The sequence below is a fragment of the Calidris pugnax genome, unplaced genomic scaffold, assembly GCF_001431845.1.
Source record: "Calidris pugnax isolate Ruff unplaced genomic scaffold, ASM143184v1 scaffold18, whole genome shotgun sequence".
Classification (NCBI taxonomy): Eukaryota; Metazoa; Chordata; class Aves; order Charadriiformes; family Scolopacidae; genus Calidris; species Calidris pugnax.
Genome location: NW_015090812.1, coordinates 6,854,123 through 6,925,697, shown reverse-complemented (window position 1 = coordinate 6,925,697; position 71,575 = coordinate 6,854,123). Strand labels below are relative to the sequence as shown.

General features: G+C 43.6%; 2 protein-coding genes across 2 annotated transcripts in view; one reads left to right on the top strand and one right to left on the bottom strand.

Moving 5' to 3' along the window:
- Window positions 1-14,295: 14,295 nt before the first annotated feature.
- SLC5A9 (solute carrier family 5 (sodium/sugar cotransporter), member 9) lies at window positions 14,296-39,340 on the top strand. The gene is made up of 15 exons (XM_014938938.1): window positions 14,296-14,376; window positions 15,782-15,979; window positions 17,381-17,452; window positions 19,983-20,087; window positions 21,933-22,097; window positions 24,631-24,736; window positions 25,313-25,393; window positions 26,140-26,345; window positions 27,170-27,305; window positions 28,208-28,321; window positions 28,504-28,654; window positions 29,839-30,007; window positions 30,569-30,784; window positions 36,827-36,974; window positions 38,897-39,340. Exons 2-15 carry the CDS (start codon window positions 15,851-15,853, stop codon window positions 39,103-39,105), a joined length of 2,007 nt encoding a protein of 668 aa, XP_014794424.1. The 5' UTR covers window positions 14,296-14,376; window positions 15,782-15,850; the 3' UTR covers window positions 39,106-39,340.
- An 8,826-nt stretch (window positions 39,341-48,166) lies between these two features.
- The window catches only part of SPATA6 (spermatogenesis associated 6), a 45,241-nt gene continuing 21,832 nt past the window's right edge, over window positions 48,167-71,575 (bottom strand). Inside the window, exons 10-13 of the mRNA XM_014939475.1 lie at window positions 70,918-71,078; window positions 61,699-61,798; window positions 58,052-58,140; window positions 48,167-54,292 (exon numbers count right to left, since the gene is read on the bottom strand). Of these exons, the coding sequence (XP_014794961.1) occupies window positions 54,112-54,292; window positions 58,052-58,140; window positions 61,699-61,798; window positions 70,918-71,078 (531 nt within the window). The 3' untranslated portion in view covers window positions 48,167-54,111. The remainder of the gene's footprint in view (window positions 54,293-58,051; window positions 58,141-61,698; window positions 61,799-70,917; window positions 71,079-71,575) is intronic.

Here is a 71,575-nt window from a genome sequence, read left to right as displayed (position 1 = left end):
TTTTATATAAATTGCATAAAATATTGCATTTTGCAATTTCACTTAGTAAAACAGTCTTTTGCATATATTTTTTTTTAGGGAAAACCCCCTTCCTCCACAATATTCAGGACAATTTGTGAAACTTTCAAAATGTTGTTGTTTGTACAAACCGAGAGTTTATTTCAGGCTTTTCTAAAGCATTGGGCTGGTTTGGGAAGTGAAAGGGAAAGGTTTAGTCATATTCCTTAGTGAAACTGTGTTTTAATTTAAAGATGTCACGAATTTTATGGCAGTCTTTATTTACTTTCACCTAGCCCTCAAAAACAAGTATGACTTCCAGATTTGCTACAAAGCAAGTTAAAAAGCAGGAAATGTAAACCAAACTTTGATTAAGAGCCTGATTCTGCTGATTAAAATCAGTGGCCAAACACTCTCTGACTCCAGAGATCTGATTTGAACCTTTATTGCGCTGGACCTGCTCCAAAACCGACTAAAGTCAATAGGAGTTTTCTTTTGAGCCCAGTCACTGGGTGTCTGTCTGCCTTTTTCTCTCTTAAATTATAAATCACCAGGAGGAGTTTAATCTTGCAGTTTTCAGTGCCAGTGTGACATTTATTTTAACTTTGGCTGTTGACAAAGCACCCCGCATCCTGCATTTCCCTGCTGGCAATCACATGTCTCTTCTAACTCACATGTAACTTTCTGTCAGAGATTTTATTTTATTTGTTCTCTGCTTATTGCCATCCACTTCTCCAGCCCTCCCTTTTCATCTGTCCATCACATTTGGCAGCAAGAAAAATGGATCTATTTTGCAATACCAATTTCAGTGCCACTTGCCAGTCCAAATAAGAGTTGTGTATCTAACACACCATACAGGGTCTCAGTTTCTGGATTTTGTCACAAGAGCTGTATTTTCTCAGCAGCTTATTAACAGCGTGTGTTTGGGGTGAAAATTAAGCAAATGGAAAAAGGATGTCACAGCAAGGAGCTGTGTTGCAACACTTAGGTTATTATATTGCATTAAGTTAAACAAAGACTGTTTGGCCGTGTTATGACTATGATTCTCATTCATTCCAGTCCCTTAAGAAAATGTATTTGAAAAGAGGCAACTTTGCTCAGTCAATTTCCCTTTGGTCAAAATGCTCCCAGGTGCCACTCTTGTGAATTTGACAGGAAAAAAAAGAAATGTTGAGGGGGAGTAGAGTTTGGGGAGGGGAACAGGGGGAAGATTGCCATAACTCTGCTGGTGCCAAGAATAAGAAGAATAATGGGAACCGCTACAGATCGGAAACTTTCTTTTGGTCATTTATCAAGCCCATATTATTTTCTCATCTTTCACTGTCTTTGGAGCGTGTGTGTCAGGTGAACAAAAAAAAAAAGTTACAAGAAATCTTGAATTGCACTCTACTTCCCCAGAAAAATGTGCTGACCATCTATCGTGTGCCTGAGGTCAACCATGCAGCTTTTAAACTGGCTCTGGATCCATAAACAGCCCTTGGACAAGGCTGCCAGACAGCTGAGAAGGCTTTGAATTCTCATTCAAAAAGGGGTGACACACAATTGCTCAGCACCAACCCTTCGACTGGCTCTTTCCCACATCTGGCCAATGACTTTGTTGCCTAAATGGGAACTGAGCAATTCTGGAAATTGGACTCTAAGTAGAAACCGTTCCCACTTCTGCTCCGCCAGTTGTGTTGGTGGGAAATAAAGCACTGTGACACTTTTACCATATGTGGATTTCAGAATAATTTCTAAATCCCCCATGCCCGAGCCATAGGTTGCTGAACAATTCCCATCAACTACTGTTCCCGATTAGGGTAGAAACGATGCAGGTGACTTTGATAAGATGAACTTCTTGGGTGACCTAATTTCAGCACAGCTATTCTACCTTGAAAATGCCCAGCCACTTGGTGGCTGCAGCAGGAAAGCTGTCCATTCTCAAATGAAAGGGACAACCACTCACTCACCTCCACAGAGAAATCAGCTCTGTCAGATGCTGCAACAGTGGCTTCCATATCCTTTCTTCCTGTAGAATTTCCCATTTTAAGGTCCTCCTTTCAAGTCTTCTCTCACAAACCCCTGCCTACAACTCTCTTTTACTTACCTGAACTGGTCATAAGGTTGTTCAAACACGATTTCCACTTTTCTGATGAGGGATGCTGCCTTCAGTCATACTGTTCTCTGCTGATCTGACAGAACATTTTCTCCCTTTCTGTCCTTCATTCACTACCCAGACTGTGCCCATTTTCTCCTGCTCCTGTTCACTCTCAAAAACTCACTTTTTCCATGACACAGATAGCAACAGATGACCTGTTTACAACCAGGCAGGTGAGGAGCTGCGTCTCAGCTCCTAAAACACACCCTGCTTGTGGTCTACTGATGATTGCACATCGATCATAACAGCCACATTATTTCAGAATATATCCATCCATCCATCCATCCATCCATCCATCCATCCATCCATCCATCCATCCATCCATCCATCCATCCATCCATCCATCCATCCATCCATCCATCCATCCATCCATCCATCCATCCATCCATCCATCCATCCATCCATCCATTCATTCATCCATCCATTTCTCCTGTGTGAGCTGGATCCAGAGCTACTCTTGAGTGGCATCCAACACAGGAAACTCACCCAGCCTGGGGGTATGAAAAAAGGGGCAACACTAAACAATACTTGTTGTTAAGCTGTGAAACTGCTTGCCACAGGAAACCGTGGATACAAAGAGATTTAGAAGTAGCTGGATAAATTCCTGGAAGCAAAATTCACCAGGGGCTATTAAATACAAAGACACTATGTCTGGCTCCGGAAATCCCAGCACCACAAATCACTGGCCCCGAGCCACGATCTGCGTGCCCTGTTCTGATATCCTTCCTTAAGTACCTACCACTGCTGGCTGCCATAGACAGGGTATTGGGCTGGATGGACTTTTGGTCCTAACCAGTTTGGCCGTTCCTGTGTTTCTGTATTAATAGATGATCTGGGACTGAATATCACATTCGGCACTAATGTCTCTGCATTCACCCAGCAGCATTTCTATCACCAGCACTCTCCAGGCTGCTTCTGTCACGACATCTGGACATCACGTAGCACCTGAAGCACGTTAAGCTTTTTCAGCAGGTAATAAACCCCTGGATAGTGTACGGCAGGCGAGCCCCAGTCTCTAAATACCCACCACGGACATTGCTTTCTCCAGCAATTGCCGAAGCCTGGTTTAGATTAAACTACTCCAGACCAGCCACTGCAGAAGGGCAAGGCTGGAAACGGAAGTCTCTCTTGTTTTGTTTGGGCTCTTTTTTTCCTGCTGATTGGTTGTTTTGGGCTTGTTTGTTTTTTGGCAAGTTATTTAAAGGACAAATATAAGGCTAGACAGCTGAATGTGTCAAGAAGGTCAGCCAATTCCTCAGACTACTGTCTTTTTCCAGCTGTTCCAGATGAGAAAAAGGATCAGGCGGGGCTGTATCTCCTTGGTGGCTTTCCACAGTGTAAGGTAGACTTCTTTGATATAAAGCAAAGGGCTAGAGAGGTGAGAGGATGCTGGGGTGGCATTGCTATACAGGACACCAGCAAGACCCCTCTCCCTATTGGGCAACTCCTCTTTTCAGAGCCAGTCCCGGTGTCACATATTCAGGAGCCACTGTGCCTCAGAGCCCTGAAACAGAGCTGTGCTGTTCAGCCCTGGGTCGGGGAATGATACGGATCTTCCTTCAGCATCTGGCTTCCCAAACTCTATGTACTACAGGGAAGTCTGGGCCACAGCAGTGGAAAACTTCACACATCAGATATGGAGGACAGGGTTGTCCTCAAAAGAAGGCAACACCGCCACTTCAGCTGAGTCCCCTGGGGCTCCCCTGGGAATTAATCCCCTTTTGTCCCGTTTCTTGTCTGCAGGTGGGGTGTCTTAGCCTAGAAGGTGTTGCATCAATCAAGTTGACAGATGAAGGAAAGAAGGGAGGAAGGCATGGGAGACAGGAAGGAAGGAAGGAAGACAGAAAGAGGAAGGAAGGAGAAAGAAAAGGAAGAAGAAAAATAAAAATATTTTTAAAAACTGCGAAATGAAAGAAAAGGAAAAGGAAAAGGAAACCAGAAGAGAAAACCAGAAAAACAAACAAACAAACAAACAGAAAGAGAAAGAAAGAGAAAGAAGATAAAGAGAAAAAGAAGAAAAAAAAAAAAGGAGAAGAAAAAGAAAAGGAGAAAGAAAGGAGAAGAAGAAGAAAAGGAGAAGAAAAACAAAAAGAAAGAGAAAAAGAAAAAAGCAAGTATGCATTTCTGATGACAGCTGCACAAACGTGCCTTATTCTGGCAGATCTCTCAATTAAAATCAAGCCACCCTAATTTAAGGGGAAAATAAACACAGGTCTGATGTTATGTGCTTTGCTTTCAAAAGGAATCAGCCTGAGGAGAGGCAGCAGGGCCCTTAGCTCGGGAGGAATGGTTGTAAGGGAGGAGCATATCTTGCTTCATCAGCTGCTGTCCCCCAATGCCAAGACGAACCTGGGGAGTTTGCAGTTTGCACCCCAAACCAGGGGCCTGGGCAGAAGAGCCCCCACCCTGCAGGGATGAGGGGGAGAGGCTTGGACAAGGGAGAGCTTGGACAGTTTCTGCCCTGACACTGTCCGTTGTGGTGTAGACTGAGGAAGTTTTAGGCACAATTATGTTTTCTCATATTTTCCTTATCCCACGTTTTTAATTAAAAATGAGGGCACTTTCTTTGCACGCAGCTATTTTAAAACTACTGATGAACAACATGAGGGGCTGCTTTTTAACCAAGCAAGCTAAGAGTGCCGTTCACATGGAATCCTCATCTTTACTGCAGTGCTCCTGCACTCTCCAGGATGGGACAGATGAGCGCTCCTGTAACTGCTCAATGTCTACATTCCTACCTGGGAACAGCAAAATGCTTTAAAACCCCCTGTTAATCCTTCTGCTGTTGTCTTTTTTCCTCTTCTCACTGTACTCATGGTGAAATAAAGAATCACCATCTACATTTGGATAAGAAAATAGCTGAAATCACATGAGTTAGCTCACAGACTGAATTCCCACTGTGTCTCCCACTCTTGTTCAATGAAACTATTAATGGAACAGTAGACACTCTCTGTGGCACTTGGGGACCAGATAACATGTCACAGGCAAACGTCATGGGGCTCTTGCAGACCACCACAAGTTGGTACAGCCCTTACCCTGCACACTGGGAACAGCTACTATGTTGTGATGGAAAAAAACATAATCCAGCAGCACAGGCTTGCAAAGGTCCAAGGGTCTGGGGATACCATAAAAGGTCACTTGCCCAGGCTGGAAGATCTAAAATGCCTATTTGCTGTACAGAAGGATTCTGTCTGTAGTTTCAGGGAAGAAAGAAAGAAAGAATTTAAAGAGTTTAACAACAGGAAAAACATGCAAACTCTTCAGCATAAGCTATCATGGATTCAGCTCTGGATTACAGAGGTTCAAGAGATCAAAGCAGCAGCAACCAGAAGGAGCAAACCAAAGACAACACACAGATAAAAGAAGAGATGAAAGCCAAAGAAAGCTTGGACAGGAGGCTGATGTTCGCAAATGAGGAACTAGGGTCGGATTAAACTGGTAGTGCTTGATGTGTTCTCTATTCCCTTTTTTGGCTCCATTGCTTTCTGCAGAACTGAAGCTTTGGGGGTTAGGGGGACAAGAAATGGTATTTCCATTTTTTGTCCTTGCCAAGGAAAGCTTCTCTGTGTGAGTCACCTCTGTGCTGGCTGCAAGGAGCCAGGACAGAAAGTATCTTCCTGGGAGTAAAACACTGCTCAGGGGGCGGTGGACCCAGGTATCAGCTGTGCTGCAGGCTCCCCAGAAGTCACCCTGGTGGGACACACCAACTACTCTTTGTCTTACGTATTTGTGCAGGGGTCCAGCTGATGCACACTCATTCCTTACTCCCTGGGATCAGGTGTGGATCTGGCCCTTGGGCAACAGGGGACTTCTTTAGGCTGATGGGGTGTCTCTGGGAATTTTATGTATTTTAATATAAAGCATTCCTATCACTTGGCCTGAGAAGGTAGCCCAAGCAGTAGCATTAGCAGACCTCATCATGGCCTCGACAGAGGATCAATTATTCAGTCAATGCATCAGGGAATGGGTGGATCCTCTCACTTCTGCAGCTCCTCAAAGAAAGGTCCTCTGGGTGAGCAGGTGGGGGTGATCACTTCTCACAGCTGTGCTGTGTGAGCTGGGAGTTGCTTCTCCCTACTCCGTGAAGCAGCCCACCTGGGCCATCAGCTGGGAGGAGAAGGAGAAAGAGGAAGATGAAGGAAGAACAAGAAAGAAGGAGAAGGAGAATAACAAGAAGGACAATAACAAGGACATCTCAGAAGAGGATGTGGAGCTGCAGCAGGAGTTGTGGCATAGTGCAGTGAGATGCTCCTGTTGTGGGACTAACTGGGATGGAGGGAGGGACCGTTCTGAGCAGTGGGGCCTGAAAATGAAAGGAACAAGTGATAATAACAGGCTGATGCTCTCTTCTGTGGGGAACCATTGCAGCCCAGTAGTGCGATGTGCTGTGGGTGAGGCTTTGGGGGGAGAGGGAGCAGGAATTGCTCCTGTACTTTGAGTTATGCTGCCCAAAAGGCATTTGGGGACTGACTGGGACCTGCATGTGTAAGTCTGGGGTGGGATCAGGTTAGAAAATGAGATCTAAATGACTCTGTGGTTTGAGAGGTTGAGCTTGGGGTGGAGGGAAGAGAGATGTGGCCTCTGAATTGGTTGATTTCTTTTTTTTCTTTTTTCCTTCTTTTTCCTTCTTTTTCCTATATACAGAAGGAAAAGCACCGTGTCCTTCCCAGACTCTTCCCTCTGTCCTTGCTGGGGCTCCTATTGCACCCACCCCCTACTCTGACTGAAAAGCGGGAAGGTCACCTTCCTTCTTGGTGGTGAGGCCATGCCTGTGCCAAGGTCACCCAGTATTTGCAAGCTGCACTTGTAAAGCCAGAGAAACCCCAAATTTCCCTCTGTGCCGCTGTGTGGAGCAGCACCTCAGCGATCTCCAGCTGCCATCTGCTGGTAACTGTGCCGGAGCCAGACACACAACACTTGGCTGCTGGACCCTTCCCTGGCTGGTGCCAAGGCTGGGCATCCCTGGGGGACCAGGGACCTGCAGCAGGAGCCACCAGCTTCCCATGTTGCTCGGAGCAAAGCAGTGCAGGAGAGATGGCAAAGAGCTACCTGAACCAAAGGGACCTTGTTTCAAGGTGTGTGTGGGTGAATCAATCTCATTATAGCGGAGAACTGAAGGACAAGCAGGATTTAAGTGCTGCAGTAAACTTGATGATTTATTAGAGACTAACTCTTTTCTGGAGAGATGTAAAACCTGCCTTGGGGAGACAGGGAAGAGGTGGGAAACGATCTGTTAAAATATGTTTCTGTTGTTTTCTGGTCACTTAGGCGGAGAAAAGCAAGTTAGCAAATAAGTGGAGTGGTTATTGAGAGCTTGGGTTTTTGCATAGTGAGGGTTTGTTTGGGGATTTTTAATTTGTTGGTGGTTTTTGGTTTGTTTTTTGGTTTGTTTTTTCTTTTTCTCTTAATAATTGAATTCTACAACTTTGGAGCTGTTCTGCTGCATATTTGCCAAAAAGGATACGAGTCAGATGGGTCCCAGGGCTGTTAGGTGAATGCTAACTGTCCCTGCCCGCTGCCCCTCTTATCTCGGACCTTGTCAGGTGCGTCACGTAACGCGGTGGCCAGGCATGGCCTGGTGCATGACCTGCCAGCAGGCATCCATCCCCTCTGCAGACAGCCCAACACATCACCCCTTCTGCTTTGGGTTATGGTATATAGCTAATAAGTGTGAAAATGTCTCAGACAGCGCCAGGCCCTTTGACGCCATTCCTGCCTTCCCTGCATGCAGGACTCTTTTAGGTGGGAGGAGAGAAGCCACAGATACTGCCAGAAGTCATCTGAGGAATTTATTTCCCTGGATTCGGAAGGGGGATTTCCTGGGGTGACCCCGAGGAGGAGGTGGCAAGGGTGCATTGGTCCTTGTGAGTAGCAGCCCTGGCCTCAGTCACTAGTGGGTGTATTGGTTAACACCAACTAAATGTGATAGTTAATAGTTTTGAATACATGAGGTCCTTTCAAACTTCATGAAATAAATGATGAAGCAGAGGAGAAAGACCCTATCAGTCCCACCAAAGGAAAAATTCAAGTGTGAGATTTAACCCTTGTTAGCCTGGAGAGATTCCACAGCAGAAGTGTAGTCTGACCACCAGAATGGATGTGTGAGACCTCACACCTTCCTCCAACACCAGAGCCTCCTATCTTAGGATGTACATCCAAAGGAAAGCAGGTTTCATCAGCTTATTTTCTCACAGAAGAGCTTGTTTCTTGGTTTCTTCTGTCCTCTTGGAGACCTGCCATTGGAGCTGCACCTTGGAAGGCTGCATGTCAAAGAGCAGAGACTGTGCTAGGAGAGTGGGAAAGTGTAAGAGCGGGGCCTCAGCTGAGCACCATCATTGGCAATTCTGTGGGACTGGTGAGGTTTATTGCTTTCCCTAAAGTCCCAGTTTCCGGAGCCATGCGATTGCAGTAAGCATTCCAAATTTCATGCAAATGTGAGACTCTCTTGTGGTGGAGAAAAGTATAAAGATGGACCCTCCAGGAACAGAAACCAGAAGGAACAAAAAAACTTCATCGCTAAAAAAGGAAAAAAAATCCTCATGGTATCTAAGCCAATATCATTCAATTTTGGCCCCCAACTCAAGAATTTTTAAGGCTTGGATTTGGCAGTAACAAAACTCCACTGATGCTTTGGCCAAGAGTAAGGGCATTATTTCTTGCGTCCTGGCCGGTGTCCCAAACTGGATGATTCCCTTTCCATATACTCAAAACCCTCCCGCAAAAATCCAGCTCCGCGTGGGGCTCTTTATCACTTTTTGTCCTCAGCTTCTCCAGGGCATCACGAAACAGCATCCTCCTCCCACGCTAAGTCTCATCACACTGTGCAAGTTGATGGCAGCAGTTTATCAAGTCTGATGTATTCCTCAAGATACAAGCTGCTCGACTAAGTTATAGGAGTAATATAAGTTATTATTATTATTGTCACGAGGAAGATTAGCATGGGAGATGTTGCTGGAGAATGTCACAGTCTTTCTGTCTCATTCTAATTTTTTTTTTTTCTGTAGTGCAGCTAGTTTTGAAACTGGACTGGGGAGACTTTTTATTTTTATTTTAGTTTTGTTTTAAGAAATCTCAGCCCTGGAGGGAGCTGTCATTTTGGGATGCTGATTAGCTTTTGCAAGTTGACAGGGAGCAAGGCAGATTTCTCTGTAGCAATCCCAAGTTCTTTCGCCTAATCAAGCCAACACTGTAGGCTCTGTGTGGAGGAAGTGTAACCCTATCTCACTGCCTGACAACTCCTTCAGTTCAAGACTTTGTTTCCTCAGTCTTCACAAACTGTAACAAACCATTAAGTGTGATTTTATTTTTTTCTCCCTTTTTTCTCCCCCTTCGTTCTTTCAGCAACCATTTTGACTCAGCCTTCCTTTCTGGTTCTTTTCCTTATGAATAATAACTCTGAAGACTGTACTGACTTCATACATACCCATCATCCTTAGAGCTTTTCAACATCTATTTTATTGACTAGTCAAAGGAAACGCAGCATCCTTCAAAAATTCTCCTTTCTACAAAAAAACCCAACCAAGTTCTATCTTATCTGTCTAGTTTGTTTTGAAGTGTTCCAACTAGAAATGGATGGACAGGCTTCTTGATGAAGCTAAAAAGAGGGTCTTGCAGCTGTAGAGTTTGACCCAGAAGACGTGGGTTTCACTTCCAGTTCCCTGAGAGTGTGAGTAACACAGTGACTTCATGGAAGTGACACCAAAATATAATTGTATTTTGTTGAGCCTGGATGTGAAAAGAAATTAGGTGTGTTCATAAACCTCATTGGAACAAGAGGAGCTGCTGCCCCAGACTCTCAAGACTGCCTTCAAGGGAGGGTCAGCAGCCAAATTGTGCTGCCAAAGATATTCTCCCTGGGGCCCTGATGCTGACATGAGGGACACTGAGTGAGGGAGCTGTGTAGGAGTGAGGGAAAGAACACAGACAATCATGGAGAAGGCCTTGTAACTTTAATTAAAGCCCTGCAGAGCTCTCAGACGAAGTGCCAGCTGGGAAGAAACCTTTCCTTGATTTTTTCTGTTGGACTTCAATATTTCTAAACAAGCAGGTTCGTACCAGACTTCACCTCCTGGTGAGAACAAGTACAAAACCCCCAGACATTGACTAATCTGTCAAAAGGGAAAATGTCCTTATCCAGCCTCCTAACTCTAAAATGAAGGTTCTAATTCTTCCTTGCCATTTTTGCACTGTCGTGAAGAAGAAAGATTTTCTAAATAGTCACCAAGTGGAGATGGATCGAAGCTGCCGATACCTGTCTGAATCCCAGTTCCAAAACACTCAGACTGTTGACATCTGTGGTTTTGTCATGGGACATTTTCTCTTGAAACGGGCCACACAGTGAAAATTTAAATGCATCGGGTCACTTTTTAGTTGTGTGTAGGGGTGCTTTTTTGTTGTTTTTTTTTTTCCAGAGCACATATCAAAATCAATGAGCAAAGACTGTTTTCTTCCCCACTGTGTCATCTGTAAAAAGGTTGTGCTGGGAAACAGAGATAGTGGTCCTGTGGAAAATCCCACAGGAGCTTTCCAGGTGATCCTCCACCACCTCCAGTTCTATCAGTCTTGGTCTAAGTTCCTTGTGATTCTTGAACAATGGATTGCCTGAGAACACCAAAGGAAACTGGTTGTTCCTGAACCTACCAAACACGCCCTTTGCAGGGGCTGTGAAGCATTACCTTCCTGCTTTGCTGTGGAGCATTACTGTCCCAGGCAGCATGACTCGCCTCCTCCTGCTCTCCCCCTCGGCTGGCTGTCATCTTCAGAAGGAGCCAGAGAGGATGAAACAAGGTGGGCATGTTTTCACTGCAATCCCTCCGTCCCTTTTCCTTGTTGGTTCATTACTGAGTCTTCATCTTGCTGGTGGTCGCTAATGGTTGGCGCTCAGGACAACCTCGCAGAGCATCACAAATTCACAGCTCAGATCATAGGGCTTAGGTGGTTTTCACTTCCTTGGTGTTTGTCAGACCATCATTTCATCATACTCCAAACCTGAACCATCTTTCCAGAAAAGCAATACCCAGAGTCCTAATACAAACTACAAGTAGATCTCTTCATGTCTTAAAGTCATTAAAAATGCTCTTATAAAAAAGATTTATTCTCAGGGCTTTTACCCAGACTTCTGCATGGAGTTGGCAAAGACATTATGTAATAGCTAAATCTTCATTAGTTATATCTGTTTGCTTTGTGCCTTCATGACAATGATGAAAGCTGTAAATAAGTATATTGTCCCATCTTAACAAGGATAGCGTATCCATCAATAAGGACACTTGCTCTGCTGAGATCTTTGCAAGGCTGTACCAGGGAGTAAATTAAAGGGAGAACAACATCCTTCATTTAAAGTGTCCTTGTTCTGTCACTTAATGTTTTACCCTTGCTAATATCTTTCAAAGTCTGGCTGTTAGTCAGAAGAGTCACTCAGTAAATGTGACATATTTTATCCAGCCTAAGTCTACTCGGTCCTAGAATGATTTTTCTAGGCAGCCGTGGCTGGAAGTGTGACTTGAAACTCCTCCTATGGTTTCTCACTTCAGTTTCCCAGCAGGCACCAAAGTTCCCCAGTGGGGAGCGTGAGGATGGAAGGGGCGATCAGCAGCTGAACTGAACAGGGAGGTGCAAACCCTTCGGTTTGGAGTGGCAGATGAGTCGTCTGGATAAAAGCAGATGGGATGAGACTCCACTCTTGGTAATGTTCACTTCAGCCTGGACTGACTGGCTGGTAACACCATGCTTAGCCGAGGCGTCCCCTCTCAGCAACGGCCCCAACTAAGTGCATGCTAACTTGAAACTGCCCTGTATGTCGAGGCTATCCTTAATCTACACGCAGATGACAGAGTCATCGGTCCACAGCATTTAGGCAGGAGCTACAGGTGATCTCTGGCATAGATTGAGGAGGGGGTAAGTAGTGGTCAGTGCCACTTGCTGGGAGAGGTCCATGCTTGCAGCTCCCTGCCAAGGGGAAAGCCCAAACAAAGCACATCCCATGTGAGCCCACCTGCCTCTGCACCAGCACTGCCTGGCTGAGGCTGAGCAAATGCATCCTCTGCAGGGCTCTCCCCTGCCCCAGGAGGGGCAGGAATAGCTTCCAGGGCGCAGAGCTGTGAGCTTTCCCCCTGGTGTGGTGGGCACAGAAAGGAGCCTGCCAAGGTCCTGAGGTTCCCACCGAAACTAGCCCCTTCCCTGGCTTCTCCGCATGGTGTTTATACCACTGCCTTCAGCACAGGTATCCCTGGCTCACCCTAGGGTTAAAAAAAAAAAAAAATGTGCAAAAAGAAATGCAAGGAGACTTGAGGCGCTGGACTTGCTCCAGGTTTATGGGACAGTCCAGGAGTGAAAATCAGAGTGTGGCCTGCAGAGGGAAGAAAAGAGCTGTGGTAGCACCACTGCAGCTTCCCGGGGGTCTGCTCCTCTTCCCGCTGCCCATGCCTGCTCCCCACCGTGCTGCTCCTCCGGAGCAGGCTCCGAACTGAATAGCCTGCCTTTAACCATTAAATGCGTTTACCGCCCATTTATATCAAACCAAAATTAAACTGCTGGATTTTATTCAAGAGTCATTCCCCCTGAGAAAGGGCTGAGAAGAAAATAATGGTTAGCTCAATGCCTCGCCCATCCAGCACGGAGAAAAATATCCCCCCAGGAGGTAAGGTGAGAAGTGAGGCTTGGCTAGCGCCTTGCCTCATTGCATTGTTATCCGTATATAAGCCAATTTCTCAATCCATTTAGAAATTCACTAATTGTCATTGGAGCTATTTGCTGACGACTGTGAAGTAGCTTTGTAATGAAGAGGAAGTCCATTTATTCGTTAACATTTGCGAAAATAATTGCCTGTCACTTAACCGAGCATCCTTTGCCCCAGAAACACTTGCTCTTCAGCATTTTTTTTTTCCCTTTGAGCTGCACACTTTGAAACACCACTTATAATTTCCAGTCCCCGAAGGACTCATTCTCGTCTGCTGTGACATGAGCACACTCCACAAGAGGACACTAAATGTCCTGTCACTTTTGCTGTGAGGAGAAGAGAGTATATTAATGGTGCTGCAGGAGGCCTCCGGCAGGCAGAAACTGTGTGGTTTTATGGGGTGGTGGCTCCTCTGCAGCCTGCTCTGTGCCTCTGCTGGGCATCCCCATGGTGCTGGGAGAGGCTGTGGCTGCAGGGCTTAGTGCCCATCGGCCCATCTCTGGCCCAGGAGATGAGGCAAATGAGATAGCCCCAGCCTCACCAACTGAGCTCCAGAGGCCCTCTTCTGCCCCCCGCTTGCTAGTTCTGCTCTCAGCCCTCAGGAAGGCAAAAGGCGTGCATGAAGCCGGGCAGGCACCAGGGAGTGAGTCCTGGCGGGAGGAGAAAAGTTTTTTTGTGGAGGTAAAGGAACAATGTCTCAGGAAGGGAATGGGGAGAGGATGGAGATCTCTATTCCTCAGCTCAGCCCCCATGAGTATGGCCAAGACCTCCACCAGTGCCTTTCATGCCACGGGTGACACCCCACAACAACTTTGTCCCCCATGCTCGCCCCTCCCCACCGTGCCCAGCCCTTCCTCTGTGACCACCACTGCTCCCACCAACACAGATAACAGAAGCCCTTAGCTTTGAGGAAGCAAAATTCAACTTTTCCTACGTAACAGAAAGGCTTCGAGGTGCTCTGCTTGCTGGGGAAGATGGGCTTGCCGTAGCGGTTAACCAGAGCACCTGAGGTGCCTTGGCAGGTCCTCTGGAGATAAGCGGGAGCAAAGGAGGTTCCCCGGAATCAATAGAGATCCGCCCTCTTGCACCTGCAGGGCTTAAGCTGCTGTAATAACTTTCACGCCAATGGCTGCTGGTTTGTTTGACAGCTGTGTTGAATTTTTATTGTTTCCCAGGCACGTGAATTTTCCCCATCCATTCCCAGGGCAAGGAGCGCCACATCTCCGGGGGGTGGACGGCTGCCAATGTTGACTGAAGAGTGCATGGAGCAGGAGATAAACGCTGCCCTGCTGCTGGGGCTCGGCGGAGACCTGCACCTCGCACCCTGCACTGGGCTTCTCCCCTGGGGCTCCTGGGAGCCAGGGCCAGCCTCACGCAACACCAGCATGCGTCATCTCCTCGGCGGGGACAGCAGACACCTCCCAGGGGGACCACAGGAGGATCACACCTCCCCAGCCAGCCCTGAGGAGTGGTGAGCAGAGCAACTCCTGGCGCAGTGAGACTGAAGAGAGGAGGGCCATGAGATCCTTGAGCAGCAAATAAGGACACCGTCGCAGATGTACTCGAGGTAACGTCCACGTTCAAGGTGCAGCCACTGCAACCTTACCCAACTGCACCAGCCGTGGGATTGGCCACTACCGTTTGGGATGACCCAGTCAGTTGGTGTCATTCTAGTGGGTCCAACGGAGTCATGGTAGCTCACAGCTTCTGGGAATGGCTTATTAGATGCATCTACTTTTCATGGGTGCCAGATTTCAAGTGTTTGCAAGTGTTAATTGCTGCTGGTACAGCGCCTTGGGAAGGTGGGGTGAAGGGCTGGGTTGAGCAGGTACTTTAGGTTGGGTTCCCCATGGAGAGCAGGATTCCTGGTTTGGGAAGACCGGAGATACTGGCTGTCTTTGCTTCTTGTGCAGGAATTTGATGTATTTCAAGATTAGGCGACTGCCTTTTTGCTTTCGGGTGCCGCATTGTTAAGAGGGAAAAGTGTGTGGGTGAGAGTAGATCAGCTCTGTGCAGGGAGAGCTGCCTGTTTACACCAGGGGATTTAGGCTTCCAGATATTTAATTTCTGGTAACTGTACTTCAGCTTGTTGAAACATTTCAGTCTTTAAAAGCCTCTTGTGGATAATGAGACTATGGGGAGGCGCCGCTCCCGGAGAGCCTCAGACTGGGGAGCAGGGGCAGACGGGGGCCTTGCTTTAGCAGCGCAATTAATGAGCAGGTAGGTACCAGCATTTGCAAGAAAACATTGGGAGAGAGGAAGATGAAACGAGGAGAGAGAGTTTTTCTTGCCTCCCTTGAAACCCAGAGCAAATGGAGCTTGCCTAAGTTAAAACTGTTCTGTCTGTATGCTGTGGGGTTGGGGGACTGTGGATGGCAGAGGTGGGGGAGGTAGGAGATGGTTCTGCTTTGAGGACCAGGGGATTACCTGGAGAAGGCTTGTGCCCCACAGCCAGCTCTGTAATGGCTCTGCAAACCCAGTAGAAGCCTTGGGGGTCCCTCCCAAAGCTGTCCCAACAAAGGAGCAGAGGGGTGGTGTGACCCCACACCCTGTGACCTGATTCAGAGGGCTAGTGGTATCAAGGAGAGCTGGGCCAGTGCTGGAGAGTCCCTGCCTTGTCTGCAGACCGGGCTGGTGCCCTCAGCTGAGGTGTCCTGTCTCCCATTGGCAGGTACAAGATAGCCGCAGACAGTGGTAATGGAGGGACCTTTGCAACTGTGTTGGAGGTTGAGTCTTGGGGGCTGGTACCAATGGGTAACTGGGCAGGAGAGGGAACCGCTTGTGAAAGATTGCAGGAGCATCTTCTCCTCACGGGAGAAGGGATCCTCAGGGATCCTCACACCACAGAGCTATGGGGAGGTCCTCACTGATGAACCATGGAGCCAAAGCTCCTGCTGGGAAAATGTTAGCCGCAGTCCTGCCTGGCTCCCACTCCCCACTCACACCTTCTCCACCCTGTTAATTATTACAAGGGAAGCGAGGAAGGCCAACATGCACCAAAGTCCAGTGTGAGAGAGAAGATCAGCAGTTTGCTCGCAGCCATGAGCCAGCCAACCCCAGCCACCACGGAGCTGCCCGTGCTGCCGGAGGACACGACAGCAGCCTTTGGGGTGGCAGACATCATCGTCGTGGTTATTTACTTCGCCTTTGTCCTCGCTGTCGGGATATGGGTGAGTCCCTGAGGTGACTGGGCTTAGGTCTGCCTGAGGTGGAGACCCCTTTGATCCTCCCCAGACCCCTTCAGGGTACAAACGTGTTCCCCTGCAAAGGGCATCCTCTGTGCACACCATTAACCCAGAGTTTATTTAGCATGTTTGGGGGTGACGGTGACCTTCCTCACCCCCACCCCCACCCGGGGACAACCCAGGAGTCATTCCCTGGAGATTGTTCTGGGAATGATGTCTGCCTCCCGTGCTGCAAAGTAGTCTCACACTGGGCAGGCAGGGAGCAAAAGAAAAGCCAGGGCTGGGGTGGTAAAGACTGAAATAGGACTTCAAAAAGCTTTGAAAAGATTATTGCTAATTATTTGTTCATGTTGCTTCCCAAAGGCCTCTTTCACAGAGACCTATAGTGTTCCAGTTGGCTGAAGCGTTTTGTCTTTCCCATTTGGTACAATCAAGGAGGAGCCATTTAAAAGGTACAAGCAGCTTCTTTCCAAAGCTGGACTATCAGCACAAAGAGAGGCAGAAGCCATGGGTGAAGCCTGGCATACCTGACAGATGCACAAACCAATTTTTGTAGCTGATGCTGAGACATTCAGCGGGCATTCAGGCTTCTCCTGGCCTGGTGGCAGTGCTGCTCACCAGCCTGGGTGCCGCCATGTGCATAGGCATTTTGCAGCAAATGGTGCCCGACCACGAGCTGCTGGTTGCCACAAACAGCAAACACAGTTAACCTCAGCCACATCAGAGGGGCTTGCTGGCCTATGGATGGCCCGTTGCTCTTCAAGTCCCCACAGTTCTCATGCAGTTCCTTGACGGGGCTGCGTGATGTGGCAGTACAGGTGTGGGGCTGCTGGAAACTCTGAATCCCCAGGAGTGTGAAGAAGCAAGGCAGCAGGAGCTGTAGCAGGATGTTGCTAATCATCCTGGAGCGCACCTGCATGTCGTGCCCAAATGCAGTCCTTGATGGCATCCCTTGGGATACAAGGCTGTCCTCTGATTCTCATCTCTGTGCCGTGTTCTCCCATATTAGACTCTGAAGGCCTTTGCCAGGGGTGCTGGACAGTGAGGAGGGAAATGCCTCCTCTTAGTGTGTCCTATTGTCAGAAGACGGACAACCTTTCTTGGAGCTGCAAACACATATCTTCACATGTCTGAGAGCAGGCAAACCCCTAGATTTCTCAAAATTAGGTGTTTTTCATAGGGGCCTTGCTTCAGCCTGCGTCAGAGCCATGCGCTACGTGTCTGTGCCGCTCTGAGCAGGGTGAGCCAGTTGGCTGCAAGGGAGTAGGACTAGGGTGGTGCAAGAAGGTGCTGACAAGATGTTTCAAGGCTATTGGGGTGGGTATTGGGTCTGACCTGACAGTGGGTAAAAGGAGAAAAACATTTTTTTTTTTCCTGTGCTTCTAGTCATCGATACGAGCAAGCCGGGGGACCATCGGGGGCTATTTCCTGGCTGGACGATCCATGACTTGGTGGCCTGTGAGTGAAATGCATCCCTCTGTTTTTCATGGTTCCAAAGCAGTTCCAGATGTAAGGAGGGCAGGTCTAGCAGGACCCAGTCCGTACATGTTTTGGCTGTAGTCTTGAAATGAAGAGGATCCACCAGCAATCATCCTGTGCAGCTTTGCTAATGGGCTACAGCGTGGAGCTGCCAGGCCAAAAGGATAGTTCAGCATCTTCAGTTTTTTTCAACTTTCAATTTCTTTGCTAAAGTCAGCAATAAACATGTTGACATTGATGGAAGCGAGGGAGCGCTGACTGCCTACCTGGGTTTGAGACTCCTTGGCCCCAGCTCACCAGAGATACCATTGTCCCCAAGCCAAGAGAGCATTAGGTAATCTAGGAATGTGCTATCCCATAAAAAAGCATTTAGAGACTGAAGAAAAAATAATCCCAAAGCCCAGGACTTTCTGAGCCCTTGCTATTTAGAGTAAAGTTGAGATTATTGACTAACGATGTAAAGGATATAAACTTCAAACCACCAAAGTATAAATCTTCACTATGAAGAAAAAGAAAAATCTATTGAAAGCGCCTTTTCTTGGGAGTGAAAGGTACATATAAAGATAATTTAAAGTTTGAAAGGAATAAAAACGCCACAGGAATAAAGATCCTTCTCAGCCAATGCCAGACTCTAGCACCATATATCTCTCCAGTGAGTCGTGGGTAACGGAATGTATTTCTCAACCAAAACACTGTGGTTTTTTTTCTTTTTTTCCTTTGGATGTACATTGCCCATAAATTCACTAGCCTAGATTTTCAACCTCTTCCATCAGATACACATACACCTCTCTAAAATCTGTTATTTCTTAAATGTTCTTTATACTTCTGTCTCGGCCAAGTGACATTTAATGGAAAAGCTTAGCATGATGGTTTTCTCTAATTAGGAGATGAAAATTAAAAGGTACTAAAATAGAACTTTTTTCCCCAAAATAATTCTTTTTTTATTTTCTTTTTTTTTCTTTTTTCTTTTTTATTTCTTTTTTATTTATTTTTTTTTCTTTTTTCTTTTTTCTTTCTTCTTTTTTTTTTTTTAAAAGAAAAGCCCAACCCAAATACATCCTCATTGCTTTTGGCTCCAAACACAGGTGGCCACTAAGTCTGTTGTGTACAGGTTGGCTCTTGGCTCTCCTGACTTCCCATTGTAGGCTCAAAGCAACCTCCAATGCTGTTCACTTTTCAGTTTCATTTGTCAGAGAGCCAATTCCACCTCTGCAGCACTCCTGCAGGCTCAGCTCCTCCTGGCCTTCACCTTGAGTACATGACTGGCTTCCATGTTTGTTTGTTTATTTTTTACAGGGGTGACAGATTTCTGCTGTGTGTTAGACAGCCTCAACTAAACCCTGATATTAGATTCTTGCTCCTGTGCAATGTGTCTCTTCTATTTCTGTGTCCAATACAGATATCAGGAAAACTGTTTACATTTCTTGAGAGCACCTCAGTTGCAAATTCATGTTGCAGCAGCCGGCTCTCTAATCAAGAGTTTTCTTAGACAGATGAGAAGGCAGAGCTGTTGGCAGGAATCAGTGTGGGTGTTGATGCCATATTAATGTTTTACCTTGCTCAAAGGTGAGAAGCAGATCAAATTCCATCATTCCTCGTTTCACATGTAGCAGTACTAAGGAGAGAAAAGCTCCTTGTAGATGATGTGGCTAAAAGCAAACTTTTTCTGGAGACGAAAAGGCTAGACTTGTCCTTTGGGTAACTTCTTATTTGACCCTGAGAGAGATTTGGTGTTGGCATGCAGAAAGGAGGTAAGGCTTTATGCCAAATAAAAGTAGTAATTAAGTCAGATAGTCTTTGCCCTATTTAAAGCACCTTGGAGCTTGCATTCTTCCAATTAGGGTGTCAATGAGCCATGGCAGGGACAGCTTACCATGCCTACAGTTAAAGTTAACCTGAGGCATTTGCATTTTCCAGCCTACTGCAGAGCTCAATATCTTTGACCCTGTGTTTAGACATTAAACACAAAAAACCTGCATGTTTCTAACATCATCCCTGCTGTGGTTCAGGAATCTCCTCCTTTAGGAGGAGCTCCAAGAGAGCACTCCCATCACTCTGGCTGTGTCAACCAACCACCACATGCATGTTCAGTGCAAGAGTTAAAAGAGGCTGGGCTGTCAGGGAGGCATGGAGAGGTAGAGCAAAGGTTGGAGAAGGCTGTTTCATGGACACTGAGGTATCTGTGGCTGCCACCAGACTTCCCTCTTTCTGTTGTAGTCCCCATAACAGGCACGTGTCTCAGGAGAACCACTGACAAAGTGAACCCCGATTCTGAGATTAAGCTTTGCTTTAGAGCAGGGGCAGTGGAAGGGAGAAGAGACACCCACTTTAAGATATAAAAGCATAGTTTTCTTTAAAAGGCAAACCCAACTCTCCATTAGCACCCAGCACCTACCCTACAAGGAGATGAGGCCCTGGGGAAAGAGAGAGTTGGGGGGATGTGCTTGGGCTGATACAGAAGTTCCTCAAGGTGACTTTCTGGGTGTTGAGCCTGTGCCATCTGTTTCAGATTGGAGCATCCCTGATGTCAAGCAACGTGGGCAGTGGATTATTCATCGGCCTGGCGGGCACTGGAGCAGCTGGGGGCCTTGCTGTTGGGGGCTTTGAGTGGAACGTAAGAGTCACTTTTGTTATCAACTAAGATGTCACTGTTTACAAAGGGACTGGGGTGTGTGTCAAAAATCAGATGTTAACAGTATCAGCAACTTCCAAGTTCCAAGAAGCCTCTAGATATTGAGACAGCCTTAAAAACATGAGATCTTTATTTTATTTTAAGTGGAGTCCACTAAAAATATTAGTTCTTTGACCTTCCCAGAAGCACGTGGTCATATTTTTAAGTTTTAGTCTGCACTGATCAAGATTAAAATAAAAGATAATGAATGTTGAAAAGGTACTTGGATAATACAAGCATTCTGGGTACAGGGAGTTTGAAAAAAAAGGCAGCATGTGCTCCTATATTCTGTGTAAAGCTATGGAGAATCGGCAACACTGAATTCACCTGTCAGCTGCCAAAACGTGATGTCTCTGGGGTGAACATCTGGGTGCCAATGCAGGTCTCATTCCGCCCTATTGAAGTGGCCTGGAAAATTGCCACTGACACCACACGGAGCATGAAAACCAGGCCCTTTGTGTGTGATGCTAATGAAATTTCTCAGCTGCAGTGATGAGGAGTGAGATTAGTGCCAACCTCACAATAAACATCACTCACCTAACTCTAAATCTCTTGTCTATATCAGCAGAGACTGCTAGTAGTGCTGGATACTTGCCAAGCATGGGCAGGGCCCACCAAAAGCTCTTTCCTGGGATATCTATTCACTGTGCTGTGGGTTTTTTTTGCTAAAACATTAAGATCACCTCTAAGTCCTTTGTGAAGAAACCAGAGCCTATGTTCAGCCTGGTTCATGTAGGACATACCAATATTGCTGTACTTTAGGTAAATCTATTCAAGTCATTTTAGAAGCTCATGAAGATAAGATTGTATGTCAGGGAAAATCTAATTTCATGAGTTTAGATTAATTTCTTTCAGATTGGAAAGGCACCTTAGATATGCCATTATTCTCACCCTTTGTCATGGGGCATCACTCAGCTGCAGGGATCATACGAGCATCTTTTACCTAATCCAGTCTCTGCCACTGCAGGAGCCACAGCTGTTCTCCTCAATCACTCACAATCTCTGCTCACAGGGCTCGGTTTCATTTCTGATAACTTAAAATAACTGACCAAAGTAAAATTTGGAGTAAAGTAAGGTACTGGGATGAAAGGTAATGCCCTGCGACAGACAGAAGGTGAGGTCTGATAGCTTTTATTTGTGTTCAAGATCTCCTGTTTGGGCTTTTGCTGGATTTCTGAGAAGAAATACGTGACAGAAGATACCTTTACACCTTCCAAAAGACCCCTTACCTGTGGCAAAGCACCTGAACTGTCCCTTTATGTACCAGCAAGAGATGCGTATCTACATCAGCCTGCAAGGAGAACGTCCTGGCAGAGTCTTGCTGTTGCTTATTTTTATGCTCCGCAGGGACAGTCTGCTGCCTCAGCCTCATCACTTGCTAATCAAGCAACAAACAGATGCTCCCGTCCTCCTCTGAATCACTTAACTCTTCACTGCCACAGCGTCAGTGGTTTCAAAGGCCACCAAATGCAACACCACCTTTCAGAGATCCAGAGCAATAGAATACATCATCTTGCCCAAAAGACCAGGAGATGGACCAGGATGTGCCACCCATGACAGAAAGACACAGGGCTTAGGAGGATAACTGCAAAAGCTTCTAATTACTTTGTAAGAGTTTCTCCATTTGTCATCTCAACTTCTGAGCAGGGACAAAATGCAGGCTGCTTCCCAAACACGTTGCATAGCACTGTACCTTTCTGCTTTCTTAGGATGTCCACTGAAAAGAGCAGAGAAGGGCATTCCCATGTGGTGAATCATGTGCTTTTATTTTCTCTGTCTCCTTCACAGGCTACCTGGGCACTTCTGGCTCTCGGCTGGATCTTTGTGCCTGTTTATATCGCAGCAGGAGTGGTCACCATGCCCGAGTACCTGCAGAAGAGATTTGGAGGGCAGAGGATACAAATCTACATGTCTGTACTGTCCCTCATTCTCTATATATTCACCAAGATATCCGTAAGTATTCAATTGAACACAACCCTTGTGTCCAGGGCAGGGGTAGGCCATCCTGGTACAACGCAAGACTGCTCAGAGATAACTCAGATGTCCTTGAAAGGACCAGCTCAGCTACCAGAAACAGTAGCAGTATGTGAGTGTGCTGCTTTGCTCAAGTAAATACCTGCCTCTGTATTGATCATGGAGACCTCCCCTAAGAGAGAGAGTCCTCATTAAACAGCAGTGCACAGTGAGAACTTTACAGGGATATGGCAGCTAATTACTAAACAGTATAAGTACCACAGGCTGTCTGCCTGCTTTTCCTCTTCTATCAGATCAAACCTTAGACAGGGCAACTGCAGCATTACCCCACCTGAGGATCTGGCTGGCTGCATCCTGTAGATGTGAAATTCTCTTAAATTATCATAAATCTGCTGTTGTTTTTGTAGCTGAGTTTTCAGCATTAGGTATGCTATGGTTATTCCTCTCTCTTTCTGCCACTTATATGGGGAAAGGGAGGTAGGTTCTGACTTAAGACAAAACTCAGCATCCTTCCTGGAGTGCTTATAGCATTGTACCCTGCTGGTAGCCAAAAAGCCATGTAAGCTATTGTGTATTTTACTTCATTTAAATTCCATTCATAAAGGGGAAGAACTTACAGTCAGAGATTTGCTGAGAGCTACCTGTGCCCTTGGAGGGAGAAGACTGTATTTAGGAGTCTGTTACAGGAAGTCAAATTCTCAGTCCTTTGTCTCCAGCTGATTGTCCCATGACCCGTCCACGTCAGTTTTCACTAGGCCCTGTTGGAGTATTTAGATGTCAAATTGCTTTGGATGACATTGACTGGAGATGAGGCACCCATGTGCCTTTGGCAGCTGGCTTCTGGGTCCTTCTCCCGGGCTTATTATCTCTCAGGTCCTGGGAGGTCTGTCAAGAGGAGCTCCAGGCTGGGAGTATGGGATAGATTTCCTCCTCTAACGGCCAGGTCATGTCACCCATTGCTGCCACTGCTGTCTCCAGCATTGAAGCATTTCCCATGGTGAGGTCTGGCAAAGAGGCATTTGAAGCAGAACTGGGCACATGAGGGGTAAATGGAAGATGTGTCCTGCAACAGCACCACAATGTGCACAGCTGCACCGTCAACGTACGTGGTGAAAACACACCAGTCTTTCAAAATGACCTTCAGCAGAGCAGTATTTGCCAATACCTTTCAGCGCAGGACCCTGGCCTCAGTCATTGCTGTTTCATCTCAGTGGTTTCTCCTCTGTGCAGCTAATTCACGCGTGGCTGACGGATGTGGCTGGTGGAGTTTATGGGCATGACAGGTGCTTTCTATTAAGCAGTGCTATTGTTTGTGGAGAGCTCATTTAGCGGCTGGCTGGACAGCAGGCAGTTGGTTACAAGAAGGATGTTTCCCCCTGTTGCTTTTTTTTGCCCAAACATAGGTTAGCAACTAGGGCGTTGCAGAGTCTTCCCTACTTGCAGAGAAAAGCAGAGATCTTGGTAAATAGTGTTGTCAAAGGATTGATCCTGCGTGGCTACAGAGGTGTGTGTATTTCCTGCTGGGAAGTGAAAAACCAGAAGACACAGTGAGCGGCTCCTGTGGTGTCCTGACAGTGGTTGTCCTGTCTCAGGGTTTCGGAGGTCAGAAGTCACACTGGGTGCTTGCTTTTAAGGTGCTTGTTTCAGGCACAGCAAACAGAAATCTTGCCCCATCCCTTCTGTCGCCCTTGGCAAATGTTTTTACCTGTATCTCAAGCACGGCCAGATTCACAGGAGTCCTTCAGGTTGATTTCCCAACATACATATCTTCCATATCATCTTCTCTATCTGAGAGATGTTATCTGTATAATTCCAGGTTTCAGCTAGTTTCTGGTTTCACCCTCTCTGCCAGTAGGTCCAAACAAAACAAAGCCGATGGGGGTTTCTGTATTTCTAGTGAGGTCTTCAGCAGGTATAACCTGTTTTTCTGGAGTTTTCTGGACAGAAAAGCAAGATGTTGACCTTTCCAGATAAATAATCACACAAGAAGTCAGTGATTCTTTAGGGGTCTTTCAAGCCGGAGTGTCTCCTGGTCATGAGGCCAGCAAGATGTAGTCTTGGGTAGAACCTGGTCTCTGCTATTTGTCCCCTCTTTCCCTCCTGTGTCTACCTGTGGATACTCGGGCTCCTGCTCACCACAGGTGTCTTCAGAGTCAGCAAAAGGAGTGGCAGTTTCCACCAATACCTTTCTGTGCCAGTGAGGATTACGTGCCATGAAAGCTGCCTGTAAAATAGTCTTTTGGTTGCTTTGTAGTCCCTTGATTTTCATCCTCCTGCTGCCCCTGTTCCCAGATGCTGAGAGCTCTGACCTGGAGGAAAGGTTTTCCTTATACCAAGAACAAGAAGTTTCGCAGCCAACAGCCCCATGCTGTCTCCTCCTCTTCCACTTCACCTTCGTGGTGTCCTCCCTCGTCAATGCTTTCAGCCGCAGAGGGCTGCAGGCTGCTTTATTAGATTTCACTTGCACGAAGCACTACTAACGCCAGACTGCCCTTGATGTTCTTTATTGCAGACAGACATTTTTTCTGGAGCGTTGTTCATCCAAATCTCTTTGGGCTGGAACCTCTACTTGTCCACTGTGGTCTTGCTAGCAGTGACTGCTGTCTACACCATAGCTGGTAAATAGCTGATTTTTAAAAGAAACATTATAAACTGGAGCCTAGGATAGAAATTCCCCCTTTTCTACATCAGACAAAGCGTTCAGGTCCTGGTCTGAGGGAGAGATGCCCCTGGTTGCTGGTAGTACCTTCCCTGTCACTCCCAGCTGTTGGAGACCTCTGGCTATTCCCCTCTCCCCTCCTGGCCCAAGGGAAACTGGTATGGGGGAACATCACTGTTTTCTAGAGAATTCTCTGATATTCCAAAAGGCTCACATTTTCCTCTGTGCAGACAGCTACCACTGTCCATATTTGCTCTGTTTTTTTCTCTTTTGTAACATTAGCATCTTTAGATATTAAGATGTTGAGCTGCCTCAAAGTCCTCTTATGAATGTGGACAAACCCCTCAGGCCATTCCTCATGGGAGGACTTGTGACAGCTATAGGGTCCTGGTAACCAGACCAGTGCCAGCTTCTCCCAGTGGGTCTGTCCTGAAATCAAAGGGCTGGGGCCAAGGAAAACCTTTCTCCAGGTGAGGTACCTGTTTCACTGTACCTGGTGATTCATTCCGCCTGTTTTCTCTCGTTCTCCTGACAGGTGGTCTAACGGCTGTGATATACACAGACGCGCTGCAGACCCTGATCATGGTGCTGGGAGCTTTGGTCCTCATGTTTATAGGTAAGGGGAGTCTGCAGTGGTGTCATACACTAATTTAATGATCTCAAGGCCATCAGACCTTAGTAGGGTACCTCACGCTTTCATGTATGGTGCAGAAATGAGTTTTAACCACCCACAGAAGTGGTACCAGCACAACTCTCATTCACCAAAAAGTCATACTTGCATCATCCTTTGCACTAACTGTATGGAGGTGAGCTTCTGGATAACTTCACCTTGCTGGTCTGGGTTTACCTGGAGTTGCCACAGAGCTTGAAACGCTGTATCCCTAGAGTCAAATTCAGCTCTCACTGTGCTCACTTATATTCAGAGTAATTCTGCTGACTTTCCCTGTTGACTTTGGGAGTTACTGTGGATTCATCTGGGCGTAACTAAGCATTATAAAAAAAAAAAAAAAGCAACAAGGAACTGACAATCATTAGTCTTTGCTTTAAGCCTTCTTGGCAAACAGAATAGACATATATCTTGTTTTATGTTATACCTTCCTGCTCTAGCTCTTGGAGGGTGCGTGAACAAAGTCTATATGCTGAGGACATTTTGTGGATTAGGATCATGGAGGTTTTCCTGCATTGATCCCCTTCCAGGATGCACTATTAAAACCACAACTGACTCCTGTAAAGCGAGGGTGGAAGGAAAAGAAAGGAGATGAGAGGTAGATAGGAGAAAAAAAACAGTAATCATGAAACTCAGATAAGGAAATAACTTTTCAGAGACGACCAGACCCTAAATCACTGGCATTTTCTTTTCAGGATTTGAAAAAGTTGGCTGGTATGAAGGACTACAGGAGAAATACAACACAGCAATACCGAAGATCATAGTCCCAAATACAACCTGTCACCTCCCACGTGCAGATGCCTTTCATTTGTTCAGGGATCCAGTCACAGGAGACATTCCTTGGCCTGGCCTTATATTCGGCCTCTCCGTTCTGGCTCTTTGGTGCTGGTGCACTGATCAGGTAAAGAAAGTCTTTCCTTCTCCAGTCAAACCACCACACTGTTATTTCCAGTCCACTTCTCAGTTTGTCGATCTGTGAGCTGAAACATGTCTGTGTCTCACTGTATGGGAGTTACTACCTTTTTCCTGGTCTAGACCAGAATATCTCACTCCTTCCACCTTCTCAGCAAGCTGCTAATTTTGTGCACTTAGTGCAGAGAGAGCAGGTTATTTTCTTCCATCTTTATCTCAATGTGGCCTGGAGAGTACTGGGTGTCTTCATGCAGTTAGCATGACCAGGATATGAAAATGTGGATCTGGAGCTGGCTCTGCAGTGACCTTGTGTAGACCTCCAGACAAACCATTCATATTCCTGGAGATCTCACCTTTCTTATGCCTTTCCAAGCTAGAAACAAGGAAAAAATGTATTGTTTTCTCAAGGCTTGCTGCTTTTGTGCTTTAAGATGGGGTAATTATGAAAATTATGTATCCCACAGCTGAACTTCTACCAAAGCACCTTCAGTCTGCTTCATTCCTCATCTCTTGCTGCCATACAGCTGCTGTCTCCAGTCCTCAAGGTGGCTTCATTTCAGTGAAGGGCGAAATGATTCCTGTAAAGGAAATTTCCACGCTGCCCTCTCCTATAGCCCGTGCACTGAGCTCTGAGCAGTGGCAGCAGGCTGCAGTCAACCGAGATGGGAAAGTTGCCATTGGCATGCAAAACACCCTGGGATTCTGCTGGATGAAAGTCATCCATGAGAACGAGAGACAGAGAGAGAGGATGGATCCTGCTCTCTCTGTAGGACTTCTTTTTTACTCTCTGCTCCCTTTCTGCACTGATTGCAGGTGATAGTCCAGAGGTCTCTCTCTGCTAAGAACCTCTCCCATGCCAAAGGTGGATCAGTGCTGGGAGGATATCTGAAAATCTTCCCTATGTTTTTCATTGTCATGCCAGGAATGATCAGCAGAGCTCTTTACCCAGGTAAGCCTTTCCATGTTCCTTGCCACATGGCCTTATACTTGCAATGACCACTAACCCTACACAGGTCTGCCAGCACTGTTACACCTCAGAAACTGCTGTTCTGCAGGCATAGTCATATAGATTCCTGTTGTAAAATGGTGTTCCTGTGTCCTTTCGTCACCTCCAGTGCTCCCACAGTGGCAGAAGTCACTGGGAGTATCCATATGGAGCTTACGTTGTCATTGGGGTCATATAGCTTCATGCTGTGCACACTGCCTGCGTCTGTCTATCTGGAGGAAACCAGTGAGATGAAATACATGAAGCACTGAGGTTGTCATTCAGGTCCTATGGATTACTTTCATTAGGTATTTGGTGAGAGTTTTGGCAATCTACCACACAGATTCATGCACTTCCTGGTGGATTGTGCAAATCAGCCCTCCTTTGTGAAAAATTAAGTAAGTGCTCTCTTCCTGTTCTCTCCCAAGGAATTCTCATTACTGGTTTCTCCAGAGCGTGCCATTTCCCAGTTAGGAGGACCACTCCTGGAAGAAAGCATGTCTCAAGTGCCTCTTTCCCAGATTCTTCAAATAGGAGTAACTCAGCCTGCAACACCCTTGGTAACCCTGCTGACAGGTTCATGGAAACAGTCCAGTTCCCACAAACAACTAATCATCAAGGATTACAATCATGCAACATCCAGGAGAGTTGTATCTGTAGCCTGAACATAATTGCAAAATGTCATCTCCAAGTTTCACCTTTATTTTACAATGTAAAATGTTTTCCAGCTCCTCTCATTCTAGCTGTATTGCAGCTGCACCTCCGAATTTACATGAACCTGCACAAGGCATCAAGATTTGTTCCCATGAATCAACAACTTATGGCCAGACAGGGTTTACACTGACTTCTTGTCATTTTCTTGTCTCTTACAGATGAAGTGGGCTGCGTGGACCCAGACATCTGCAAAAGGGTCTGTGGAGCTGCAGTGGGTTGTTCCAACATTGCCTACCCCAAACTCGTGATAGAACTCATGCCGGATGGTGAGAAACTTTTACACTTGGAGGTGGGCTTGAGCCACGTTATGCACAGGGGGATCATACTGCTCTTATCTGTCCTAAGGATGAGGAAATCTTACTGCACTTATCAGACATGGGGATGAAAAAACAGTGCTGAGAGGCCAAAGGTCTAGTCCTGATTTTCCTTCCCTTTTTTGCCCCCCCAGGGCTCCGGGGTTTGATGATTGCTGTGATGATGGCAGCCTTGATGAGTTCCCTCACCTCTATTTTCAACAGCAGCAGCACTCTCTTCGTTATAGACATCTGGCAGCGGATCCGCAGAAAGGCTTCAGAGCAGGAGCTGATGATTGTGGGCAGGTCCTTACATTTCTTTATGTCTCGTTGTTCTCATCATCTGTTTTGAGTGCAGCATTTACATTCTTCGTCCGGACTCACTGAGAAAAATCTGGGGCCTAAAATATAGAACAGGAACACAGCCTGGGAAAGAGCATTAAATTTTCCAGCTTCACCTGCTCAAAGAGAAACACTGAGAGTACCAGTGAGCTTGGTAGATCATTGCCTCTCTCTTCTCTAAATTTAACATAAATACTGCCTTAAATGTAACTTTTAGAAAAGGCAAAGGCGCTCTGGAGTTACTGTCTCCAGAGGTCTTTAAGAAAATGTTATTTTTGCTTGAGACAGGAGTGATGCATGGCAATTACTCCTTTTTTTCATGGAAAAGTGCATGGGCCTCCCAGTTCTCTGTCTCTGTGGTAAGTCATAATGCCCTTTGCAAGCAAGCTTTGGTACTGCATTACAGCATGGGCATATAAAGTTCTCCTCCTGGTATTGGAATTTAATCTGCATTCTGCATGTTTGTGGTGCTTTTCCTCTCAAGTCATGGGCATTAAGTTCTAAACTTTGCTGTGGGATGGTTGAAAGCTGCAGGCAATCTCATGGAACCACTGTGGAGTAGTGAGAGGAGAAGTACCTCTTGTTCAGCAATATAGAGAAACCTCTTTAACACACAATGCAATGACAAAGGAGGCTATGGTATACACCTAAGATCCCAGAAGCAATTTTAGTAAGCAGCAAATGAGTTGGAATTTGGCAAAGGAACTAGAATGAGCCTTTTATCTGCTTGGAAAGGTGGCAGAAAGATTGCTTACGCACACTACCAACTCCCTCTCTGTTGCATCCAAGGGCTAGTCCTTTGAAGAACATGTCACTCTCCAGGACACACCAGATTGAAGGGCTTGTACTGACAGAGTTTGTGGTGTGAACCACCATGCCCTTGTGGCTCTCTCATGGCTTTTGGCTGGCAAGTTCTAGCTCAGCTCACTCCGAAATCTGTGAAGCCAGCTTTGGGAACTGGTTGAACTGACTTTCTAGAAAAGAACAATTTTCTCCTTTCCTGTGTACACTGTCTCTTTGAGAGTGATCTGTGGATTTTTTCTTAGGAAATTCTGAGAGCAATTGGAAGCGTGTTTTTCTGCAAAACTTCATTTTCAGGTGGACTTCACCACCTGCAGAGCTAATACAATTTTACTCTCATCTTCCAGAGTCTTTATCCTCATCCTCGTAGTCATCAGTATTCTCTGGATCCCGATCATTCAATCGGCCAACAGCGGCAAGCTCTTTGACTACATTCAGTCCATAACCAGCTATCTAGCCCCGCCGATCACAGCTCTCTTCATCTTGGCAATCTTCTGCAAGAGGATTAATGAGCCTGTAAGTGGAGTGTCAACAACCAATTGATATACGTATTTAATTTGATAAAATAAATGCATAACTCTCCCCTCAGTACCTAGCCTTTGAGACACTTTAAAGTCAAAACCAGTCCAGCCAAAGTGTGGCAATTCCCTGGCATGTATTAGTGGATCTTAGCCCAGTCTCCAGTGCAGGTGTGTTTGCTTCCAAGAAGCCTCTGCAAGTGGTACTTCTTGGCAGTCTCATTTGAAAGCACGAAAGGCAAAGTTGTTCTGCACTTTAGGGATGCTGTGTCAAAGCCTAGTTGGAGGCATGTTGCTAGGAAGAGACTCTTGCACTGTTTGTGCTCTATCTTTTCCATGTTCAAGGGCAGAAAGAGGAAAAATAAGGATTTTTAACTGAAAACATCCTCCTTTGATGCCTATCAGTGTGGGTTTCCATCAGGCATACAAGGCCCTGGTTTAAGAAAGAGCAGAAATGAGCAGAAAAAAAGCAGAAAATCAAAAAGCAAAAAAAAGAAAAGAGAAAACTTTACCAAAGGTAACATGCAGTGACCTTTTCTTTATGCTTGCCTTTTCTCAGGGTGCTTTCTGGGGCCTTGTGGTTGGGCTGGCTGTTGGTCTCGTTCGGATGATCATTGAGTTTATTTATAGCACACCGTCTTGTGGTGAGGAGGACAGAAGACCAGCTGTGCTAAAGGACTTGCACTACCTCTACTTTGCCCTCATCCTCTGTGTCCTCACTGCGATTGTCATTGTCCTTATTAGTCTCTGCACCCCACCGATCCCTGAAGAAAAGGTAAGTGACTTGCAGTGGCACCCTTTTCTCAGAGCCCCCGTTTGGTTTCCAAAAAATCTCTGAAATCTGTCCTTTTCTTTTCCTCCCATGGTTAGGAAATGGTGCGTAATACATCTGCTGCAAAGAAGCCCTTGCTCCTCAGCTTTCTATTCCCCAGGTCACACAGTGTTAATGCTTCCTGAGGTACTGAGTGCTTCAAATTGAGTGTGAGTTCCCATGCTGTGCCTAGAGCTGGGCAGACACCACAGCCCATCCTAACTGGAACAGAAAGAAAAGACGAAGGGGAAGGAGATGAAATCATATTACAGAGCACTGCTGAGGAGGAATTAAATATATCTAATTGTGGCATCTCCCCTGTTTCAGCAGAGCCAGCATCAATCTTGCAGGCAAACAAGATTAATATCTTTTGCAACATGGGCATTTAGGAGAATAACATTTTGTCCCAATGTGATCTCAATTACATTTAATAACTTTGATTCAGGCACAACTTTCTTTTACTTAACACATTAAAATGGTGCAGTTGGGAGGCTTTCTATAATAAAACCTTAAAGCAACTCTTCCCAGTCCCAAGTTTTAAAGCAGCTGTCAATAGAAAAAAAGCTGCCATCTACCTCCAAACAAAGGTTACCGGATAGATTTAAAAGACCTATTTTTTCCCTGTCTAACCGCATGAGGAAATGAGGGGTGATGCCATCATAGCATTTTCTATCTGTTGCTTCCTCGTAACTTGTAAAGCATTAACCAGTTCCATCAATGTTTGATTGAATGTTAGTGGTGTCAAAGATACCCAGCTCCTAAAGATTAAATGAAAGCAGGTGCTCAGATAGAGGAAAGGGGGAGGGAGAGAGTCTGTCTTTGTGTCTGCTTTGAGATAAAGTCTCAGCTTTTATTAGCTATCAGAGGATCCACATGGGAGAAAGAAATACTGGCAAGGAGGCACCATTAGTTCTGCTGCTTACGTTGTTCACTACTGCTCAGGGGTGGCCAGATGGTTGCCAGCAATTAATTACTGTGGTTTAATGAGTTCCCACTCATCATCTGACCTGTGATAACTAAACATGTGCAGTGCTCCCTGCCCACAGCAATAGCAAGACAAGATGCATTAACGCAGCACTGGCAAATGGTGACCATCATACCAACAGTTCAGGAAATGAAGAAACTGGCCACAGCGCACTTACTGGCTTTTTATTCTGACCCCAGAGGTATAAAAAACATTTAAAGCATGTTTTAAGGGTGGGGGCTGAGGGTGAGTTCAGGATGAAGGTCTGTTATAATAGCATCAGGGAAAGAGAGCTTATAATGACAAGAGATGCCTTAGAGGAAATTTTCTGTAGGAATAGGTGAGTTTATAGATGCATGACTTAAGAGACCTTATTTGACATATTTTTCAAAGAGCCAAAGCTCAGAAAAGGTGGATTCAGGCTGGAAGTATTCCAGGGAAGAATGCCAATGGGATGGTCAGGAAGGATAGAATTTTGTCTGAAACAGCTGTGTGCAGTTATCCTAAAAGAACAAAGGAGGAAGGGTGGTGACTGGTCCCCCCAGGTACATCTGGAGACCCAGGGAGGGAGGAGAGCTTGCTAAAGGGCTGTCTGTGAAAAAACATAGGCTGGGCTTTTTTTTAGGAAGTTTTCTAAAGAGGGATGTTCAGGATAACCTTTGGGTAGGCTGTGGACCCCACATAGTGCTGAGCTCAGGACTTGACGTCTGTATAAGAGATTCTGTTGAAGAAAATTAATAATAATTAATGATATTGCCTGTGGCAGTGAGAGGCTGGACACAGAGACCTCTTGATGGTTATGACCATTCGTGTCCCATGCATCCTCTCAGCCTCAGTTTCTTCCCACCACAAGGAAAATGCGATGGGCTGCCAGGCAATTTTATGCCAGTAAGTGGTAGCTAATTCCCTCTCTCCATAGCTCGGTAGGAATGTGAGAGTCTGCCCCTCTTTGGTTGTAGCCTGATTTCCATTCAGTTTCTGACCTGGTTCCTCAGAGAACAGCCAAAGTGAAGGCATGGGGTTTAAGCTGTGGTAGATGCCATCATTGCTGGGTTGCTGCCTGTCTGGCATGAATCTGAGTGGGCAGTGTTAAACCTAACGTTTTTCATTTTCTCTAAGACTCGCCCCTATTTTTGGCCTGGACATGAGCGGATGTGTAGTTTTGGACTATCACTCCTGGTGGCATGGTTTCTTATGGTGTCCTGCAAGCATGGCTTTTCTTCTCATCCCAAGTTCGTCTGTGGCTGTGTTGAGATGGCTCAAAGACAGAAGGGTTTTGGGAAGGAAGGGCAGGAGGCAGAAATCAGGATAGACATGTCAGGCTCTAACCCTCTGGGTAGAAACTAGCACCTGAACTTTGTGTTTGGCCACTAATGTTCTCAGGTTGCTGGGTTTTGGGATGCAAGTGGGCAAACCTGTGTTGAAGAGCCTGTATGTTGCCCATGATAGTGGCTGGGAGGGAAAGGCTGGTAGTGGGTGTTCTGGCTGAGGGTATCTGAAGCTCTGCTGCTTCCCAGTCCCATATGTTGGTCAATTCACTTTATGAGCCTCAGATATTGCCCCCATAAAAATCGCATGGAGCTAGTTCTGCAAGCCCTTATCTGTGCAGCACTTTGAGATGTAATGATAAAAGACACCGTATAAGAGCTAGGAATTACACCATTTATTTTGTCAAGGAAAAGAAAAAGAAAAACAAGCCAACAAAGAAAAAGCCAAAGAATTGTAACGATTCATCATACTTCAGCAGATGTAAATCAGCATAGCTCCACTGCCTTCAAAGATCAGCAACAGCTGTTGAGCACAGTTATGCTGCTTTACACCAGCTGAGGATCTACACTGGACAACTTTAAATATTGAATCTCAATGCTTTTCAGATAGTAAATGTGCAAAAGGAGAAAAGAGATTTGTATCTGAAGTTAGAATGGTACAGCTAATGTGCCCGACTTTAAATGAATTACAATCCAAGAACTGCAAGCTGTAGCATTTTCTCCTGCTGTTTTGGACACTCTCCCATCCCTGTGGTGATTGATGCTGTGCTGGAAAACAAGTATGCAAGGAATTTGTTTGGTATGCTCCAGAGTTCATATGTCTTCATTGTAGGTAGTCCATATTGTGTCACGCCGTCCTTGAAAACCCTGCAAAAGAGCTTACAATTAAATTTGAGACTGTGAAGCTGAAACACAACTGTCAGGTGCCAGATGGCATTTTGGAACAGAAGGATTTATTCTAGTTTACAATCAACAAAAGAAAAACTTTGCTGAGTTCTTGCAAACTCCCTTGCCCAAGGAGAATGTGAGGATGAAAAAGGAGAGGAACAGCTCACAAAGCATGAATGCCACATGAACAGGTCACCTCCCCAGGGGTCAGGGCTCACCTAGACAGGCTGATAGATTGGCAATTCCACCTGGTGTACTCTGGGGTCAGGGATGTTTTCCTTGTGTCCTGAGATCTGGATTCAGTGGCTTCTTTAGGTGCATAGCCTATGAGGAGCACCCAGTGCGTTTTGGCTGGTCTGAACCAACACTGTGCACTCTGAAGTGCTGCAACTGAAGCTCCCACAGCATCATCTACTGCCACTTAAGAGCAAAACATGCTCAGCTCCTAGGGGAACCAGACGCTCATAGAGGAGCAAACTGGGGTGAGGACACAGGGCTCCCTGAGCAGCACTCACACATGGATCTGCAGTGGGTAGTGGAACTGCAAAGCTCCCTGGGACCCACCAAGAGGCTAATATCATCCCCCCTGCAGTCCCTCCAGTCCTTGGACATGGTGGCCTCAGGCAGCATTTCCAAGGTCCAATTATGCTCATGCAGCTTCCCTGTCAGCAGTTCTCTATATTTATGTATTTGCTTGCTTTCTCTGGGCATGCAAAACACCTGCCATTATCTGCCTCCCCTATCCCCCATCCCTTTCTTAAGCGTCTACCAGGGAAGTTTAGCCAGTCCCATGGTGTCCTCCATGGTCACACAACGCTGCTGGTCTGCCCCAGCACATGTCTTTCTGCCAATGGCAAAGAGGAGAAAGGGAGACCTTGAGGAAATCAGACAGCCAAAACCCACCACAGGTAAGCTTGAAGCTGGAATGTGGGTGTGAGACTTCACCAAGAAGCCCTCTAGGGTGGTGGTTTGCTTTATTGAACAGGTTGGCCGTGGTCAAAGCACCAGCTCCAGGGTGGTTTGGTGGGATGATAGGTGGTGAGGTTGCCTGTGTGTCTATGCTGCTTTCAACTGGGAATCACTCCCATCTGGCAGCATCTGAGCCCCGGGTAAGCTCCAGCCCTGGTGGATTTTGCTGCAATGTGAAGACAGTCATTCAGTGATAAAAGGAAAAATGAGGGGAAAGAGAAAAAGTTTCAGAAATCCTTTAGTACCCTGAAACTTTGCTATGTTCCAGTGACATTTCCTAAGTGATTAAAAAAAAAAAAAAAAAAAATCCTTGAGAAAGATGAGGATCATCAAATCAAAGCAATTTAGCACATCGTGACAAGAAAGATTAGCCCTGCCCAGTGCTCATCTTGGTTGAAAATGATTTAAATAAAGCTATAAATCTTCTGGAAATTATGCAACATTTTGTGTCAGCTGGAAACTCCTGCCTAGATCTGTGCGTGTAAAATTCAAAAATTAAACTTACGTTACTTTGTAAGTGACCCGAGGCGTTCGTTTCCATGCAGGCAGGGCAGGGAGGCAGCCGCTCGTCAGGCAGATGTGTGACTTTGCCTGACCTGTTGTCACCGCTGCAGCCTCTTCGTCCCGGTCCCATCCTGCAGCTCCTCTGCAGGGCAGCCAACAGGCTGGAGTGAGAGGACAGTCCACGGAGCTGAGCAGCTGTACTTGAGTGGGATTGATGAGCGTGGTCCTTGCTGCCTGGATTGGCCAGAGCAGACGGAGATTAGGACATGCCAGTGCCACCAAGCTGCTTGGTGAGCCATGGTCAGCCAAAGAAAGAGCAGTCCTGGCTTAAATTCAAAGACCTGAGCCCCTGGGATAGTTAACCCTCCCCCTCACAGCTGCAAAAGGACCACTGTGAGGTTTGCAGGATTAATGGCCTCCAGGTGCTCCCAGTGTCCTAGGGAGGAGGTCTTCAGACTTGTCTGTCATGGTTTCAGCTGGGATGGAGTTAACTTTCTTGCTGGCAGCTGGTTGTGGGGTTATGTTTTGGATTGGGGATGAGAGCAGTGTTGACAGTGCACTGATGGTTTTGGTTGTTGCTAAGCAGTCAAGGCTTTTCTGGTCTTCATAACTCTCCACGGGTGAGTAAGCTGGGAGTGAGCAAGAAACTGGGAGGAGACACAGCCAGGACAGCTGGGATATTCCATATCATGTGATGTCATGCTCAGTATATAAAGCTGGAGGACATTTGGAGTTACGGCATTTGTCTTCCCAAGTACCATTATACCTGAGGGAGCCCTGCTCTCCTGGAGATAGCTGAACACCTGCCCGCCCATGGGAAGCAGTGAATGAATTCCTTGTTCTGCTTTGCTTGCGTGTGCGGTTTTTGCTCTACCTATTAAGCTGTCTTTAACTCAAGCCACGAGTTTTCTCACTTTTACTCTTCTGGATTCTCTTCCCCCATCCAGAAAGGGTTATCTTGGCTTCTTCTTTTTTTTTCTTTCTTTTTTTTTTTCCCCCTTTACTTTATTACCCTTCCCTGATGGAGGGCTGCCATTCTGGATACAGATCATTATTTCATGACAATCAAATGAGCCTAGCAAATAGGAAGCTACTTCTTCAGTGTCTACTAAAAGGTTACTCCTGGTAAAGACAGGGATAGGAGAGGTTAATTTAAAAAAATAGAATTAAAGAAACTAGACTGATTCACACTTTTTCCCAGCTTTTCAGCTCCAACTGGATGCTATCAGCCTTTTTTTTCCAGGGTATGGACACCTGTGCAGAAGGGAGGTGAGCAAAATGGGGTAACAGCCTTTGCGCAAGAGCAGGTCTCTCAGCACCATCTTGGATCTCTGTCCCCAAAAGAGGAAGGTGACTGGTGTGCCAGTTTGGGGCTCGCAGGCAATAACCCATTTTTTCTGTCCCACTTTGCAGCTCGCTTGCTTGACATGGTGGACAAGACACAGAAAAGCATCTGCCATTGATCTGAAAAATTTCAAGAGTGAAGAAGCACAGATCAATCCAGCCAACGGAGAGAGCGACTTGGTCGAAAGTGCGGATTTAGGCGATAAAGAGGAGACAGGTAGGGTGGTGGCCTGTGGACAAGTGTGCATGTGAGTGCATGGCCAATATCTCATGCAAGTCCCTCTAAAGCTCATGAGAGGCTACCTGTTGCATTCACAGGAGTTGGGGCTTATATTTACATGCATATGCGGGTTTGACAAAAGAACTTGTTGTGGTTCTTGGTCCTCCCAACGTATCTTCTAGCGTTTATCTTCATATCACAGTCATCTGAATGGCTCAGAAGAGCTGTCATTCCTGAAAAACAAAGAAAGCTTGCAATTCAGTAAAATGTTTTTATCTTTCCTCCCTAGAACAAGCTGTTTACTTGGGCAAACTGCCCCAGTTCGGCTCTGCCCAAGTCACAGTGTTATTTTAGCACCTCAAGTCTGGACACTTAATGGTGTGCTGGGCTGCTTAGGTGGGGGTCAACAGCCACTTACAAACAGGCCTTGGGAAGGTGGAGAACTGTGCTGCTGGGACACTGCTCCTTTCCCTGTTGACGGTGTGGTTTTGTGCTGTGACACTTGAGGAGCTCCACAGCATTACTGCAGGCACAACCAACACGGCAGCTACCACTAGTGCTATGAAAGTCACAGCAGGCTCTGTAATTTCATATTTCAGCACATAAAAGTAGCATCCCTCCCTGTCCTCATCATTGCTAGGAGATAAAACCCTTGTGTATGTGCCAGAGGTGCCTCCTCCTTCCCCCTGTGTGGGCTCTGCTGGCCAAACTCACTCAGTGATGCTGTAACATACTGTATCAAAATAGCATCACGGTCCAAAGGGACCATGAGACACTGGGCGCAGATGTGTGCATTTTATGGATGTCATAGGATAAATCTACAAGCCTCAGTTTTCTCATTTACATTATGCCAATAGTACCATCCATCTTCCCTCAGGATATAAGCCGTGGTTTAAACTCAGACCCAAATTGCTTAAATAGCTGTGTCTCCTACCAAGGGTATTTAATAGGAGGAAGGTAAAGAGTCAGATGAACTTAAAAAGCTGTCAGGAGGCAAAACAGTACGAGGAGTTGCTACATAGGCAAGTTCTTTTCAGAGTGGACAGAGGTTTATTCTGCAAATCCATTAAAAAATTTAGCTTTCCAGTTTTGAGCTTAACCTCCCACGGTTACAGAGCAGAAATCACAGAAGAAAGGCACATACACAAGATTTCTTCTCTCTTTCCTTTTGCTGGTCAGTCCAAAGGACGCTGGTACCAATTACAGGCAAACTAAAAAGGACTGAACAGCTAAAGAGATCCCTTAATATTTTTTTCCCAATAAAGTAAATTTGGGTTTTAGTTGAATCTAGCCATTCAGCATTAATTATTATTTCTTATCAATTCCTACTTAAGTAGCTCAGATTTTTATAAATAAATGTCTTGGTATTTTGGTAATTAGTAATGATGGGAAAGGAAATGTGAAACACAGCAGTTGACAGTTTAATGAGGTTTGGTTTTTGTTTTTTTTTGGTAACACCTTTTTCGAGGCCTTATGACATTCTGCATATCAAAAAAAGGTTATATTTGGAAAGAACAGCCAGTGAAATACACCCAGCACAGGGCTGACAATTAAAACACACACTTCACCTGGCATGTCATGGGCAATAAATGAGCCAGGATATCTTTAAATGGACCATCATGCTGTCAGGAATTTGTGAAAGTGGATGGAAGCTGGGTTGGGGAGGAGGAGGAAGAGGTCTGTTAATTAACTAATGAATGACTGGTGCTGCAATCAACCAACTATAATCAGGCCCAGCTGTACATGGTTGAGGCAGAACTTTCTCTTTTCACTTCCCATCTCCCACCATCATCTTGCACCTCCCATCTGAGGTGCACCTCAAGCTCCAGATTGGTCAATGCGCCTCCAAACAAGTGGAAGGAGGGAGGGAAGAATCCCAGGTAGATGATAACACTCATCTTTTGGTTTGTCTCTTGCAGCAGCCAAGCCTCCCTGCTGGAAGATGCTGTACTTGTGGTTCTGCGGTCTATCCACTGGCCCCACGCCCACCCTGTCCCAGGAGGAGAAAGCTGCCCTGGAGCGGAGACTCACCAGCATCGAGGAAAAGCCCCTGTGGAAGACTGTTTGCAACGTTAATGCTATTCTTCTGCTGACCATTAATGTCTTTCTGTGGGGATATTTTGGCTGAGGAGGGGTCAGGTCAGCATGTGGCTTTGGCTTCTCTCAGGAGTCCTCATCTTCATGTCTAAGAAAGAGGCATTGGGTGTCAGAGACCCCGGTGATGGTCCCCAGAGGCACCAGCAAGCCTTGGCACATCCCTTCCCTGGAGGCACTGCTTGCTGGAAATGACTGCGGGGCTCTGTTTCTCCATAAGATAAGGTTTGGCCAAGACTCAAAACTGATCACATCCAGAATGCAGGGGACTTGTGGGACAGCACTGGGGGTAGGAGACCTGGGGTCAATTTTAAAGGTGCAGAGCTGAGCCCAGAAAGGAGCAAAGATTTTGAAAAGCCCAGCTGTGGCTTGGCCAGCTCTTTGCTCCCCTCATGCACCAGCTTGGGGCTGACTTTGCATCACTGCTTTTAGGGAAAGGACTTCTGAAGGACTTCTGGTTTATGCTGGTGTGGGGAAGGAGATTTAAGCACTACCTGCACTTTTTTCATGTGGCCAAACTTCAGATGGGGTTAGTGTGGGACCACTGGATTAGCTCAGAAGTTACAACCTTGGGCCCCACAGCCACCCCAGGACCCGTGTTGGGCATCCCCCACCCCCTGTTGGCATCAGCAATGGGATCAGGGTCTTCCCTGCCCTCCCTGAAGCCCCCACCCTGCCCAGTCTGCCACGTGACTTAGAACAGCCTGAGCCTGTTTACTCATCGGGCTGATCCTGCCCCTTAACAGCATTACCAGCAATAAAGGTGCCTTAGTAACAAGCCAATTCCGACTTTGGGTTATTGTGGTTATATATCCTGCACTGACGCACAAAGGTCTCCCTGGGACCACGGTGACCTGGCTGTGGCAGGGAAAAGAAATAGCCCTCCTTGGGCCAGGTTCAAGGCTGGACCTTACCTTCTTGAGGAACTCCGGGCTACCCTGACCCATGTTGGTACTATCATGTAATGTGGCACGGCCACAACCTTTTAAACCACCTCCAGAGGCAGAGACGGCAGTACCCACTGTTAATATCTTTGTCTGGTGGTTAGGATGCTCACCTGGAAAAGGCTAAAAATGCCCATGGGGACGTGACCCTCCACTCCAGCATCCAAGGGGCATGTCCAAGCTGCCAGGCATGGGCTGTGCGAGGAGCTGAGGGCATGTGGTGAAGCACAAAGCCATAAAAATGAAGAAAATAAGTCATGATCCAGCAAGGAGAGAAGAAACAAGGCTCTGTGCCCACCTGTCACAAGGAGCCCAAGTCATGGTTCTCCTACTCATCCTCAGTTTGAATGGAGGAGACTGAATCAGCTGTACAGGATGTGTCCTGTGCTGTGCTGATGCAGATCAATACCAGCATTTGTTTTTAATAAGAAGAAAAAGTAGATTTCCTTTGAATAAGGGAGGTCTCAGCCCCATCAGTTGCCCGTCCATCCCCGTGGGAAGCAGCATACAAACCAGAGCTTCCCTTGCCTTTCCACTATTCAATTTTGAGCAGGTGGTGCCCAGATCAGAGGGTGCCTCAAAACATTTAGAGGAAATCAAGTTACCAGCTGTGATTAATAGCTGGTAAATATCTAATAATAACAGACACATTTCTAATGCATTTAGAAATACCAGGGCTCTGGCTTAGAGCAGCGAGGTGCTGAGTGCTCCAGAGCCACAGAGCCCCTCAGCAGCACTCAGCTCAATGGCTTTATTGGCGTTTTTGGACCACACATCCGCTAAAACCATGGGGAAAGCAACGAGAAGCAGGATGAGAAATACTTGGGCAGTTTTTTAAACTTTTGAGATCATTCTCTTCCCCTAAGAAAATTTGCAGAGAATAGAAGTGGAATTTACTAAGCCTTTTTTTTTTAATGACACAAGTTCTGATTTTTGGCTACTTGATGCTAACCTCTTCCCGTCCCCGTCTCACCCCATGGATCCTGGAAGATGATGTTTCCTTTAAAACGGTGATGCCTATCCCAGTTATACAAAGTAATGTGCTTTGAGAGACGTGACTGCATCTCTGAGCTTGGCCCACAGAAGGAATGGAGACGTCTGCACTGCCAGATGTGCGCCCCACAGGAGAAACACATTTCAGTGGTAAATTTATTTGACTTACTACTCTATTTTGAACCACTAAAGTTAAATAAAAGGAAACAGAATCACTGGGGAGGGGGAGTCTGAAATGTTTTATTGAAATAAACAAGGGTTGTCTCAAAACATCTTGACCTTTCCTTGTATTTTCTAGGGAAATACCATCTTTAGCTGAAAAAAATTAAAATCAAATCAAAAAGAGATTGCATTTTTCCTCCTGGTTGAAGACTGGGGATGGGGGAAAGTTTCCTTTTCATATTATTTCTCATTTCAGCCCCTCGTCTCCTTCCTTCTCATCTCCCACACCCACTCCCTCTGCCTACACCCACACACAGCTCTTCCCCTCGGCATCTCCCAGCCCTTCCTTCCCAGCCTTGATAATTCCCAATTTATGCTGCATCTCCCCATGGGTCCCACCTGAACACACAGAGTCCCTCCAGTCCCTGCGCCAACTTACCTCCCTGCAACAAGCAGGACCCTGCTCACCCTGGCAGCTCCTCATCAGCCTTGGCCCCACACACCAAGGATCTGTGGGGCCAAGACAAAGATGGGATGGGATGGAATGGTTCTTTACTACCTGTTGCTGCGGGTGAGATGCTGTGACAGAGCAGCTCTGCACTCTCAGGAGCCCTCTGGAGTTTTTCAGAGGGAAACCCCAACAGAGGCTCTGCAGGTGGAGTGATTATAAATCCAAATTATCCTAACGGGGATAACCAAGGCTGAAAACCCAAGGCCCATGACAGTCTCAGGCAGCACCTGTGAAGAGCTTTATCTTCTCGCACATTGTGTATCCAGTGAATTTCACTGAATTTCACTGAATTTTTAGAGTTGGAAGAGACCATAGAGATCATCTAGTCCAACTCCCCTGCTGAAGCAGGATTGCCTAGAGCTTGTCAGAGCATGTTACTCAGGACTGCATCCAGGTGGGTCTTGAAAATCTCCAAAGGGGACTCCACAACCTCCCTGGGCAGCCTGTTCCAGGGCTCTGGCACCCTCACCGTGAAGTGGGTGGTGCTTTCTAAAGCTGTGTCAGTTGAAGACGTACAACTGCTTAAATACCTGTGGCAGGCTTTGGAGGAACCTTTTTAGAGATACGTGAGCTGGGACAGGCGCAGACCCTGAGCCAGAGCGTACGTCAAACCCCAGGTGGTGCAGCCCGACCTGCTCCGTGCCGGGAGCAGCTTCTCCACCAGCCTTGCTCAGCCCAGAGCTCCTGAGGGAACGGGGATTAGCTCCCAATCCAGCCAGCCCCATCCCCAAAAGCAAGGAATGGAGTCTGGCAGAGCGTTTTAGCAGCGAGCTGGGAGAATGCACGTGGGGAGCCGGAGCCCGGCCACCGTGGGGCTGCGGCGATGACAGGCCTGGCCGCCGGCGGAGGCGAGGGCCTGCGGTGCAGCCATGGTGCTGGGCTCCCCACCAGCCTTTCCTGGGGAGCAGCCTGTCATCACCCCCCGGCCCCGCTCCTCACGGCGCCTGATGAATTGCAATATCCTAACAGGAACGCACCGCCTTCCGAGCTGCAACCCGTATACGAGTCCATTGGCAGCAGATGTTATTAATGATGCCAATACATATTTTCTTATTAATCTTCCATACTAGGCTTGTGTCTATCTGCAAATGATTATCATTCATTTTCCTGACAAATCTATCAAGATCATTTATTACTGTTCGGCAAAGGATCTTCTTTTAAAACAAAGATTAATAACATTGCATTTTATCTGGCTGGCTGAGCCAAAGGAAATGAAATTAACAATGAACCCTACAAACATGTCATCACTTTAATTTACTGGAAAATATTTTAAAATGTTATTTAAAAGAATATATGCTATGGTGGGCACAGTTTATTACAAAGAAATGAAACCACATGCGTGTTAGCTGGGTGGAGAGTAAGTTAGCAAACAGGGAAGCGTGTTTTCTCTGGTTCCTTGAGCTTGTTTTCTGGGAGAAGGAGGGAGCGGCACCCACAGCCTTCTTGGTGTGCACAGAAGGACACCTGCCCAGCTGAATTGTACCTGGAACTCACCGTTTCTGGGTTAAAGCAGATCTTACCTGGGATCAGAAGCTCTCATCCCTGCAAGGAGCACTGCCCTCTCTGCATTCCTATGGAGGGTAAACCTTCACCAGGGTAAAGCTCGTGGAGACCCGAGGGAGAGGAGGCCACACATCCCAGCACCCTTCTGCGTTATTAGGCCCTAAAATCAAAAGAAACAAACGCAGTAAATTTACATGGGTTAGTTTCCTCTCTTCTGCACTCTCTTCTTACTTTCCTTTCGCGTCATTTGAGTAAAATATTACTAAACAATAAATATACACCAAACAACATATCAGAATCTCCTCCTTTTACTGCAAATAGAATGAAAAAAAAATAATACCAGATTTGCCTTTGCATTGCTTTGTTTATACGTGTGAACTTATATTTCTAACCCCGTTCTTGCCCAGGTACCCACTGCTGTGTCTCCGCAGGAGCTTCCCCACATGCCTGGCTCCCAGCTGTGACATCTCCAGCAGTGGGAATCCCACCACCCCCCCCTACAGCCCTGTGCCTGGGAGGTGTTTCCCCTCCCTCCCCAACACTACAGCTCACTTCTCTGTTTCTCAGTGCCCAGTGCTTCCAACAGCAGCAAATGACTTCTCTTCCTTGCCAGGGGGAAGAGCAGAAGGTTGTTTAAAACAGTTTTGAATTACGTAGTCCAGAAGCGTTTCTCCTACAGCTAATAAAGTCAACTTCTTACCTTCAGTGGATTCATCTTATCTTACCCAGATACCAGGTTGGGAGCGACGTTTTAAGTCCCAGACGAAAGAAAATAACCCTGCTGACCTCAAGCTGTAGCAGTTTCAAAATGCTGACATATCGGCAAGAGGATTTCCAAGTGCATTTGTGTATCTCCGCGGAGCAGCAAAAGCAGACTTGCTAAATTGGCTGGTGTTTAACCAAACATTTTATTGCTACATAACCAAGTCTTTGGGATATTTGTTTTTTTTTTTAATTAAAAAGAAAAGTCAACAATGTAGCAAAGGTCTTCAAAAATTTATAACCAATAAGAGAAGCCTGAATGTACCCCAAAGCAGGGTTTGGCTTGGCTACAGATTAAAAAGGTAGTAAGTTAATAAGAGAAGCAAGTTCCCGTCTGTATAAGCTGGAGCTGTATCTCCAGTTACTTTGGGGACACTGTAGTTTTTAAGTGGTGAGAGCTCAGGTGATACATACTGAAGTAGGACCAGACCTCGAGCTTCTACAGGGTCTAATCTTCTACCTTGACCTACCATTTACTGGTAGAATTTTTGATCTTCGACTGAGCAATAACTACAATGCTTATGTCAGAACATCCCTGCCTATTTCTTTACTAACCTGCCACCTTAGCCAGTTCTCCTTTTAGGATAGTTGTCAATCCCCACATAAAGACTGCAAGCTAAGAAGAAATCAGTTTTGGGTTAAGGTGCTCTAAAAGCTAAATACTCATTACATTTAAAAACAAAACAAACCAAAACAAAACAAACCAGAGCTGCACCTTATTTCCAGTGTGACTGCATCACGCTCCAGCTTTCAACTGCTGTATTTCATCAAGCAGTTGTCTGTTACAAACTTGCACCACATAAATAAAAAGCATAGGCAGTACATGGAGAAAAACACAGCTTTATAATAATGGAAAGGCAAAAAAAAAGGTGATAAAGTCAAAGGAAGTGGCAAAGAACAAAATGTAGTAGATGCAAAAACCAAATTCAAGTCTCTCATCTCACAGTTCTGTATAAATATTTAATGGGATACATTTATTTTCCCCATTTCAGACTAATGCCAGCCTAGTGTGGGAGGTGTCATCTAACCTTGGTGACTGCCAGGAGCTGGGTATCAACAGTTTTCAGTTTGTTTGCCTTGAGCAGGAAGAGGATATCTAGTGCATTGTGGAGGCAATACAAGGAGCAACAGATGAAAGTACTTTTTTTTTTTAGCACAGGTGAAATGTTGGTGTCACAACAATTTGAGATTTTTTTTTTTTTGTACAACCTACTCTGAAGCAGGTGAATGTGAGTGAAGAAGCCAATTGCCAAGCCCCCACCCCAACAAAGCACTGCTAGAATGGAGATGAAGGCACCCTTCCAGGCTGAGAAAGATGGCAGAGAAACATCACTGCCTGCTCTTCACAGAGGTAAAAGATGATGACTTCCTCATCACTCAAAGGTAACCTGCTCCCCCGTGGAGATGGCAAATCCACTGGGAACACCAAAATATAGTTCTTGTTGGAGAAATGCTCAAGGAGAAGTCTTGGTTGCCCATAATTGCCTCACATTCCACCGCGCACAACACAGCCTTTTCCCAAGTGTACCCTGATCCTCAGAGACACACATTTTCTCCACTTTTCTGTGATACAACAAGTCTTGAAACTCCTATGGGACAGATGGAGAATGCTTCTGCCCCAGAACAGCCCCTCAACCCAAGAGCTGGGCACTCCTTATGGTCTGTTACAGGTTTAAAGTCCTTCAAAGGGAGCAGGGAAGTCTGTGGACACCCAATGGCTCTTTAATTCCTGACCTGAGATCCCATATAATACCTGAAGCTGTCTTCATGCCTTCCCTCCCCTCGTCTCAAATGCAATTTCTAACACCTCTGTGGATACATCTCCAGCACAGTACATGGGGGATGTTATTTAAGCATGTGCCATCTGGTCAGAGACTGGCATCAAGGTACCCATGTGCCATTCAAGCACAGCCCAAGATTTCATAAGCAAAAACTGAAATATCACGCAGTGCGGTATTATGGATAAGCTGTCCAAGCAAGACCAGATGGCACCACCGTGCCCAGGACAACAAACAGAGATATTGAGTTGTCAGAGTACAAACCAAAGTCAGCCCGAGCTGTTGAGTTCGTGCTGTTTCTGCGCACGATTCCCAGGAACGAGAACCAAGCTGTTTTCCAAAGGACACTGCAGAAATGGTCCTGGAGAGGGCACTTGGATAATGCTCTGGGAGCCGCAAGGTGTCCCCCGAGGAGCCCTGGTGCCACACAAGAAGTGTGAGGAGGACATGCATGTATGGAAAAACACCAGAGCAACTGCACTTGGCACACTCAGTCGCTGCTCTGTGGTGTGGTCGCTCTACTAGGTATCCACCAGGTTGGGTGGACATCACTTTGGACTCATTACTGGGATGGAGATCACTGGGGACAACTCCTCTGCCCGCCTACTGGTTCAGACTAACACAGCAAGCTTAATTTTGAGCGTGTGTGCGTGTTGGGGTGTGTGTGAAGGACCAGCGTAACCAATTTAAGAAACCCGTAATTTTTGCTGCATTTGTTCAAAACAGCAACGTTGTTCAACACATTCAGCCGTGACTCGCTCCTGTAGCTTCCACAAAAGAAGCATTCGATTTAATATGTGAGACTCATAACCAGCTCACGCAGTGCAATAGTTCACATCAGTTTGGAGAAAAAAAAAAAATATATTCTGCTGGAAGCACAGGCAAGTAGCAGTGTCAATTTTTCATTAACCTACAGCCACTGTCTCTGTAGACTTACAGCTATAAGTAAGATTACTGTTATAATTTCTTCTGCTCCCTAAGGAGAGGGGGAAAAAAAAAAAAAAAACTTCTCAAAACTTTTAAGGTCATTTAAAAAACCCACCTTTAAATTGGAGGTAGTTTCAGTTTACTTTCATATTTCAAAATCAAATCTTAGCCGCCGCCTCACATCAAAGCAGAAATGTCAGTTGCTTTGTTTCTACATCTTCCATGAAAGAAGTTCCAGCTTACACACGAGCTGACTGCCAAGTAAATAGATTTTCCTGGGGAACAAAGGCAGGATTTTTTTTTTTTCTTTAAATGTATGTAAATAGAGTCCCAGGAGCTGAGCTGCCTGTCACTTCAACCAGGTTTACCCTGGTGTCACTCCAGCTGGTTATTTCTGACCGACCTTAGGTCAGAACTGCAGAAGTTTCCTCCCCACTCCTGGTGCCCAGCAGCCTCTCAAACCCCTTCCCTCCAGCCTCAGACCTCAGCAAAGGGGAAAGGGTTTAATGAGCATTCCCTTTTCACTAGTTTCTTACTCCTCCTTTCCTTTTTTATTTTTGATTTTAAGCTCTAGTTACAGAATCACAGAAATACTTCGGTCCTCTGCCCCAGCCACTGAGATGGTTCTTTTGGCAGATAAGATCAGGATCTGACAATATATGGTGACCACCAATAAACGGTCGGGTCTGTTCCTACCCACCTGCAGTGTATTCAAGACTGATGGTACCTGCTGGTTCATGGTCAAGATTATGGGGGCTGGGGAAGCCACAGGAATGGATTGGTAGGAAAAATGACCTGGTTGGTTTTTTTTTTCTTTTCTTTTTTTCTCCAAACAGGAGGGCACCATCAGTCTTGAGACTTCTCTTCCTAGTACCAGGCATTTGAAGAGTGGAGAGTTATTTTCCGCAAGGCCAGAAGACAACAGAAAGAGGAGTACAATCCCTTCACATCCCCCTCCTCCACTAGTCACTTTTTTTTTTTTTTTTTAAATTTAAAATAGCAGATCAATGCAAAATTAAGAGCACTCAATTCTTGTCATTTCCAAATGGCTTCAGTTACATCTCAATCTTCAGCACTCGTTTTGGGCATAATACCGGGCAGCGCTGAGGGATGCATCACTTTATACACTACACATAAACCGCAACTAAGGAAAACCCTCAAATACACGAGAAACCTCAATTTTGATTGGCCAACTTACCACAACTTCTTGATAATTCACATCACTCGGGTATTATTCAGTGTTTTCCTCTCCCTGCTTTTTTTTTTTTTTTTTCCTTCATCTCTTGACAAGTTTACAAAGAAGAGAGCGGCGCAGAGCTGAGCTGCGTTACATCCAATATGCTGCCTCCACAAACGCCAGAGAAGCTAAATGCAGCCCAGAACATATGGCGCTCTGCTGACAGAGCTCAGAAACCAGTTCTGCATGAGCAACAAGGAACATCTTGAAACGCACAAGACATATGTGTTTTAGGAAGAAGATTGAAGTGTTTCATAATAAAACAGGACAAAGTGAAATACAAGCGCTGTATAAAATTTTAATTAAAAACTGGTTTTACCCCTCAACGTGAATATACAATATGTTTCCCAGATGGATTTCGTATTTAAGTATTATCCAAACCAAAAACGTAAATGAGACAAATAAAGCCTTCAAAAATGGCACAGAGGCTAAAATGTATGTAAACACTAGATGACTGTGGTGAAAACAAGGCAGGCAGGGAAAGCAACCTCTTAGCAAATGTTTACTACTGAATGAAACCGTTCCTACAAGGATAGTCTTAGTAACAACACAATTAGCTAAACATTTGAAAATTCAAGTCAGTGTAACAATACAAATATGAGCATTAGAATTCACCACCGTTCAGCAACGTAAATGGTGCTCTTGTTAAAAGTTTCACAGGTTGTTTTATACCCTGATAATTCACGGTACACAAATGCATAATTCATGGCACACCATGCACCAAACCGCTCCTCAAGTCCCCCCCTGCTTTCAGCCTCCTGCCCCCACTTTGAAGCTCAATGGCACCCACTCTACAGGGCTATGCAAACGCCTGACCACGGAACAAAATCTTTGTGCTTGTATCCTCAGGATCAGTAACTTCTTACGAACTACGAGGGATGCTGCTTTGCAACAGGAAACTCCTTCCCCTGCGGAGGTGAGAAGGCGGCTCAGATGGCCACTGCTCAGGCTGCAGAGAGTCCTCTGCCAGGTCAGAAGCAATCACCCACAACTGAATCGAAATACACGTGAAGAAAAAGCACAATCTCCACATTGATCAAGCAAAGAGAAGGATTACAGTTCCTTTATGTTGCCAGCCAGACAAATTATTACTGCACTTCAGAGAATTTCTCACCGAAGACAAACAGGGAACAAACTGCATGTCTTTGGGAAGCCAATCCCGATAACAAAAGGAGCTACAGCCTCATCTTTTAAGGGCTTTGGTTGATGATGTTTTGAATTCCATGGAGAAAGCAGCAGAAACCAATGCAATCAATGGGGCTTGTGCTTAATAGTTCACTGCATAACAGAAACAGGAATATTAGGTGTTTTTGATCACTTCCCACAACACTGGTTTATTTGTTGAAACTGAAAGGAACCGGGCAAGGATCGGTTCTCTGCTGCTACCAGAGACCACCACCTAAACTAGACATTGTTTCTGTCAGGGAGGTAGCTCATTAAGATCATCCACAGAAGCACTGCTCTCTCTTAGCTCCAGTTGTTTTCACTGCAACCACAGAGCTAAGTTTCATTGATTTGAAAGTTTCCCCAAATTCCTTCATCACTAAACAAATCTCTTGAGATACTCAGCATCCTGATAATGATCGCTCCATAACCACTGAAGTAATTAACATCATGCTAGACTTTTCTATGACCCAGAGTTTTCACACACTACATTTCTACAGTTAAATGACCAGTTCTAAGAATTTGGTTGCACAGTTCAGTGTCTCAGACAACACCTTCAAGCTTCAAAATTAGGAAGAGCAGAAGTATCTAACAAGCTATTACTTGGACACGGCCTGAAAAGGCAGAGATTCCTTCCAGCTTTCTTTCCCTGACAAACCACACAAGCTGTGTGACACACCACACAAGCTTCTCCCCTGTCAAGTTGCACACACTGTTGCACCCCTTGCTCCTGGGGAGAAGATGAGAACAAACAATGTGATGGATGTTAACAGCTCTGACTAGTGCACACAGCAGACAGCACTGAGACATCAGGATGACAAAAAAAATAATTTGTATTAAAAAAAAACCAAGAAAGACATCATGAGACCAATCAGTGTAAGTATGATGAACCCAGATCATGCAGGAGACAGAAGCCAAGTAGGTACCAACTGTAAAGATCAGCTCCTAAAAGCACATGTAGTAAAGCAGGTCATTATCTTTTTCAGCTGTCTCTTGATTTAATCGACTTCTCTCTCTATAAGATTAAGACTTGCTTAATAATTGTCTGATTAAAACATAATAAACCTGGGAAAATTAAAATAAAGGCTTTTTAGTAACCTGGAGACGAGATGGGACTGTTCAGCCAGGCTTCCACAAAATAATTTCTGTACATTTACCTCGGGATCCCAAAGCACTTCACAGTCATTTAATTAAGCTTCAACAGAGCACAAACTCCCCATTTTACAGCTGAGGTAACAATGAGAGGGAGTTTGGAAAAGACTATTTAATACTGAGCAGAGCTAAACACACTGTTATTTTACCCAAAAAATAGATTCCCAACACCTACAGGTAGATTTCTTTCTCAGCTCACTGTTTTGGCAGCCTCTGAAGTAATAGTAAAATTCAAACATGTGCTTCACCATCTAAAGAACAGCCCTCATCACCTTCCAAGCTGCTCAGATTTAAAGTATAAACACTGCTGCCCATCCATCTTACAAAGCTGCTCCTACCTGTTCCCATTACTCTAACCATCCTACGCCTCTTGTCCCCAGTGGACCAATTTAAGCTTCCCATCTTCTGGTTGAAAACTTAGACGAGGCAAATCATTAAAGAGTTTGACATTTTTGCCTTTAATCCACAACAGGTCAATGACTGAGCGATTTCTAAAGGAAGAATTACTCAGCAAAGGATTTGCATTTCTACTGAACACAGGCAGGTAGTTTGTCTAAAGCCACCCCACGATCCTAAACTATAAGTTATTTGTAGAAAAGAGGAAAGGGAGCAAGTAGGAAGCAGACTCTACCTTATTAAAATGAAGGCAATTAAAATATTGCACTGATTGCATACCGCAAGCAACACTGGATGCTGAATAGTATTTGGTGAGAATACTCATAGGTTATAATAACTTGGGGAGGGCAAGAGAAAGAGACGGACTCCACAGAAAAACAATAATTCGCTCTTAATCTAGCCCATTATTTCTAGATTTGAGTAGGCAGCTTTCCTTCAGGAGGCAAAATGACGGGGGTGGAATTATGCCATCCCACTGTCACTAACAGACCACTTTGTGGATGGCAAAAGATAAGGAATGAGCATAGAAAATGCTATTTAAAGCTCCACTCAGGAACCTAGAAATTTGCATTTGATAGAAGGGATTTAAATTGTATTAGAAGGCAAGGTGTGCTAAACAATTACAGTTTATTACTATGTTGGTTCACTGCCTGAACCTATACTTATCACATACTGCAGTAGCAAAGGAGCAGCCGCGCTCCGTGCACTTGAGTGTATGCATATTAATAGGAGAGTTAGCTGAGCAAACAGGGAAGGGGCCAAACGCTTCCGAAAACCAAGTGGTTTGCAGATTTTATGGACAGATCGGAGTAATTCGGGTCTTAAGTCACATTTCAGAGAAAAGTTTTCCATTAACCAAACCAGATTTCCAGCACGAGGCTTGGAAGAGAAGGCTCTTTGCTGTATCGCAGCCTATAAGCTGCGGAATGACTCTGACCCAAGAGAGAAGCACATCTCCTGCAGCAGCTGATTCAGAAAGACATTATACACCCCATCTCCCCTCGCAGCTGGAGCAGGGCCAAGGACACTCAGAGTCTGTGTGCTTCATTTCTGGTTATGTTGTATATGAAGGCTACAGTGATAATACTCATACCGGTCAAAAAAAATCAATATATATATTTTTTTTACCCCCTTCCATTCAGTTTTCACCTTTGATGAATTTTTTTTGATTTTTGATGAAAAACTGCAGGTTGCCATATGGCTATATGCTTCCTTTCTTTAGCTAGGGGAACGAAACAGATACACCCCAGCCATTTCTCTGGACCCCTCAAAAACATTATCCTGTTTTTTCACAGTGGCCTCCAAACTTCCTCATCCCCTTCCTGGTGTCTTGAATTCATGACAACTTGTGTCCTTACTCATTCATGCAAAGAACAAAGCCTTAGCATCCAGGCCTCCTTACACATTGAGCAAATGGAGACTAAAATTTGCTGGACTGCTGGGGAGGGAGAAATTGAGAAGTACTTCTTGGTCACAGATAAAGCCAAAGGAGAGCAGCCAATCTTCAGAAGACCAACTTTTACTAAGCTATGACACTGGGGAGGGAAAACACAGAGACTATTGAATGAAAGCAATGGGGTACCATGAGAAGAACACTAAATCTTACAGCTCAAACACATACAGGAAACCGTAGCAACCTTCATACTTCAGTACATTCCTTTCAAACTAAAAGCTTGGAAAATATATATCAGAACCTGCCTTGCCCATTTAGGATGCATTTGAATACTCCTACTTTCCTGAGCAGCAAGGAAAAAGGACCAATTCCTTTCTGGACTAATATGGGGTCACAGGAATAGGCTCATGAATGAACACCAGGCACCAGTAGCACAATGCTCCATGGCCACCATGCCTTCAGGGGCACAGTTTGGGTAAGTTTTACTTCTCACTTCTGAAAAAAAAAAAAGTGTGCTACAACTTCACAGAGTGACTCAACACTTATCCATGGCACAGGACTGTGCAACTAATGCCCTTTGAAAGCACTAATGTGCTAAATGGCATCGGGGACAGGAAGTTATCAGTGTTAATCCACTTCAACTGGTTTAACAGTTGCAAGGAATAGAAATGTCTATATGCGAGACACTTCCTCTGAGAGTCCCCTTTCCTGAAACAGAAGCACACAGCCTTTCAACGTGCTTTCCCACCAGCATAATTGCTCACCAACTGCTTTCTCAAATCAATTATGTTGTCTCAGCATTAAAGGACGGAAAGCAGAGTAGACCCACTTTTTGTTTATCTAGGCATGCTGGCAGGTTACAGTCATATGTTCTGCCATCTGTACTGCTCGCTTTATCCTTCATCCAATCATAACAGGTAAAATGGCATTGGTGTAACTGAATCTGTTCCCACACTCAGGGAAGGAGCCAGAACAGGCATTTGTTTTTTCCCCCCCTCATTCTGAAAGGAAGCAGGAGATGGACACTCTTGCCCTTTTAAAACATTCCACTTTTCAATAGATGGGCAATTTGCCCCGGTCTGCTAATGTGGGATCTGTTCAATGCAAGGCTGAAAAGGTTCCATCCCCAGGGAAAGCATCGAACTGCTGATGAACATTTGGTGGCCTTTAGCAAAAACGATGCAGTTTCTGCCAACAGGATCCCAGCAGACTGGGAAGGACAGGCTCCAAATTAGGTGGGATTGTGATGCAGGAGCTTCAGAAGGCTTGTACGGGGTATATGAGGAGCTCACTGACTGGCTCCAGTCCTCCTCCCTCTGCACTCCTTTCTTATTCATATTTTTTTAAAATTACAAGTATATTGGCAAATGTCATGGCTGCATTCAAGAGAACCTGGAAACTTTCAAATGCACAGGGTTTGTAAAGATGACCTTTCTTCTGATACAAAGGCTGTTGGTCTGGGTGGGCTTCTTTTAAAATTTGACAGTATTAGAAAATTTATTTCTAAAGGTGTTTGAAACCACTCTGAAAGCACGTCTATAGGTCAGTATTAGAGTTGCTGCCCATCTCAAAAATAAACAATCCAAAGGCAATTTTCTAGAAAACAATTCCCTTTGTCCCAGATGGGACACTTTTAAATCAACACTCGCATTCACCTTCCTCTTTAGACCCCTTCCCTGAACACTAGGCCATATTGTTTCTTCAACCAATTCTGTTAATGCACTAAATAGCATTAATTGTTTATTAAGAATTGGCTGAAGCTGAAACCTGAGTTGATGTCTGACAGAAATGTCCATCAGACCTACTAGTCTTCAATTGACACAGTCTCAAAGGAGCAACGCCATTTTGATTAACTATGGAGGGGTGAAGTTGCTGGGTTTTGGGGTATTTTTTGGGGGTCGGGTTTTGTTTTTTCTTTTTTGAGGGGGGGTGGCTAGGGGAAGGCACAGGGGGATGTTAATAGTTTCCTTTTAGCAACCCAGGCAAAAACCCCGTTTCTCCCAAACCCTACCCAACCATAATTAGACCTTAAAACAGAGTACAAATATTTGTTACATAAAAATAGGTTTCATCACAAATATGAGCACTGTGTACTGTGTATTTCCAGGTGAATTGCTATCAGGAGTGTGTTTTTTGGTCTGAAACACCGCCAGTAGCTTTTTGGTACATGTTTCTGTATATTTTCTCCAGACTCTCTTCAAAGATCACTCTGCGAGGCTTCCCTTTGTACACAGCTGCAGGTCTAGACCAATATTCACCATTATCCAAGTGAACAATAGTGTTCTGCTGCACTGGTGAACTGTCAACAGAAAGAAGATAAATAATGATGAAATCAAGATATGAAAGAGGAATTAGAAGCACAAAACCAGCAGAAATCCCAGCGTTGAGCTGCTAAACACAGATTACCGTTCACAAATCGAAACAAATACTGCACTGCAGCTACTTCTAAGAAATAGGAGCCCCACGTTATTCAATCACACAAAATGTCCCCCACTTATCTGAGTGCACTTGATAATACCTCCCAAATAGAAAGAGAATTAATTTTCAAAGAGCATGCAGTCATTTTGCTGCATTTTGATAGGCAGTGTGACTAGGCACTAAGCCTATGCAAGAGCAACACAGTAGGATTTTTGTGTCCTTTGAAGGTCAAAATGTAACCACAAGCAGCTATTTCAATATGAAGACAATCTATCAGAGGTATATTAAATTACTGTGGTTGCAGCTGTAAAGTGCTCTATCGGAAGCATCTTGGATTAAGTATTCTACCAAATACATTATGATATAGTGGCAATCGAGTGTTCTTTCCCCACCCCATCTTCTGTGTCACTGTTTCAATACTAAACACAAATACAGTCTCATATTTCAGTTGCTTTGAGAAATTATTTTCTAGATCTATGAAGTGAAATTTATTCTCTGAAAATCATTATGAAATGCTGACAAATCTGAAGTATGTGTATCTAAACTTCATGACTATTTTCCTTCTCTTGAAACTTTCGAAACAAAGGCTCGTGTCATGTAATGAAATGAGCCTTTTTCCTGTAATAAAGCATGGAACAAGTAGCTCAAAAATAATAAGCAAACAATGACTACTGGGGTGACATTTTTCACATCTGCTTAGAGACTTAGGCACTAAGACACTTAAAATTAGGACTGAGTTATCTTCAAATTTTGTGAATGTTCTCAGTCTTGGAAATTAAACTGGAAACATGACGTTACAGTGACCATCACTTAGGAAATGGATTACATTTCACCAGAAAACTTGACATTTTCTCATATACATATGATTTATTAACCTACTATGGTCAAACCTGTACTTCAAATTTTGTCCTCAGGTTAATATCAGTCAACACCTGTGACAAAGCTGAAAGAAACCTTATGTCAAAGGACTCACAAATACACTCCTAGCTAGCTACATCAAAACACAGGGTTTTCACTTTAAGAAAGGAAAATGATGAGGGAAGAACCAGAAGATGTAGGGTCCGTTTCCTAAATTCACATTCCTAAGCTTCCACTCTCCCATGGAAAACAAAAGAAGGAATAGTTTTGCTTTTAGATTTCTTACATTCAAATACTATGGTGATGCCAATCTACACCACATAAAACAACAACAAGATGATCTGTATGTGGCTCTAATACTAAAGAAGGAGGAAGGCTACTTTCACACTTCTTCAAAAAAGCTCAACCATTTAAAGTCAGTCAACAGCATGAAGCAAATTTCAACCTGTTTATCATCCTGGAAAGGGTGAACTGTTCTTCACGGTTTGGACACAAAGAAACCAACCTATCAAACAGCAAAATCAATAGAAAAGTTATACAGGCCTGTGTTAAATGTAGACAAGTCAATACCCTGGGGATCCATTAACAACTGAAGTTTGTGTTACCTCACTTCTGATGGAGATTTCTCAGGCCAACAAATCAGCAGAGCACCAGAAGCGGTGCTTGTAACTATACAACAAACAGAATTGACACTCTTTTCCTTGGAATCCACTTCTGCAGTCAACCTTGTGCTTGCCTTTTCTTCTACTAAAGCTTAATCTCTATAGAGACACTCAAAATCCAACCTCTTCAACTGAAGTAAAGACTTAAAAACCAATAGTAACTTTCACAAATTCCTTATTTTGGTACTGACAGAGACTTAAAAAAAAACCAAAACAAGCACAAAACCAAACCAACATAAGCTTCATTTTCTTTTCTCTTTTTGGTGAGGATATGTGTACTTCCATTAGCCAGTCCTTGCAAATGAAATACTTAGCACTGGTGTGGGCAAAGACACAGCCAAGGTAGGGAAGAGTCCCTCTCCTGTCTCAACTGGAACCTGGCTGAGAACCTGAGCTAAGCAATCTGGGAATTACACTCACAAATCATATTAACAGCAGGATTTCTGCACGCAACTCCCTGCTCTGAAATACCCGTCATATGCTTTTGTTCCCTCATACATCTCCTTTAAGAGTCCCAGAAGTTCTTTTCTGAGTGAATCATATACTAAATATTTCACAAAACACGGACCTTTTCCTTACTCCCAGTGGTTTTCAATCATCTACTTTACTGCCAACATTTGGTCGACAGTACCACGTCCTTCTATGAACTCTGTCTCTGTCCTTGTATCCTGTTTATGAGCAGTGTGGCAAACACTCAGCAATCAGGCTGTCCTCGAGCCCTTTTATGTCCTGCCCTTCAGCAAATGGGACCAGCGCTGCCGGCCTCTAAACCCAAGGAGCAGTCCTTTCCCAACCGGAGTGCCACATTTCATATCCCATCACTTCTTGATTCTGTAGTAGCAGGATTTGTTTTTTCTGTTTTCATGGTCTGCAGTTTCAGCATCAAAGTCCCAAAGCTGCCTCAAAACAAAAACTTGCACTTTCTCTCTCACAAACACATCCTACACAATTTAATTGCAGCAGCTGTCAGGACAAAGGATAAGGGAGCAAAAGGCTACACGCTGGAGCGAGCACAGGTATAGAAATGCTACCAGCTTCAGCAGCAACTTCTCATACATGTGAAAATCTAAGACTAACTAGATCCCTTGTGCAGAGGTCACTATAATTAAAGGAATTAAAAAAGCCAACAAGTCATAAATGAACTTTTTAGAGCTTATTAATTGCAAGTACAAACTCACTACGATACCTATATTGACTTACCCTCCTCTCAGTGGTATACAGTGGTGATTTGGGAAGCATTTGATACAAAACACTGCATTGTATTTAATTATCAAAATAAACCCCTTTTTTCCTCATGTCAGGACCTCCCAAATTTAGCATCACCATTCTAGGACTTCTCCCTTCATATAAAGCAAAATGGAAAAGCCACACAACCCAAAAAATGTTTTACATTATTTAGTATCTTTCCTCCAACAAGTATCCAAAATGTTCTACAAAATACTGTGTGCATACATAGAGAACATCAATATTGATAACTTCCACTACAGAAGGTGTCAAAATTAATTCAAATGAATTGTCTTTGAAGTAAAAAAATTCGAATGAAATCCATGTCATATATGTGAAGAGCACACAGAATAAGTAACCTACACAAACCAGGTTTTCAAGATGTCTTCTGAAATATGGCATGCTGAGTCACTAAACCAGAGTATATACATTTGCTGCCTTTTTTAAGATGCTTCTCTTTTGCAAATATGTGTTTTGGAAAAAAAGCCAAACCAGGGCAAAAACATATTACTAAACAATCTTCAAGTTCTTTTAGCACTCCTATACTTTTAAGAAAAAAATAACCGATTGGTTATTTTTAAAGTGACATTTGCTCTCTGATTGATAAAATCCAAAAATTACTGCACAAGGATCATTTTTATGATCAAGTCCAGTTCCAAAACCAGTGTTTTATGAAGACTATACTGACACAGTTCCAAGCAGCACAAAAGGCATAAAGATAGTGAACTGTATTTTGCTTTTAGGTGAAAATGCTTGGTAGGACTAACTCCTACAGAAGCCTTTTCCCAGCACAATATACTATAGAGCTCAAAATAGGAAGAGAAATTTTTAGCTAAATTTAAAGGGCACTATCATGAGTATGACTGTTCTGTCTTGGTCAGAGAAAAACTCCATACCTGCTCTGCAGTTCATTCATGGATAAGGGCGCTTTATGCGAAGATTCTCTTGTCTTAGTCAAGTCTCCTTTTGATGAGCTACTCTCATCCTAAAAAAAAAACAGAAATCAAATTCTCATTACCTTGGTTTCTGATTACAATGATCTCATATCAAAAATACTTTCCTTTCGTTTAGTAGAAGACTATTAAAGTGCTTACATTTCTTGGGGGAGAAAGGGACAAAGTGTAATGAGCCAAAAGCCATTTATGAACACTTTTAATTAAATTCAGGACAACTCAGCTAATAATTTTCAGGTAATAAACTGGAAAGAATTTCTAGACAGTGTAGATCTAAAGAACTATGCAGACAGCACAAGCTTCACTAATCCCCAACAAACACGCTGGTTAAGTGCTATAAAACCTACTGCTCACTGCCTTACTTTTGTTTCTTGCAGAAGAAGGGAAAAAGAACCTAAAACTTATTATTTATTAGCTTTTATAATGAGCTACTGTCACCTGTTTAAGGTGTTTTACTAGACCAAAGCATTCTAGACATTTGAATACTTTGATTCCATACACAGGGCTGAGAACATGCTTACCCAACTTTAACAAATATCTATGATATTAATGACCCTTCAGTGGTATTCTTAGGAGTTGCTAGAAAGCAGTCTTACCTTCCAAATGCTATCTAGACATTAATTAACCCATATTTGTCCTCTTAGGTAAGTAAGAACCGAAACATCTCATGTGAAGGGAGCCAGATGCTCACCTGAGACAGGATGGTAGAAATTCCACCACACACAATCACATTCACTCTACTCTGAAGAGCACCACTTAAGAGGTGATATTAAGCAATGCTTTTAGCAGAAGCCAATTGCTGTAAGGATTAGTAAACAAAATAATCTTTCATGCTATAGAAGGAGTAACGGGGAAAAAAAAGACTGTGCAGTAAAAATAATCATGCTTGCTGGTAACACAAATCAGGGAGAAAAGGCAGTAAATATAGCGGTAGATAGCAATAAGATGCAGAGCAAGCTGAACAGCAGGAATATGGATGAGGAAAAAACGTAACACAATTTATTGTGGTGAAATACAAGGTAAAAAGTGTGTTTGTAAACAGGAAAACTCTCTTCCTTCAGCATTCACAGGCTACAAAGCACTGAAAAGGAAATGGGGTACAGTGGTAAATAAAATTCTGCAGCATTTGCCCGAGGCAAATTATGTTCTGGAAAGGAAAAAAAGATGGAAACATTACGATACTGTCAGAATGTCACAGCAGAAAGCTAGAGTGGACACCCTAAGGAATCTGCAGCAGAGCTCCAGTCACACTATTTTTACAGAGCACTATGGAAACGAAATTTTGGAAAACACAGCTGGATGCTTCTGGGAATGGTTATTTAGCATCAGGGTCTTTGGAAGGAAACAAAATAAGAGATACTTTTTTAACCTTTCAAAGTTTGAAAGAGGACCCGGACTGGAGCCAAAATCTACTCACCAGTGCACTTGCTTTACTATTCCCTCACTTTCAAGAAGACTCCTTTACCTCCTCCATCCACTGCCTAACACAGCAGCCTAAATTTTGGGTCGTCTGGGGAAGCACAATGAATCTTGGTGGATTTTACAGTACTCATGGCAAGTAGACCTGATTTTATTTTTTAAGCAGGTCAGCTGCTTAAAAAGCACAGCTTTCACAAGTTAGCTGCACACAATTATCAAACATCCTGAAAGTTCTCTGTAACATCCTCCCATTCCTTTTGCTCAGCGGAAGAAAATGAAATGAGAAAAACAGTCCTTTTCCAGCATTGTTCTGACCAGGCTGGTAATTCAGGACTCAAAAATCTTATCCAATATCCTGACATCTGAATTTTTTGGGGGCAGAAACACAAGGTTTTCCAGCAGGAGAGGAAACAGAAAAGCATCATCTCTGATTATTAATCCCTGTGAGTATTCAGCAAGTGTCACTGGAAGTGATGAGGTGCGCTAACAGAAAACACCATGTTTCAAGAAACTAACATGATGCTTGCAAATTTTTGCACATTTGCACAATATTGCAGTAACAAGTAAATACTGGCATATGTGTAAGTCTTCCTAGAGTAGAATGTTTTAAATTCGATAAGTAAAATAAGTAAATAGGAAGAAAATGATCAAATTCTCCTTTACCCATTACTACATTTAATAGTCTTTATGACTGTTTGGAGAGACCATGTAACCAGCCATCCAGCTCTCCTAACAAACTAGCAAATCTTTTATCGTAAAGTCATGGTCTGCTGTTCCAGGAAAGTAGTCAAGGACCACTGGAGATAGTTCAGCCTGTGCAAACTTTCATTACATGTAGGTGCTGGACCGTCATGAAATTCAATTTGTTATCTCAAGTTCATTGAAACATCAGAGAAGCATTTGACATGATTTGTTCCTATTTTGGAGGGGCTGAAACACAGAAAAATGTGATGGGCATCTTCTATTTGAGAAGCAGCAGCTCCCAAGATCATAACGTTCATATACAAAACTCAGAGACTAGTTCAGCATGAACTACCTCAAACAGTCTTAGCATGCAAGAGAAAACGTTTTTCAGAGTTTAAAACAAAAAAAGCACAACAACTAAGCTAAAAATTAAGATTGAGCGGAAATGAGAAAATAATCCTATTAAGAGAGCATGTAGGCAACACAAGGAGCTGCCCAGGATGGCTAAATTTGAGGAAATAAATACATAAATCAATGAATCGAGCCTTCAGAGCTAAGGCAGATGTTCTTCAGTAGATCTTGCAGCAGTGGACTGAGACAAAGATGGACAGTTGGGGACAGCAGGAAATTAAAACTGCAGCAACATTTAAAAGCACATTTCTGCCAATTCTCCTTTTTTTAAGAGAAGAAGCTGAAGGAAAAAAAGATGACTTTCTCCACTTTGAGAGACTCATGTCTTTTAACCGATCAATAACATTTGTGTGTCAGATTGTCAGACAAAAATAATTCCATCAGAGCTCCCAATCTTAATCTTACCTACCGTACCCACCTCTCATCCTTACATCCTCTTACCTTACCTTTCTTTTAGCTCACCTTACACTCAAGACCCTAAATTCTTTATAGATGAACAACCTTGTTATTCAGTTTGTAAAATGCTCTGGCCAGGGAGATCCTGTGCCACAACTGGGTTTTATCTGTCTAAAACCACACTTCAAAATTCCATCAGACTCAATGGCAAGATACTCTGATCCCAGCATAATCTCAGTAGATAAAGAGCTCTGTTATTGAAAGCCAGGTAATTAAGGGAAAAAAGCACACATCTGTAGAATAATATTAGCTCTACAAACAGCTGGACACAAGCAGCTGCTGATGTGCAGGTGCATAACATGTTGAGCCTTGATGTTCTACAGATCTGTAACCTATTTTTTTTTGCTTAAATTGGAAGTGGAGAATCAGGTATAAAAAAATCCCATAGTTGTCCTCAATATCCCATGAGAGGATTACCTATACCAGCTGTCCATAAAGGCTACATATAAGGAGGCTACTGTAATCAGTGTTAAATAGTTCTGCTTACATACTGAATTCGTATTTCTACAGTCAAGGTCGCCTCAACAGACAATATTATAATAAATCCAGGACCGTAGGCATAATTCTTTTCCTCATCCATCTTGGAGAAAAGAAAGGGTTTAGTTTGCAGTCAAACTTACAAATACGAGGCGCTGTCTGGCACTGTGTGTCCTTAAAATATTTTTCACTCTTTTATGGATCTCATCTCCATTTGCTGGTGAAGGCCAACCAGAGCTAAATCTGCAGGAGAAAGAGGAAAAACAAACAGAAGAAATATTTTCTTGTTGAAAAGCTAAAACATGCTTTTGACTCAATTTTTTTTTTTTTTTTAAATTATGAAGCATGCATTACTTCCTTCTATTTGAAACATACACAATGTTTAGATTTGATTCTTTTTCTCCTCTGGGGTACAAGTAAAGAAACATTTCAAAGCAATGCCTAACTGGTATGCAGCCACAACACCAACAGAAGATGTGAAACGCAGAAAATGTTGATGATTTTGCAACTTCAGTAATATTTCTGTAATGTCTGTATTGTCCCTACAGAATAGAAAAGCTATACAGTTATTCTATTCCCAGTGATCAGGTTTCATTTTCTTCTTTTTAAAGGAAGTATTACACACATGAAATTCTTTTCACTGGAATAAATCAACAGGAAGATAACCCCAATGTGTGCAATTTGAAAAGCCCATGGAGTTAAAAACCTGCAAATTCACCATCTTTATTTAACAAGACAGAACTGCATTTTAAGTTGCTTTTTTACATTAAAAACAGGTAGCTTGTTTGATATGAATGACTTACAACCAACAGCTACTTTTGGATTTTACCATTTTATGTTTTGCAGCACATTTGTTTCCACTTTACTAAAAAAAAAATAAATAAAAACCAAACCTCACACACATTCAGAAGCTGGCAGAAGTTTTGTATCAATAGTTCTTCTCAAACTGTTAAGGGAGACAACTAAGATTTTAAGAATAGGATCACTTACACACCAGCCTCCACATGTTCATGTTAGTACACTCAAAAATTTATCATTTATTAAAATATCAATATAAAGCAAGAATTATTGGGGAAAAGTTATGAAATGTTGACTGACACAATCTCATCACGGTGGATTGAAACAGGGCACCAAATCAAGAACGTGCATATTCATTTCAATGTTTTCTAACCTCTGAGAACCTGACTTTGCACCAAGAAAATAAAAACTCATTATGTGTATCATGCTAATATGAATACAGGTGACCAGGCAAGTGGCAAACCATACTGCTGCAATCTGAGTTAATGGAATGACAGCCCATAACAGTCCTGGGCTGTCATACTCTGTGTGGATTAGAAGCACAAGAAACAGTGACATGCTTCAGTAGTTGGCTTCAGAAGTTTGATGCTGTGGAGAAATACCATGACTTTGAACCCTGAGATTTTACACTGGGCTCTGGATGCGCTTGTGGGACTGAGACTGCGAGCCCTTCTGCCCTCTTCTCTCCAATTTATCACATTCCTGGCGTTATCCAGTCTCTGAAATCCCCAATCTGATCATGCCTGGTTTAGCTTTCCTTCATCAAACTTTGAGAAATTTCAATACAGCTACAGAACTGTACAGCTCCTTTCAAAAAGAACAAACCAAGTACACAGAAAGCTTCAGTCCAAAACAAGTAACCCAGCAATGTTAAAACTAACAGAAGCAGGATCCTGAATACGGGAAGTGCCAGGCTGCCTTGGAGGTTATAGGCAGGGCTGGGAGTACTTTGCAATCTTTTGGATCATTCCTTCTAATATGAGAGAGAGATAGAAATATAAGTAGAAAGTGACCAATTCTCTGCTTTTGAGTAACTTCCTTCTATTTTCTTGTATCTAATCAACTTATTTGGACTTAGTCCTTATTGCTTACCTTTCTGAAATACCTCTCTCTGTTCTAAAGACCCTCAGTATTTTCAGCCTATTTATGAGTTTCTTTACATCAAACCGTCTATTTCTGAATGCTTCTATTTTTCTTCAAGAAAGAGTGCCAAGAAATGATACAATATTGGAAGGATGAATCATATAATCTAGGGGGGATGTATTTTTCATATTTCTACATTTAACATTGTTTATCTTCGGAACGTTACAGGTAATAATTTTCACAAAGCTGGCTATAACATTCATATTAGCATCCTGAACATTTACAATTAATACCAAACCCAGCAGCATGCATGGCATATTGATAGTGTTTGATTCTTTTGTATACTAGAATCTAATGATGTTGCACCAAAAAATCTCACATAACTTTTCCTAAAAGAAAGCAAAACGGTTTGTGAATTTTGTTAGAGGAAGAAAGCATTGCCTTTAAAGAAATAGAAGTCTAAGTCCCTTAAGCAGGCAGGAACATTCATTTCCCTAACACAGTCAAACCCAGTTTGATGTACTGCATTACAATGCATGTGCTCTGCCACTAGTGGTGTTTTGAAAATAAACTACTACTTTTTTTTTTTTTTTTTTTTTTAAAAGAAGAGGGGCAAAGGAAAGGGCCAGGAATTGTACTATCATCTTTTTTTTTTTTTTTTTTTTTTCTTAAAAGAAGAGAGGCAAAGGAAAGGGCCAGGAATTGTACTATCATCTTATGACTTCCCATTAGCATTTACAAACATTTACTAATATTAAAAACCTTCAAAATGCATGTTTAAAATCTGCATCCTAGTTGCAGTAAGAGAGTGAGTCATTTCCCATTTGACAAATAAAAGATAGACTCATGAAGTCATGGCATTTTCTCTTATTTATACAGCAGCTGCTCTTCTTCCAACATCCAGGTTGCTGGCACAGAGAAGTTGGAATAGATTGCCTTTGGGAAATAAATTTTATGAAATTCGTATGTAAGACCTCAGATCATTGTTATTAATCTTAAATTTACAAATATCCTTGGAGATAAATGTATTTACTTTTGGAAAAAAGAAAACCCAGCTTGCTATTGTATTCATTTAGAAAATACGTGGCTCTGTCTGGAAGAAGAAGAAGAAGATTTAAGTACTTAATTCAAGAGCTATTAGATTTCTTTCTTCAGGTGACTTTATTGATCAATCCACTAGTGTGCGCTGTGGTATAAGAAATGTTACCCATTCACAGATAGCCCAAATTTAATTTACAACAAAAAAAAGAAGAAAAAGACTTTCAAAACCTTAAGTGTGATTAAAAACAGTATTGGCTTCTTTTTAATTAGTTTTTCTAGTATTGTTATTGTCTAATTTTAGTAACAACTATAGAGTCTAATCCACATTTAAAGTGATTCTGTGATTCTTACATCAGCCAAAACTCAAAGTATAATAAAATCAAGCCTGAAACGCAACAACCATAATCTGAAGTGAAACCTTTCTATGACACTCTAAGTCTCCTATTGGAAATATTTTATAAAACAGGCTTTAGAGCACAGCTTCTTAAAGTATAAATAAAGGGATTCCGTTTGCCGAAAATCACCAAGAGTGACTTTTTAAAATGACTAGCTACTTATTTATGTGATTAAGGTGTCACTATCATATTGCAATGTTGAAAGGACAGTCATTTCATTTCAATGACTGTTTGTCCTGCTAAATGAAATAAACTTCTACAGCTGTATTCTTTGTCATACTTTCAATTTTCCCTGGGACTTGCAAACATTCTGCAGTTACATCAGTTTAAATTGTTTATTGATTCCAATAGATTGTATAAACACTTTGGAAATATAGCTCAGTGACCTAGAAAAAGCCAGATCAATCAGAGAACTTCTCAAGATTAATTTCAAAGATGTTGTGTCGAGTACGATCAAGGAAACAGAACCATTTTCCCTTGTAATGTGACTAAAGGCATTTATTTTCTTTTATGAAATAAGGATTATATATTTTTTTAAGGTCATACAGACAACATCTACTTTGATGAAGCAAAAAGAAGCCTAAAGATTGTGCTAAAGTTTGAAGTTATTTTCATGTATAATTTTATCCATTAGGATGAAACACTCCATTAGAAATGCAAACAGGATACATCCACCCATGTACTCTAGTCAAACAGCAGCTTGCAAACTTGAGAGTTGTAATAAATAGGAATTTTCAAATGTCAGACAATCCAATCATCCCCTTGCACACAGCAAAAATGTTAATGTCAGATTTCAGCAGGAGATACTAATACGTTTCATATCAATAGAATTAATGCAAAAGCCTACTGCAGAATATTTGCAATGCCTATCGTGAACCAGTCCCCCACCATCGCACCTCCTGGCCTTGTGAACAACTCGGTGCATGTGGCCTCCATGAAGAATTCATCAGCTTCAAAGACACGGGCTTCATGCTGAGCAAAACCACATACAAGGACAAACTATCAGAGGACAGAAATCAATGAAGTACTGTAGTACCAGCTTCACAATTGGAGAGAACGCTACTGTAATTGGGGAGAAGAGGGAGAAAGAACTCTTAAAGCTAAGTATAACCTGAAAAACCATAATCTGCAAGAACTTATACACGGAACAAGAGAGATTCTCAAGAAAACCAAACATATTTAATTCTGAAATAGGAAAAAACCAGATTTTACATCCAAGTAGACATTTATGCAGCATTCACAGTAAGTGGAGACGTTGCTTTATTCTCATTTAAGAGGCCATGAAGTGGCAATTCAGTACAATGAACTTGGTTCTCAGTGTATACTGGTCTATACAGAGGCACAATAGAAAGGCTGGGCTACGCTTAAGAGTTTTACTGATCTACTTAGTAAAGGATGCAATTTTGTTTTGCTTTTCTTAAAATGACTGATGGCTGTGAAACCTTAGCGTAGATGCAGCTACTCCAGCGCAAAAGTGTTTTGGAGACTGTATTGGTACATACCAGTTCCTGAATTGTAATGAAAACATACCAACATACAAACACAGTAAGAACATAAGGATTTTTAAGTGGAGAAAGTACGCTGCTTTCACAATGCCAGGATACTACTATGAAGCATAAACAATTACACACTGACAAGGCCTTAAATCAAAGCACAGCAGCCTATACATTTGGAAGCAGAAGCTGACAGCTTAGTTGTGTACCCATTTGGTCTCCTTCTTCAGTAAGAAATTTTAAAAAGGTAAAAATTTCTCAGCCTTTCTAAATAGTTTCTCTTACTTTCAAGAGCCCTGTTCACAGTTAGGCCTTGAAGTGCTAGAGGTACATTCAGTGCTGAGTTTTTAAATTTGTAAATGCTTTCTTTGCCCTCCTAAGCTTCATATCTAGTCCTTAAAACTGGGGCAAGATACATCATCCTCATGTACAAAGTGAATCCCAAGTGCCAAACAGCTTGACAGGCCAATACTCTAGACTGAACAGTCGCTCCAAAAAGGCTGAAGTTATTCTGGTTCCAAACTATTAGTATATCATGAATGGGCTGCACCTCCTTATACTCTTTGAAAGCTTTTCCATTTTTACCTTTTTATCTTCTCTGAATCTATTCATTTATATACAAAACAGCTTTGACAGCAATCAATTTCAAATTTACCTATGGCTGCAGCAAAATCAACTAACAAAGATGACAAATAGTACAGATGTTGGTCAAAAATATGAAACAAAGCTGAGGTACTGCTCAGTTTTGCAGAATATAGTATGAAATAATTGATCTTCAAGTGCTAACTTCCCGAGGTTGACTTAAATAATGCAAAATAAGGAAAATTCCCCAAGAGGTAAGACTGATAAACCCAAAAGATTCAAGAACAACCTTACTACCAAACTAAATTTAAAAAAAAATATCAGAAATAGGGATTTTTAAATAGCTATAAATAGACAGGAAGCCTAGTTGCTGCCTCTCTCTAGAGCAAGCTTTTTTTCTAAAGAGTCTGTTAAATTTTTCAATGTTCCACTTTCCACTTTGTAGCAGAAAGTTCTCAGAACTTAAACACACTCTCACAGAAGTAAATCCTGTCTTAGGATACATGTCATTCTCTAGAATATCAGGTGAACTACCTGTGGTCTGGATTTTGCTATGCAACAAAATTAGTACCCAAGATCCTGGGTTGACATTTCAAGGTCACTGAAGCCAAAGCTTCTGATAACTGGAATTTTCAAGGACTTCACGTAAGATCTAGTCTTTCATTAGTATCTAGCTATTAGTATGTATCATTATACCTATCACTAGTAATAGCTAACTTCACGCTGGTATTTCCCTATTACTTGGAAAAAGAGAACAGAAAAAGATGGTAGTAAAACAATAGAGGAATATTACAGAAGGGCATCTGATCCATACAGTTAACCTCTGTCTTACTTCAAACAAACCTAGATTTTTGTTAAATTTTATAGTAGGTAAGATCACATATCAGCAGTATAACCAGGAGAACATAAAAAAAGACACTGAGCTGGACTTCACTCTGGAAATGATTATTTTTCAGATCAATGATTAAAAAAAAAAAGCAAAAGCCTGCCATGTTCAGAGTAGGAAAAAAGAATCCTTTGATCCCAAATGCATGAGAAGTAGCTTTGCCTCTCAACATAACAGAAATGGTCAAATACTCCTATGATTGCTGCAGTCTCTTGCAAAAAGAATTTTTGTTGTGCCAGCAGATAGCTTGATGGAGAGGACTTCTGTCATTCCCTTACGGAACTCCCCTCGCCATTTCTCCTTTTCTTTATGAGGTTCTTTGCTGCAAGTACCTTTGCTGCTTCACCTTGCAAGTCCCCAAGAAAAACACCATTTTATCAGTGTGCATGAGGCTGTACATGCACTATGAAAGCAAGGACTGGACCTGAGCTTTCCTTTCCTGCAGCAGCACTGGGAGCAGATAGTGCTAACGCTCTTTCAGAAAGCATAGAGGATGCTTATCTATGCACAAAAGGACACATCTACACACAACCAGCCAGCCTGTGGGGGCAAGTCAACTACATTGACTGAAGGTGGCCACACGTTGTGGGCAGGAACTGAAGAGTGTGCATTTAGCATCACTCTGTGCAGGAGCTAAAATCAAAACAAGAAGTAGAGCTGTAGAGCCCCCTCAGTCTGCAACACTAGCAAATGCTTTCCTTGGGAGACCTAAATTATGAAAAATGTAAAAGTATGAAAAATAAATATTCAAAACTTTACTGACTTGTTCAGCAGTAAATCTGCTTACAGTTTTGCTTCTGGCTCACACCCAGTGGAAAAGGGGAGAGGATTGATTTCTAGTCTTTCTAGTAGGCTCACAGAAAGGGACTGGAAACTGCTAGAAAAAGGGCTCAGAGGACCTTATGCAAGACCCCAATTTCTGTATCACTGAAAAGCATTGCAAGTGGCTTTACAACTATTCAGCAGTTCTCTGGGAAGTACTCCCAAGAAGGCAGATGTTCATTTCACACTACTTTTTTTTAGAAAAAAGGAAAAAAAGGAATTAAAGGTTAAGGTGGGGAGTCAAGTTTTATATTGACTGTGGGTTGACTAGCATTAAAAAAAAATAGCCTGGTTATGCTAAGCTCCTAGCCTTTGTAATTAAAAAAAAAAAAAAGGGAAATAAAAAAATGCTGGGAGATAAGACTGTATCCTTGCAAATACACTAACCCTGGTATACTTTCAATAGTACTGATTTTCTCTGTATTTCTGTGATCTGAGCAGCAGCGTTTGCATGCATTTCCAAACATTGACCTCTGATCCATGTTTGTCATTCCAACTATAGCTTTCAGTATACAGTCAGCTAAAGCCATTGTTATCTCAGCAGCATGAAATAGAGATCAAATTTTTTAGACCATGCCCTTTACCTTATAATTTTGAATTTTTTCTGATGATAAAAGCAAATGCTTACATCTTTTAACATAAAGAGATATGACATCTCTAAAGAGCTGAGAAAATTTGTTCTAATAAGAAGAAAAAACATAATTTCACAAGAACACAAATCTCTTCTGGAGAGGGACTCATAGAAAGAAAAAGCAAGACTATTCAGATAATTTCAAGATTAACTGGCAGACGACTGAATTACTATGCATGTAACGGCAGCTCACAACATATGAGACTTTCCTGGTACCAATACAAGGGACCCTGTCAGCTTTAAATATAATCTATTTTAAAATTTAACACTCCCCCCAAAGGAGTCCAATTGAAAAAACAAGGATAAAAAAGTCACCATTATAGTATCTCTTCCCCAGACATGGGTAACTAATGCACGAACAATGTCAGAAGAGTGGGGAGGTAGACAAGATGACAAAGAAACCTCCTGCAAACCCCAGATACATCCTAATACCTGTATAACAGTTCTTAAGAAACGCTATTACACAGAACAACAAACAAGCAAGTTTTCAAGCAGAAGAAGATGTTAAAACATCAACTTGATCTTTATAAGTATTAAAAAGTCAATCCCCACCTGCCATCTGTCATTTTTCTTTTTAAAGAAAAAAACTGAGATGATTTTTCTATTTTAAAAAAAGGCATTAGGCTGTGTGTGGGCTACAAAATGCACCCTGTGAACATGAACTAACTGAGGTACCAACAGTAAAAAGGGTGGAACAGCCTGGGATGAGTGAGAACCAGCCACCAAAGTACATCTCCCAGGAGGGCCTCAGTAAACACTGCAGCACTTAGGACATGACATAAGTTTGATCCTCAGCTTCTCCCAATTATTTTATGTATTTGCTTATTCAGGCCCAGCTTTGTATATAGTTTTTCTGCTCCTAGAAAGTCATCTAGTAACTTACTAAACTGAATGTACAGTAGAAGCATTGTGCACCAAGTACAAAATATTAACCCCAGGATTGAAATCCACTGAATTAAGGGCTTTTAGGAACTGTCTCCACCTCAACCCCACTGCGGTCAGTGGAGACTACTAAGAAAACTCATTTAAATATAGCAATTAATATCCACAATTGCTGCAGAGGCCCACACTTCAACCTAAACAAAAAAATCTTAGGATGTCAATATAGCAGAAAGATTGGAAAATAACACACCGACTAGATGCAAGCCAGCCCAAGCATGCTATGCACACCCCAGTCACGCATCTGACTACAGAGCAGCCACAAGCGTGTGCTTACAAACACTAAACTGAAGGTTTCCCAGTACCTCCCATAAAGCCTACTTGACACATATCTATATTTACATTCCTGAGATTCTAATCGCCTCTGAAACAGTGATTATTTATTTATCTAAGTATTCTTTGTTTGAGACGGACATTGGCAGCCTGAAATCTGGGGCTTCATTGTTTCAAAGTGTTTCAGAGTTGTCAAAGATCCTTTTCATTGCCATATTATTAGGATTGCGTTCATTAAGCAGAGAGGTGACGGCAAACACAGAGGAATAGTCAAACAACAATATAGTTGTTGGGGAAAGATTTTTCAGTCTCTTCAGGCTGCACACCTCCAAACATGCAAACTATAATCATGCAAGTACTGTTACTTGCTCATGTTAATAGCGCCAGAATTTCACAAACAAAGCCAAATCATTCATTACCTTTCCCTTAGAGAAGATCGATTTAGAACAGAACTTGGAGAATGCTTCCGAGATGTTGGAGGTGCTGAATGTTCTGAAAAGCCAGCAGAACGGGACGGTTTGTTGGGTGAATCTGAGATCCTATCCTCATTGCAAACGTATTTTCCATGAGCAGGTTTTGCCTGTAAAAAAAACCCACCAAACCTTGCTAAAATTAATTATGAATATCAAGACGAACAGTTCTCATGTTTTCATTTTTCAAACAAAAAGGTTAAATATTGCACACACATGCAGGAATAACTCCCTGCTCAGGAAAGAATAAGGACCCTCATTTCTTAGGAAGAGCCCCGGTCTAAATTAAATCAAAAAGCACCAGAGGACTCTGTTGGTATGGAACACACCATCTTACGGAAAAGCCTAGTGTCACAGCTCTTTTATCATCTTTTCTGACTGCACCATTTAAAGACTGACCCCTCCCAGGAATCTCACTGATTCAGAACAATGCCTGAGAGCTCTAAACAACACAAACCTCAGACCTCTCCTCAGTTTGGGACCCCTTGTTCTTAAGATATTTATTTTTTCCTCATGATTTGCTGTTCCTCAAAGCAAACTCAGGCCCACCAACTCATCTTCTACTCACTCTTCACTATACTAGTTACTCCTTTCATAATTCCTCTTA

What these genes read in the sequence shown, in the direction of transcription:
- SLC5A9 (XM_014938938.1), top strand. Translation starts at nt 15,851, where the DNA reads ATGAGCCAGCCAACCCCAGCCACCACGGAGCTGCCCGTGCTGCCGGAG. An exon ending in GGTGCTGGTGCACTGATCAG is followed by an intron (nt 26,346 to 27,169) that starts GTAAAGAAAGTC and finishes CACTGATTGCAG; the next exon opens with GTGATAGTCCAGAGGTCTCT. An exon ending in GATAGAACTCATGCCGGATG is followed by an intron (nt 28,322 to 28,503) that starts GTGAGAAACTTT and finishes TTGCCCCCCCAG; the next exon opens with GGCTCCGGGGTTTGATGATT.